Genomic DNA, 72089 nt, shown 5'->3' with positions numbered 1-72089 from the left:
TAATGCTGATATGGACGTGCACAACATTCCAGGAGATTTCATGCTGGATTTCCTTGAAAATGTCATCAGGGAGAGCATGGCCCTCTGTGAGACATAAAGGTCAGTGAGTGTCTTTAACTTTGAGCGTGTGTGAGTGTGTGACGAGCTGTTGGCTGGAGAAATGTATTATTGCATCACTTTTAATCAATAGATCCTGTGCAGTGAATGGGTGCCGTCAGAAAGACAGTTTTAATATAACGTTTACTGTAGTTCACTATTTAGTCTCTTTAAATCTCATTAGTACTTCAGCATATTCAAATTCGTGTGCCTTATTTTGTTACAACATGTCAGAATCAATAGCACTGGCCATCAATAACATTAAATCTGAATACGAATGAGATTTTGGCGCTTCACTGGAGAGGAAGATTTACATTTCATTCTGTTTCTTACAATTACGTAAAGTATCACATGATCTTTGTAATATAGTCGTGGGAGTTTGTGGTGTTTTGACCTTGTTGGAGCTTGATAGCTGTGATTACTATAGGTTTTTGTTGTATAGAAAAGAATTTCTCAAAGGGATGATTGACAGTTTTTGTTCTTGGCTTGATTGTGTTTAGGGGTGCAGTCTAAACTATATTAATGCTTTGTCGGTTTTTTAAAAATGTATTATTTTTCACATAATTTACCATTATTATACACCACTCTGTCCTCTCTTTTGTTCCTCTCCAGTGACGTACTGTTTTTATTTTTATAAAGCTCCTTTCTCAGAAATACCCAGTGGGGTCAGACGGGTTATAACCCAGTGTTTTACGATTGGCTAATCCAACTCTAGTGTACGTCTAAACGTCCCACCCCTCAGTTTAGCACATTTGTGCTCTGGTCGTATTGTAAACAGTGGCGTTGTCTATATTTCCTATTAATTTGAGCAGGATTGAGATACAGAGGATATTAGTGAAGAGGATCGTGCAGAACCTCTGCAAGCACCGCTCCTAATGGTATGTTCTTTGTTTGTTTATGTTGCATATTTTTAAATGCACTGTTGTAAATGTTGTAAATTGTTTGTAAATGCTTGTGTTAGCTTTTAATATATGGTTTTAGCCTGATTAAAGCTTTAACACAGCACAGCAACTGCTTATGGGATGCGGAGCAGAATAGATTTTGTAGTGCACCCCTAGTTTTGATGGCATGGCAACTCCTCCTAATCTCTAAAGCAGCGCAACATCATTGCCCGCCCTCTTTATCGCCCGGAGAAGAGTTTACCCAGGAAGTAGCTCGATGTAGTCCATATGAGCTGTTTTTATAGGCATTAAACTGCCATCCATTTTAAAAGACAGTATCTTAGTTTGCTTTGAGCTTGCAGCATTCTAACTTTGCAGATATGGTTTATGCTCAAACATCAACGTTACAAAAGTCACAGAAAATGAGACACGATGACGAGATGCAAGGGCTGGAAAAATTAGGCCACGCTCACACAGCAGCAGAATACGGCTTGCAGTCCTGTATTTGAGTCCTTAATACAGTTGTATTTACACACAGTTTGCTGTAACCGTACTCGCACCTGTTTAAGACTCACAACCGCGTTCCCGGAACACAAGAGCTGTGTGAACGAAACAGGACTGCTGTCTGTTAACGAATGTTTGACGTAATAATTCACAGCTCGATTGGACTTACGTCGTGTCAGAAAATGATACGATTTTCAGTTTTATCACCATCTTTGATATTACTTCAGTCACTGTGGGTATTGGTTACTGGAAAGGAACACGTTGCATGTTCATACAGCTTACTTCCTCTCAAGGTAGCCGTTCCATTCCCAGCCGTTGCTTAAAGTCCCTATTATTCCTAACACAACAGTGAGCTTCTGTGGGAACGAGACTTTTTTAGACTCACATCTGTAAAGGAAATGTGGTTGCAAATCCTAAAACCTGACAGTGTGATTGTAAGTAAAATCACAATCAAATTAGAGCGAAAATGCAGAATATGTTGTTGTTTGTGTTCCTGAAGGGCATGAAACACTGTGACTTACAGAGATTGTGATGTAAGCATATATATATATATATATATATATATATATATATATATATCAAAACATTTCAATGCTTTGATTTGCCTGGGGCTAGTTCTGTGATTGAGATATTGAAATGGGTGTCTCTAAACAACCAGTTCACGGGACATGGCTACCCTTTACTCATGCAGCAATTTTCTGACCCTCGAATGCATTTATTTTGATGTGATGCCCGTCTTTATCAAACCGTATAAATGAATGATGCACACATCCCTGGTGGACATCCCTGACCCGCAGTAGCTATGCTGTATAACAACGCTCTGATGAAATCTGCAGAGAGAGGAGTTTTAGAAGCAAGACCTTTAAAGATATGCATAATTTATGCTCGCTGTGTTTACATTTGGAATGCATCCGTGTGAGTTTCTGACCTTGAGTGCAGCCATCAAGGGACTGAAGTGAAGTTCATGTAGTAGTGTGTAGCTTCATGGGAAAGACAATGAAACCTATTTGAATTGAATTACACATACTTTTGAAAACGAAAGTATACTTGTGTAAAGCAATGTATACTGCATAAGAATTTTGCTTATATTTTCTCAAATCTCATGCAGCATATATATATATATATATATATATATTTATATATATATATATATTATATATATATATATAAACACTACATGAGATTTCAGATTTTAACACCTATTAACTGCCTTACTGATTTCTTTATTAGAAAAATATTATTATACTATTGGCTAGATTTATGAAGTTGGAATTAAAACTATGTCCAACTTTATTCTCAGAACACAAATTAAGATGTTTTTGATGATTTTCGAGAGGTCTCTGAGCCTCCAAAAAACAGCAAGGATGCTTCCATGATCAACGTGTAGAAACTTAGCAAGGACATTGATAAAATAATCCGTTTGACATCAGTGGTTCAACCATCATTTTACAAAGCTACAAGAATAATTGTTGTACAGAGAGAAAACAAAAAGTATTATTTATATTAATATTAATATTGATATCTTAATTTGCGTTCTGAAGATGGATGAAGGTCTTATGGGTTACGGATATATCTGAGGTACAAGCTGTAAAGACACAGCCCTATTCTGAAAAAGGCACGGGGAGCTGCAGCTCATTTGCATTTAAAGAGACATGCACAAAAACAGTGTGTTTCTGCTTCCACTCAAAATAGACATTTTCAAAATATTATACTTACACCTTACCCCGAATGGAACACTTAAGTTGCACTTGTGGTCTTATGAACTTACAATGTCCACCGTGTGTGAGCTTCGGTTAAGTCCACAAGAACGTAGGTTCCAAAGTGGGATAAAAAGTGTGGCCTCAGATGAAGACCGCAAGGGTTTAGGGTGCCATTTGGAACAGGGCCTTAATGATCTGTGGAGTATTTTGGGCTGAAACTTTACAGAGACGTTCTTGGGACATCTGACTTTTATTACACTCTCAGAAAGAAATGTTCATATTTGTGCCTAAAGTGTCCATTTTGGTACTTTAAATATACATATTAGTACTTAAAGAGTACATATTTGAACTTAATAGGCACAAAAGTATACCTTTTGAAAAATGGTTAGCCCCAGTGACAGCTTTTGTACCTTTATTTCTGAGACTGTACATATTGTAAAAAGGGATATAATACATGCCTCTTAAAATATTATAAACATTAACCTAATTTTCTTTAAAGCTCCTTTCAAACAGCCTGTATTGGGGAAAGTGCTATACAAATAAATTTGACTTGTGGTTGGTTGCCAGGGTTGACTCTAAACTCTTTCTTGATTGAATTGTTTTAAAAGTATCTGAATCGAGACGGGTGCAGACTTTATGTTCTAAAACCTTTTCTCCATTTGTATGAGCAAATCGATCAGGCCCTCTGCACATGAAATGAAGCGAACTTTAAAAGTACAGCTGATGTTGATCTGAGGTTGAACACGGCTTCAGGCCACTGAACAAGATTGTGTTTGTCTAAAACTCAGAGTTCTTTTTGCGGTTGTCTTTCATTTAACTTTTTTTCTGGGTTTAATTTGTTATCTTGGTCTTCTTGGTCTAAACCAGTGGTGTCAAACTCAGTTCCTGGAAGGCCACAGCCCTGCAGAGTCTAGTTCCAACCCTTCTCTAACACACATGCAGTGCAGTTTTTAAATAAACCTTAAAGGAATCATATGATGTTGCTAAAAAGAATGTTATTTTGTGCATTCGGTGTACTGCAATGTGTTTATGCTGATTTAGTTTTAAAAAAAACACATTATTTTGTACATACTGTACATTATATTTTCTCTTCTAAACCTCACCTTCCTGAAATACGTTGATTTGAAATAAACACTACCCTTCACTGCTCAAAACTTGCGTTTTAATAAGAAGTAGCAGATTCTTTTAATAAGAAAGTGTAACTTAAAGGTTGTGAGTAAGAAGCACTGGACTGTTCTTGCAGAATCTCTGTGCAAAGCCAGCATAGGCGGCTCACCAGGTTTTAGGAATTAGTCCTTCGTAAAAGCACTGAACACACTCTAATATTTGGGTCAAACTGTTCTGGAACCTTGTTGTAAATACACTTATTTCTAGTTGTGTCTTCTTTTGGAAGCACAAACAAAAGTCGTTTCACTTTCACAACGAAACACAGCGTCTCCAGAACATGGCCCCAGCAACAACACTACAGCCAGAATAATAGCTTGATGGACTTGATTAGCTGGATCAGGGATGTTCAATTAGGGTTGTGGAAATCAAGAAACTGAGTTTGACAATCCTGGTTTAAACCGAGCTGCACCCACAATATTTAACACAATGCTAAAATGCGCTTTAACAACAAACAAAAACAATGAAAAGAGCTTTTATGCTTATGTTTGATGTGGCGTAATCATCAGTATGCAGTATTGGCATCTTTCTTGCTGGTTATTGCTGTTGGATGAGGCAAGCATCACTATCACTACTGCATACTAAGCAACACAAGCCTTATGAGAATATCGGGTTCAGATCAGAAAACTCCGGGACAATAAGAAACCAACTACAGCAACCATACTCTAGATGAAGGAGGATTCAAACTCTGGAACATTTTATGCGTTCAGCCACACTTTAAAGAAGTAAAGGCTAATTTGCATTTCGGCAAAGATGTTAATGGACACTCTTAAATGATGTTTATTTTACACTGGTATCCTTGGAGATCAGGACCAGGGGAAGATGAAATATTTGACAGGTCTCTGTGAGGTTCACTCACTGAAGGATTTACTGTTTGTAGATTAGTTAATGGAAAACTCTGGCATCAACATTATGCTTCTTATTTAAAACAGACAGAGAGAGGATACAGATATGATTATGGACACTTAAATTAATACTTTCATTCAGCAAAGATATACCGAATTAATAAATATTGACAGTAAAGATTTTTAATAAAAGATAAAGAATATTACAAAAGATTTCTGTTATTTGGAACGTTCTATTCATCGAAGAAACATCAGACACAGAAGTGTTCTTAACACAGATAATAATTAGAATTTTTTCATGAGCAGCATAAATGATTTCTGAAGGATCATGTGACTCTGAAGACTGGGGTATGATGCTGAAAATTCTGCTTTGCATCACAGGTATAAATTACGTTTATATCTTTTGAATATATTCAAATAAATAATAGTTATTTTAAGTTTGAATAATAATTGATAATATTTTTCTATCATTTTGATCAAATAAATGCAGCTTATTGTTAAGACTTATAAAAATGTTTCAGAATATTTCAGATGAGAAAAACAAATTATGATTTTTCATGACCGAAGAAATTCCGAGAAAGAAAGAAAGAAAGAAAGAAAGGCTTTTGGCTTTTGGTTAAATCAAATAATGTTTAGCAAAATGATTCAAAGATGCTACAGCAGGCTCTTTTTAAATCAAATCAAGCCAATGTCATTTTAAGTCAAAATATAGAACAGACTTATAAACTTATAAAAGCTTGTTTCCGCCACTGAACTGCAATTTTATCTCACAATTCAGGGTTTTTTTTCCGATTTGCATTATACAAGTTTGCAATTCTGCTTTTTTTTCTCACAATGAAATTTCAAAAGTCAGAATTGCGATAAAAAGTTGCAATTTTTACTCTTAATTATAACTCGGAATTGCGAGTTTATATCACACAAGTCTGACTTCATAACTTGCGATCGAGAGTTCTGAGAAAAAAAGGCAGAATTGTGAGTTTGTATCATGCGATTCTGATAAAAAGATAAACAGTCGCAATAACCTTTTCTAACTTTTTATTCAATGGCAGGCTTCCATAACTTCTGGCTTTTCAAAATTGCAAGCATGTTCTTCTTTACAAAAACAAGCATCTCATTTTTTGTCAAACGTCAGTCTGTTTTGTTTCTTGTCCAACACGTGATGAGCTGAGCTAAACAAGTGTTCACTGTCTGTACACCAACAGCTGTTCGCAGCTTGATTCTGTTTTTCAGTTTTTGAATTAAAAATATATAAACAAGAAAACTTTTTATATAAATAAGAAAACATTTTCAAACTTATTATTGAAATGAACTGAATCAATAACTGACTTGAGCTGAATATTGATACTATTCCTTGCACTTAAACTCATTTCATCATCAGTCATTGAACTGAACCAAATCAACACTAAATCAATTTGAGCTGAAAAATTACACTATTGACTTTACATTTGCACGTGTCGCATATTTGATTGCATCATAGCATCATCATTGATTCTTTTGCTCTGATTTGCTTTCCTTGTATGATCTTCAGGACTGAATGTCAATAGTGAAAATATCTGAATGTACATTCTTGCTGCGCGCGTGGACAAAGTATACCATGTGTGTCGGGTCGATGTTGTTTTAATGAGCCATGTTTTTGTCTAGCGCTTTGACTTGATTTGTTGCGTTGAGCAATTACAGTTGCTTATGAAGAATCAGAGAAGAGACGTTTAAATATATATATATATAGATGAAACTGAATTGGGAAAATATTTGAATAGCAAGCACATTTTAGTTGTAGTCAGCACTCTGACACTAGTGTGGGATCAACAAACTGTGGGTTACATCCGTCCCTTATACATGTCCTCTGATGGAGTCACTACTGGAATGTGTAAGCTACATTTGTTGAAAAAGAGAGTGCATTGAACTGGAGTCCCACTGGTGTACATCGCAGAGGTCAAATCCATTGCATTTTGTGTCTTATATAAGCCGCTCAAAGGATAGTCAAGGCTTCTTGCACCACATTTGCTTTCACATGACCTCTGCATCCTCCCTCTGAACTGAAGCATTGAACAAGCTCCTTTTTCTACATTTTTAAGACTTACATATGTAAATGACCTCCGTTATGACTTGCTAACCTCTTTGCATGTAAAATGCATTAATAATGTTTACAGGCTGTGGGCTTTGCGGTTTTATCTGCTCCATCAACTTCTTTGCAAAGCTGCATCATATTTTGACAAATTCGCAAAACTATAAAAGATTAATAACACACCACTGCTTGTACTGTTAAAATTAGTCATATAGTATATATATATATATATATATATATATATATATATATATATATATATATATATATATATATTCAGTATGAATGCATGCATGTATGTATTTATTTATTTGTTCGTTTTTATTGGTGTCCTTATTTTTATATATATATTTTTTATATTGTTTGTATTATTTCCTTTTTTAATATTACTATTTGAATTAATACATTTTTCATAATATATATTTTTTTCTTTTTAAATTTTATTTATTTGTATATTTAAATGTTTGAATCATTTACATTTTTATGCAAATTTATTCATTGCATTTTCTTTTAGTTTTATTTATAAGCTATGATTAATAAGTGGGAAAAAGCCGCTTGTCATTAGTCCATTAGTCCATTTTCTTCATGAATTAACATTTAAAAATATAAATGCAAATTTAAATTAAATATCTTAAGCTATCTATTTTTTCTCCTGGGATTTAAACATTCAGTTAAAGTATAGTGAGTGTTTTTAGGCTGATCCCATTCTTTCTCAGCGGGAGCATTTGTTTTGTTTTAGAGCGGGAGTCACTGACTGCCTCCACTAAAATATGAACCTATAAACCAGTGCAGCTCTAAACCCCATTCAAAGCACAATTGACTCTTTTTAATTAAAGCTCAGGCCTTCAGAGGGAGTCAGAGGCAGATGAAGTGTTGTCTTTTCTTAACGCAGCCCTTAAATCTCGCTGTACGTTGCACTCATTCGGCCTCTAGTACAAATTAATCTGTCTGTCTGGCCTTCCCAGCAGAACTCATTTTGGAGATGAATGCTAATTAAAACTGGGAACAGTGGTATTAGACCCTATTTAGCAGAGCATGCTTAGTGTTTCCAGCTGACTCAGCGCGTAGCCTATCAAATCATTTTGTGGGTGAGTTCAGATTAAGTTTTAATGGCACAAAGCAACACCTCTGACCATGTTTTAACAATTTTCTGATGCAGATCAATCTTCAGCCCGTTCCCAGAGGAAAAAAAATGACTGTTCAGAGATTGCTCTTCTATAGTTCATGAAACTTACTGGGTGTTTCATCTACTGCTGAGCTCCAATGGGCTGTGCACTAGTGACCATATAAGAGGACAATGATAAATGTATAGATGTTTGCATGTTTATTTTCTTTTACGTATTTCTTTTACGTATTTTTACGTATTTAACTTTATTGTTTTTGAATGTACGCACTTATTGTTATTTAATTGTTAACTTGCTTCCATTGGATTGTGACTTGTTGTGCTGTGACTTATTTCTGTTCTGTTTTGACTTGTCTGTGTTGTTGTGACTTGTTTTTATTGTGTTGTGATGTTTCTGTTGGGTTATGACTTGTTTCTGTTGTTGTGACTTGTTTCTGTTGTGACTTGTTTATATTGTGTTGTGACTTCTTTCTGTTGTGTTGTGACTTGTTTTTGTTGTATTGTGACTTGTTTCTGTTGTTGTGACTTGTTTTTATTGTGTTATGACTTGTTTCTATTGTTGTGACTTATTTTATTGTGTTGTGATGTTTCTGTTGGGTTGTGACTTGTTTCTGTTGTGACTTGTTTATATTGTGTTGTGACTTCTTTCTGTTGTGTTGTGACTTGTTTTTGTTGTATTGTGACTTGTTTCTGTTGTTGTGACTTGTTTTTATTGTGTTATGACTTGTTTCTATTGTTGTGACTTATTTTATTGTGTTGTGATGTTTCTGTTGGGTTGTGACTTGTTTCTGTTGTTGTGACTTGTTTTTATTGTGTTGTTGCGTGTTTCTGTTGTTGTGACTTGTTACTGTTGGGTTGTAACTTGTTTTTATTGTGTTGTGACTTGTTTCTGTTGTTGTGACTTGTTACTGTTGGGTTGTAACTTGTTTTTATTGTGCTGTTACTTGCTTCTGTTCTTGTGACTTGATTTTATTGTGTTGTGACTTGTTTCTGTTGTTGTGACTTGTTTTTGTTGTATTGTGACTTGTTTCTGTTGTTGTGACTTGTTTTTATTGTGTTGTGATGTTTCTGTTGGGTTGTGACTTGTTTCTGTTGTTATGACTTGTTTTTATTGTGTTGTTACTTGTTTCTGTTGTTGTGACTTGTTTTTATTGTGTTGTGATGTTTCTGTTGGGTTGTGACTTGTTTCTGTTGTTATGACTTGTTTTTATTGTGTTGTTACTTGTTTCTGTTGTTGTGACTTGTTTCTGTTGTGTTGTGACTTGTTTCTGTTGGCTTGCAACTTTTTTTATTGTGTTGTTACTTGTTTCTGTTGTTGTGACTTGTTTCTGTTGTTGTCACTTGTTTTTATTGTGTTGTGACATGTCGAGTTGTGACTTGTTTCTGTTATTGTGACTTGTTTTTATTGTATTGTTACTTGTTTCTGTTGTTGTGACTCGTTTCTGTTGGGTTGTAACTTGTTTTTATTGTGCTGTTACTTGCTTCTGTTCTTGTGACTTGATTTTATTGTGTTGTGACTTGTTTCTGTTGTTGTGACTTGTTTTTGTTGTATTGTGACTTGTTTCTGTTGTTGTGACTTGTTTTTATTGTGTTGTGATGTTTCTGTTGGGTTGTGACTTGTTTCTGTTGTTATGACTTGTTTTTATTGTGTTGTTGTTTCTGTTGTTGTGACTTGTTTCTGTTGTGTTGTGACTTGTTTCTGTTGGCTTGCAACTTTTTTTATTGTGTTGTTACTTGTTTCTGTTGTTGTGACTTGTTTCTGTTGTTATGACTTGTTTTTATTGTGTTGTTACTTGTTTCTGTTGTTGTGACTTGTTTCTGTTGTGTTGTGACTTGTTTCTGTTGGCTTGCAACTTTTTTTATTGTGTTGTTACTTGTTTCTGTTGTTGTGACTTGTTTTTATTGTGTTGTGACATGTCGAGTTGTGACTTGTTTCTGTTATTGTGACTTGTTTTTATTGTATTGTTACTTGTTTCTGTTGTTGTGACTCGTTTCTGTTGGGTTGTAACTTGTTTTTATTGTGTTGTTACTTGTTTCTGTTGTTGTGACTTGTTTCTGTTGTGTTGTGACTTGTTTCTGTTGGCTTGCAACTTTTTTTATTGTGTTGTTACTTGTTTCTGTTGTTGTGACTTGTTTTTATTGTGTTGTTACTTGTTTCTGTTGTTGTGACTTGTTTCTGTTGTGTTGTGACTTGTTTCTGTTGGCTTGCAACTTGTTTTTATTGTGTTGTTACTTGTTTCTGTTGTTGTGACTCGTTTCTGTTGGGTTGTAACTTGTTTTTATTGTGTTGTTACTTGTTTCTGTTGTTGTGACTTGTTTTTATTGTGTTGTGATTTTTCTGTTATTTTGTGACTTGTTTCTGTTGTTGTGACTTGTTTCCATTGTGTTGTGATTTTTCTGTTATGTTGTGACTTGTTTCTGTTCTTGTGACTTGTTTCTGTTGTATTGTGACTCGTTTCTGTTGTTGTGACTTATTTCTGTTGGGTTGTGACTTGTTTTTATTGTGTTGAGGCTTGTTTCCGTTGTTTTGTGACTTGTTTTTATTGTGTTGTAATTTGTTTCCATTGTCTTGTCCTAATATTGGTGCATTGCGACCTGCTTCCAAAATATTATTTATAATTATAATAACAACAAATCCTTACATTTATATAGCACTTTACATTATGGGGAGGGTCTCCTTATCCACCACTAGTGGGCAGCATCCACCTGGATGATGCAACGGCAGCCATAGTGCACCAGAATGGCCACCACACACCAACTTACTGGTGGAGAGGAGACCGAGTAATAGAGCCAGTCAGTAGGCCATGATGCTGAGAGGCCAAATTGGTGAATTTGGCCAGGATGCTAAAGTCAAAACTTTATTCCTTTGGAAAGACATGCTGGGATTTTAACTGACCACAGACCACAGTCAAGATCTTGGTTTAATGTCTCTTCCGAAAGATGGAGCTCTTTAACAGAAGGACAGTATAGTGTCCCCATTATTATACTGGGGCATTGGGACCCACACAGACCACAGGGTGAGCACCCCCATGCTGGCCTCAGTAACACCTCTGCCAACAGCAACTTAGTTTTCCCAGGAGGTCTCCCATTCCAGGTACTGATCAGGCTCAACCCTGCTTAGCTTCAGTGGGTAACCAGACTTGGGCTACAGGGTGATATGGCTGTCAGTTGTACGTGGCTGTCTATACTAAATAATTATGCTTAATGCAAATTAGTAGTGCATTTCTTTAGCAGATTTGCCCACCCTTAAACAGCAGCACAGCCCCTGATGCGAGCAGGAGACGCTGGATTAGAATACCGATGACAGTTAGCATTAGCGGCTCCAGCCCCTCCTGTCATTTCACCAGATCCTTCTTCACTCCTCCATCTGTTGTGCTTCAGCGTCATCTCTGCCGTGCCGCTTGGGCTGGATTAGGTATGCCTGCGCACATCCTGTCAATTAAAATACGATTAGGAATAATGAGAAAAGGTGTCCCTATTTTGACTTGAAATGACAAGCAGGTGAAAAACGGATCGTTTAGGAAAAACTGACGGATTAACTTTGGCAGGTGTTCTCGCGGTCCTGGGTTTGCATTCACCCTACGGGATAAATCCATATCCGTCATTATTATGTGTTCCAGAGCACTTAAATATTGAACTATCTCTCACAGCGTTCCCTAATGAAAAACCATCACACAAACTGGCTTTACAAGAGTCTGGAGCCATTACGGAAATGAAGGTGAAATAAAAAATAAACCTAGGCCAGGCTCCAGAATCAAATCACAGAGGGTGCTTCTTTAATATACAGTAGCTATGGCACAAAGAGCGCACTGTCCGTAAACATTAAAAAGCTGTCACTTATTTTCTCGATCTCACAAAGATAAGTTGTTATCAATAATGTTCTCTACACTGCACAACACATCAACACTTTATAATGAGATGATTCATGCTGAACACAATAATTAAACAAATACTCAAAAATCAACAGATATGTCTGTGATTAGCTACATGTTTCAGACATATAATATAATAAAATTCCATTTTAATATAATTTTAACTGAGAGTTCGACTGATTTCATAGAATACGGCCTGGTTTATTAAGAAAAAAGTAAAAATCTTTTGCAAATAAGATAAGATGAAGATATTGCTAATCGTAAACTGCAGCTTCCCGCGTTGTGTCTTTCCAGTTAATGTCGAATCAATTGGAAAACACAAGTCCAAAGATGCTTATAATATCTGGATCTCGCAACACTACGAAGGCTACACCAGTTTCTTCATTCAAAACTCATAGCTGGCTCCAAGATTATACATTCAAGTACCTACTTACAGCTAGGCTGCTTACCCTACTTTATTTATGTGCAACAGTTTTTTTTTCCTTTTGTTTAAAGATGTGTTTTTCATATAATTTCCTTCTTTATACGAATAAACAAATTAAGTTTTCATGACGATCCTGTATTGGATTTAACAAACATTATTGTTCCACATTTGCTCTTTCCTTCAGTTCCCAGAACTTTATGTGGCTGCACTTTTAAATGTATAATTCTTTAGGAAAAACCCTTGATCATTTCTCTTTGCCAACACTCCTCCTGAATTTTTTAAAAGAAATTTAGCTCTGACTACAAGTTTTCTAGTTTTTACTACATATGGATGCAAGGTTTTATAGATTATGGGGTCACTAACAGCCTTCCTCCCTTATCCATTCTTAAAATTAGGCATACCGTAACACTGTTCCTGCTGCAGACTGTTTTTCAACTTTAGAGGTTTACTGAAATCCCTAATGCCAAGTATAAACATTAGTAATGCTAATGATGCTCGCTTTAGCGCTGCAATGCAGTAAAAGTTCTTATCTTCTGCAATTCTTCTTCTTCCAGATCAGTGCTGTTTATGGTCACAAAACACAGCATGTACCTTTTTCAAAAGAGTGCAGGAAGTATCTGAACATTTTCTATCATGTAAATCCAAGTGTATGTGACGACATGAGTCAGATATTCTGTATTTAATCAGTTTGTTTGAAAACTGCAGAACTTGGTGATAGGATGCAGGTATCAACGAATGGTTTTCCATGATGTCTGACAGGATACCAGATAGTATTTGGGTCAGACGCTGCTTGCTGGGGCGTCCAAGAAATCTGAACAATCACGAGAATCCAAAGCGAAATGTCAGTCAGCAAGAAGAGCCTGATGGTTCACCGCTCAGCAACAGAACTGGAGGAATAAGAAGGTTTTGTGCTCTGGCTCATGTTCAAGTGACTAATTTAGAAGTCAACTTGGTGAATTAGGCCTCGCGGAACAATCGTGTCGGGGATCAGCCAGTCCTGTGATACCTTATGACAGACCACTCGATTTCGGCCATATTTAGAGTTCGAGAAGCACGACATCTGGAGCTCATTTGGTTCTTTTAAAAGTTCACAATAGCTTGTTGTTTATCTGATTGCTTTAGACTGAAGGCAGCTTGAGAACATTAGTACACTGCGACCTATTTCTCTTCAGTTTGTTTTATCCACCTTTGGTCTCATTTGTTGTCAAAAATAGATAAATAGGGACATTGAAATTGCTGAAGACAGAGTTCTTCAGGTAATTAAAAAAAACAAGTTTTTATAGTTATTAAGGAATGTTAGATCAGAAAGGTTAAATGTGTCCATATGTGTAATCCAGATGTGTCCAGATTCTTTTCTAAACAGAGTAAAACTGTAAAGCTGCAGATCAGCAGATTATTAGGTTTAGGAAAAGTCCTAACCAGCATATTGTGATCTTAAAATTGATACAGAATGAGTGGGTTTTTAAATCGTAGATACAGTAAACTTTTTAAAACTTTATATACACGTCCACATTCTCATCTGCATGGAACGCCACTCTCTCGTGAACCAGAGAGTAAGCTTCAGAATCTTGAGGACTATTCACTGCTATTATAAAGCTAGGAAAAGCCAGGGCATTTTTAGGTATAACTAAAGGTATAACTTTAATTGTATTTGTTTGAAAGAAGAGAGTCATATACGCCTGGCTTAAGGTTAAGAAAAACACTGCTATTTTTTGGGGGGTGGACAATCCCTTAAAGATTGTTTTTTGTCAATGTCATGACAAGTAGATGATGCTAAATTGTGTTTGAAATGTTTTGAACTTTTCCACTTTCTTTTGAAGTGTAGGCACGTGGTTGAATATGTTCAAACAGCCACCAAATACAGCCTTTCTGTTTCACAAAAGGTTCTTTGTGGTTAAAGAAGGATCTTCAGATTATAAAAAGGCAAAAACGTTTTTTTTAAGGACCTTTGGTTGCATAGTTCTTTGTGGAACCAAAGAACCATTGGCATCATTGTGAAGAACTATTTAAGCACCTTTATTTTTAAGAGTTCTTAAGTTTGGTTTGAGAGAGAAAAAAAATGCATAAGCACAGCCCTGAATGATTTACAGACCCAAAGCGTTCAGTGTAGTTTTGATGTTAACGCAGCAGAAACAAAAGCTACTGTTCTCCACATAGTTTTACACATGGTTTTCTCCATTAAGTTGAGCACAAGCTAATTTGACAATGCTAAACTAAAAGATTAGAAAAAAACATTTCATACACTTGACAAGATATCCTCTCCTCAAACAAAATCTGATTGACCAAATCACATCCTAATACCAGGTGTAAACAGGGCCCGAGAAGCCAACCTCAGTTTCCTTTTCAGGAATGAAATAAAAAAGGAAGGAAGATATAATGGTTCCTGTAATGAACAAGTGCGAGGAAATTTATATTCACTTTGCATTCCTCCAAAACCCCACAGACGTCTGTAGTGCAGGAAGTGAAGGTAAATTCCAGCTGTATGTCTTTTAAACTGTCAGCGCTAGCCAGTACCAGAGCGATATATAATTCATATTTCTGCCAGGCTTATGGCTTTAATGTATTCTGATTCTGACCGCTTGGAATCTTCCACACAACCAAAGCGGGGTACATGACATTGGGGCGAACCGTTCTGACAGCGCTGTGCCAGGCTGTTATCGCCAGCAAAGATGGCTGCTTAAATGTTGCATAATTCATGTCCACCGGGTCCAGCGTCGTAATGAATTCTGCCTTTAAACATCACTTCTGTAAAGCCCAAGAGTAAAAGTTAATTTTTACAACAGCTGCATGGCACTCTGGAGGATATGGCGTCATGATGAGATGAATGTGCTTTGGTCTGAAGCGGAATGATGTTTGTTTGAAAGTCAGTGCGGTGGTTTGTGACTTCCCTCGATGATTCTCAAGTCGCAGACTCTGGGAAGGTCAGTTAATAGCAAATACAAGTTGTCAGTGTCAATCAGCATCAACTTATTTATTTATGTGTTTTGCTTATTTGTTTATATAAAAACACATTGCTGTAGCCTGATGCTTCTCATAGGGAATTCTCGTTGAATCCTCTACAGAATATAGTACACTGTTTTTGGATAGTAATTTCTTTTTGTTACAGTTGCACATACTTAAACGCCTATAAAATGATATGATCAGTCATGGCAACAATTTCCCATTACTTTAATTCATCGAAGTTTTTCAAAGTAATTTTATGTTATGCAAGATTCAATTAGATTTTTTTAGAATTTCTTGAAAACAGTTTTCAATTTTCAAATGACTCGATCAATCGATTTGTTTACACTTAAATTCAACTGCTGTCCTAAATTTTTAGGTACACTGGAAAAAATGGGTATAGAAACCGTTTTCACTCTGAAAATACAAAAACAGCGATGAAATACAGAGTAAATGTGAGCAAATACATGGTAAATCCATAGGAATTATTTACTTAATATAAAGTGTAACACTTTTCTTACCAAAAAGGTTTGTCCTGTTACACATGTGTACTTATACATACCATTAAGTGGTTACTTGTGTGTCGTTACACAAAAAGATTTTTATATTTCTATTAGGCTTTACTTTTCTCCAATTCAATGTTTTTCTATTCCACTTTAATTTTAATTTGTGCTTATCATTTTGTTTTTAATGTCTATTATTTTTCCAGTTATAGTTATTTTAGGGCTTTAATATAATTATTATTTTTATAATTAATTTATATCTATTTAGCTTTAATTCATTTTTATTAAAGATTTTGTTTAAAACTTTTTTTATTTAATCATTTATTATTTATAGTATTTCTTACTATGCAATTGCCTAGCAACCACCTAGAAATACCCTGGAAACCATCCTAACAACCTAGCATTGTGGCAAGAAATAGCACATTTTATCAGTGGCATAACTTCACATTTTGCGTCTTTAGATTCATTAATAGATTCATATAAAAATGTGTCAGTGTTTTACTCATTCTCAAAGCATCCTAGCTGTATAAGACAACAGTTAGACTTAGACTAAAGTGAGAGTAAAGTATTTATAATCTTTTAACTATTAATATTTTCAGTTGCTGCAGGAGGCCTTTATTCACACTTTGGAGCCATGTGAGGCATGTTTTATTATGGATGGGAGCGCTTCTTTGTCTACTTTTGTACAGCAAAAAAACCCCAAAAAAAACACCCACCTATGCTGCTGTTATAAAGCTTGGGAGAGCAAGGATCATTTTTGACATAACTCTGATTGGATTCGTCATATACACCTAGAATGCCTTGAGGGTGAGTAAAACATTGGCTAATTTTCATTTTCGGGGTGAACTAACTTTATAGGATGTTTATTTGTTCCGTAATCTAAAAGAGCAAAAGTTGTGCGTGTCTCTAGGGGTTAAATTGGGCCTCTCTCTTTCTCTCAGACATTTGTTCCAACTGGCTTTTTCGGCCCACTCTCCGTTCCAGTGAAATCACAATATAAAAAAAGCAAGCAAAATACTCCCACATTTGTAATATACAGCCACCGATGCACATGATTTCAGCATAGAAGTTGTGTTTTCTTGTGGATGGTACAGGTCATGCCGTATCTCGTTCAGGGCAGCAAGAATTATCTGGATGTAATACCCTGATCTATTATTATGAACTAAAACTAAAATCAAATTTCAAAATTGGATAATGAAAAACTTACACTAAATGGAAATAAGAAATGTCTTCTTGACAGCTAACTAAAGTTAAAGCAATTAAATTAACTGAAATAAATTAAACCTATTTAACAAAATGACACAAGCATGATTGTAATTAATAGTTAATAATATGAACTGGTCTCTGAACTAAATTCTTTCAGCTATATAGAATGAGAAAACTTGTGACTGCTCATATTAAACTATTCTAATATTGACTTTGGTTGGGACAGTTTTGCCTCAGGACTTTATTTCATTTGGTGTATTATCGTGTCGAATCACAAATCATCTGGCAGGGAAGGTGTTTTTTGTTTAATTAGACGGCTAATACAGGTCCTGCGTGTCGATGTAGCCTGTGTTGTAAAAGACTTTGGCAAACATAATATAAAATGTAAATGTTTAAGTACTGTCTAATTCTGATGATACACTGGGCAACTTTTTGAATAATGTTGCCCGGCACCTTTACACAGGGCTCAAGACTGATCTAAATTATCCAGATAGAAATTTGATACCCGTTCTCGGTTGAAAGGGGTCCAAGCAACATTGCTCAAAAAAAGATGCCGCCTAAAAATGAGTCTCTATTCATAAAACATATTGATCAAATTTCAAGAACATTATGACCATGACCCCAAGTTAAACTTTACCACAAAACAAACAAAAAAGAACATTTTGTCTTTTAAGTTTTTATAACCTTTTTATTTAAGTTTTAGTCATTTTTTTAAACTGAAATTACAGTAAAAGACAAGCAAACAAACAAACAAACAAAAAAAACCCTACCAAATATTAGTTAATATTAGTAATATTAGTAAATTAATATTTCTATTTAGCTTTATTTTTTCCAGATTTAGTAATTGAATAAAAATAAAATATAAATTAGTAAATAAATGTGGTTAAATAAATGTATTTTATTTGAGTCGCCAATGCAGCGTATTTTTAAAGCTTATGTTTTTCATCTAATTTCAGCTTTGTTAATTAAATGTATTTAGTAATATAAATGTAGTTAGTTATCAATAGCAACACTCATTTATGTGCTGGGCAATAATAATAATATCAATAATCTGAATTTTAAAATCGGTGTTTCTCGTTTGCTTCAATGACAGCAGCCCAAGAGCTGATATTAACAACACTTTCTGTTTATTCCGCATCTACATGGAAGAAATTTTTCATATTTTCAATGCATTCTCGGCTTTTGTACCCCACCCTGCATCCCCACTGGTCATATTTCACCCTTACACACAACATTACATAACCAAATATTGAAAGTCGACATCGAATTTATCCTCCATCGCTCAGAGCCAAAAACAAGAGCTGTGTAACCTGATACAGCGGTGTCTGAAGCCGTGGTTTCTCTCTTCTTGTGCCTCCGCAGTGTGAAATCATCCTGCATTACATATGTAGGATCTCAGTCTACTGAGAAACATCCATCATCATATGCCGGGTGACTCTACTGCTGAAGATGGAGCACTTCATTTTCCTCTAGGGAAATGTGAACTTACTTGATCCTGTTAACTAATTAAATTGACTTACGTTTTGAGCTTGGCAATATTTTCTAAATTGGTATTTATGTGCACTAACAAGAGATTAATAGCTATTAGATAAAGCATTTTTCATCCTGATGGTTTTTGAATGAAATACCTTCTCCTTGGTAAGAGTTCATAAGTCATTTTAACAAAATACCTCTTACGGGCGCACAATGAAGCGTCGGGACTAATGGTTTTTTTGAGTCTCTCTAACGCGGTGGTCAGGCAACAATATAAAAAGCATTAGCTTTACTGAAAACCTGTTTCCTGTAAAAAGAGAAAAAAAAAAAGGGATCAAATGGAAGACTTGCATTAAGCACAAAACGACTGCAGTTTTGGATATGTTTCAAGCCTAGTGAGCTGCTTACGTGGGCAGCATTTTAAGGCATTATGGGAGCATGTTCCTGACGAGAGGCCTGTTCCAAACGGTAGGCGGCTCGATTATGCTTCCTTCTAAAATAACGTCTTATAAGGCGGCATCACATGCGTCCTTTGTAGACAAGACGATCCCAAACCTTAGTAAAAAAAAAATCCATAAAAGAAGATAGCCGAAATATACAGTAGAAATGTAATCAATAAATTATACAGCAATGATTATACAATAAACACTTAAGATCAAGATTAGTTGGTGTTTTTTTTTAATCAGTTGTTCCATGAAGAAACTTATCATGGAACTTTTCCATTCCACTCACTTTTTTTTTCTTTTTAATGTCAAAATGTATTTTATTTTGAAATGTTTCTCTTCAGTAAAGAAATTGGGGGCATTATAATGGAATTAAAAAAACAAACACACAAAAAAACATAATAAAACTTGATTAATTTTGGCTGTTGTTAAGAGACTTGTCTTGAGAGATTCCTTGGGCAGTGCCGAGAAAATCGATGCCAGTTATGTCGGCTGAATATCCGGTTTGTCATTTTAATTTACGCTGAAACCCTCCTCCAAGACCATTGGTCTGATTTTCAAACTGCCGAACCGTTATGTCACATATAATGACATCAATCTTTATGAATGCCACGCTAGCGGTGGGTCGTTCTTGAACGATTCGTTCATTTTGAATGGATCTTTAATGTGACCAGGGAATAACGAATCATCTCGGGAGTGATTTGTTCATTTGTTGTCGTGTATGTGTACTGGAATTAGTTCACCTGTTTCAAATCTTCAGGTTTGAGTGGTTTGTTTATCATGTGACAGCCCCATAGGCTTTAACTAATGCAGTATGAACTAGAAAGAGTTCATTTCAAAATATATGCGAGTGAATACCTTAGTAGTTAATAAAATAAGCTTATACAACCTTTTGCTAAGGAAAGAGCTAGAAGTAAGTAGTTTTATGTGTTAGCACCATGTTGCGTTGATTTCATGTCACATTTTTGTTGGTTGGTTAGTAAACGTGGATCGTAGCAGCAGGTGTGTGTTTAGTGTTTTAAGGGCCCTTAGCAAGTGGTTCCATTCGTCCCAAACCAGCCAAGCCACCTCAGTTGGGATGAATGTATGAATGGGCTCTCTTCAGGTGCCGCAGGCTTCAATTGAAAATACGTCCCATTACTGAAGTAAAGAGGATTGCAAACAGGTTTTCATGTTGTTTTCTGGGACTTCTGGGCACCTGGTTCTATGTATCAATGTCAAATCAACTTGATTGCATTAAGCATTATTAAAGTCTGCCATGTCAAACGCTGTAAAAACAAAAAAAGGCATAAATGGAAGACAAATACCGGCATTATCTACCAAATGCCTACGTTTATGTGCGCTAACAAATGTGTTGTTTGTGCGTGTGATGAATTTCTCCCCTCAAATTGTGAACTTTAACAATTAATCCTTGGTCTTGGCCTGCTACACACACATTGCTGTAAATGTGGCCTCCTGGGTGATTAATACGCATCCGGGTTACGGCCAGACTTCCCATCTGGATGCAAGTGAGGTGAATTAAGGCGAAAATACCAACGTGATCAATCAGGCTTCGGTGCAAAGCAAACAAACCGGTGGCTTTAAGTGATGGGGTCAGCGTGGAGAAGATGTTAATAAAGATGGAGAAAGCTAGATCAAGAGAATGAGGGAGGGGGGATGTGAGAGATTTTCTGTCAGGAGCGGCGAGGGGAAGATTTATCTCCCTGTGGACTTAATAAGCTGATGTTTCTGCTGAGCAAGCGGGTATTTGTTTCTTTAATCACCATAATTACATGCGTGTTTTTATCTCTTCCTGGTTTGGAGGAGGAAAAGTTATTTGAGAATTATCTGTGATGAACTGTCTTTGTTTTTCGGTAAAACACTAAATGTCAAAATCATTGTTTGTTAGTTTTTTTCTTCTCATTCACAGCTTCCATAACATGATGTTACGTGCCGTGTGTGTTTTGGTCGCTTGCGTGTTCTTTTTGTTTTTTTTCCCCAAGAGCGCTCTCTCTCTCTCTCTCTCTCTCTCTCTCTCTCTCTCTCTCTCTCTCTCTCTCTCTCTCGCTCGGTCTGCTTCTCGCGCAGGTACGTTCTTGCTGATTGGAGGATGCGGCTGTCAATCATCATTCGGAGTCGCCGGTGCAGCCAACCCGACGTCGCCCGGCAGTTTAAAGAGCGTTCAGCAGCTCGGTGTGTACGCAGGTGTTTAGTTGATTAGATGATTGTTTCCGGTTTTCGAGTGAGCGCTATCCTATGTGTCGAACTCCTTTAGATCTAGCATTTTGCTGAGAGTGTTGTTTAGAGTTAACTGTCCTTTTCGTGGGGAAAAGAGAACAGGTTAGTAGGTCGTACGACATAAATTTCGCCCGTAGTTATCAACTGTTAGATACAGTTTGATACCACTGTTTGTACTTTTGTTTTGCCTAGTGAGAATAGGCTAGTTAAGGCGCCGCACGCGCTGAAGCTTTCGGCTTTCTTTGGTTAGTTAAGTTTACAGGGTTATCGGGTAACTTAGTTTGGGGTTTTGTTATATTTATTTCTTTACTTTGGCGCTTCTCTTAGTTCTTCTTTTCCCTTTCTTTTTTCTACATTTGTAAATAGCTCGCACTGTTTATTGGTTTGGCCTATAATAAACCGCTGAACGGACTTTGTCTTTGTGCCTGGTCATTCTTACCAACTCCGCCCCAGCATTCATTTTAATAAATGTTGCGTACTAACCTCTAGACCTTTTTAAAGTTCGTAACAATGACTTCTTTCAGACTAGAGGAAGGAAAACATCCAAAACACAATTTCTTGCTTCTGTAGATTTCCATTGCAATGTATATCTTCAAAAAATCTCAGAATGAGCCAAAAAAAACCCTCCACTTCAGCACACTATAGTTTTTTTTTTTTTTTTTTTTTTTAATCCCTATTTAAATGGATGGGTTTATTCATATCACTCACATTTTTTATATAATATTTTTGTATAATATAGTTTTTTTTTCTGGCTTGTGGAGTAAGGGAGATCTAAAATCCATCTGTAAAAAAAGTACTAGAATATCTAAATAAAAAAAAAAGAACTTTGTAAAAAAAAAAAAAAAAAAAACTTTATCTAGTACTCGGATTTTAATAGTTACCTATCTGTTACCCATAATCCATGTAGTTAGTGTCAAATAGGTCTCTCTTAGTTGCAAAAACTTTTTTTTTTTTTTTTTTTTTTTAGAATCTTCAGAAGTAACACAGATCTTTTGAAAAATGCTAAAATAGATTGTTTCTTCAATGTTGGTATATAACAAAGGAACACAAGCTTTTACAAAACATTCATAGAACACTCGGTCAGAACAGAGTTTGTTAGCTTGTTGTCTAATTTGTCACTGAATCATGGTGCAAGACGTCTTTACTAACATTACAAGTGAAATAAGTCTAAAAATAAATTGTAGAATGTGACTTCTTAAACTGACACGAGATTAAAGAGTTTATATGACCTTTCTGTTCTCAGATGGGGCTTCCTATATTGAAAGACGAGCAGTTCAGTTTGAGTATGTCTTCACAATTCTCTGATCCAGACTGAATCCCTCTGAAGGTTTGAATAAATCCCCTTTACATAAGCCTGGTCTTCCGCTGAGTCAAACTCTCAGACCTCCAGTGATTGGTCACAGAGTTTGTCGTGTCTTTCTGGTTTACTGAGCTTTCTTTTGGAGCATCAGTCATGTTGCATTTATTTAAACCACAAGCTATTTTCACACAGATTAATAAGTTACCAACAGTTGTGACGGAGTGTTTCATTAAGGCAAGTTTTTAGTAGGCTTCTTGTTTTTCAGGTTCATGTCTCAGGACCCTACTAAGCCAAAAAAAATCTTGCCAGGTCAAAGCAGAGTGCAAAAAACAGCTGTGTGAAAATATGAGCACTGCAATGATGATGCATTTTGGTATACCGACTTGTTTGCAACACCCAATATTTTCCATTGGCTTTTGGGTCATTGTGGAAAAAAAGCTCTGTGACCAAAGATAGTGACCAACTTTCATGCTTTGTTCACAATTTATTTATTAAGTTTTAAGCCTAAACATAAGTCACAGAAGTAAATATAATACACAGGAAAAAAATCTTTAAATAAATAAATAAAGCAATAATAAAAAAGCCAACAAAATTCGATTATTAAAATTTAGCTAATATATATTGATTGCAACTACATACTTTAAAGAATGTTGTCATTTCAAATTTAATTGAAATTCAATTCACTTATTATTTATGTTTTTTGCACTGTACCACCTTTTAGCTTCCAAAAACTCATTTAGCCTTTAACTAAAATATTTTTTTTAAACCACAGCTTTAACATCACAACCAGGAATTGTATTTTATATCATACTTTTTAACCAGACATTTAACCAAAATAACATTTGAAAAACAAAACAAAAAAAAAAGTGCTAAAATGTTTCTTTTTTAGATCCAAATATTACAGGGACAAAAGATTTATGTTCAGCAATTGTACCTAAACAACAGTTGATGGATCTGTCCTGTTTTGTTTATGTTTGATAGGCTGGGTTGCCATGCCTACTTATTATAAGCACATTTTTAAAAGCTCATAAAGCGATTCGTTTATAGATATATTAAAGTAGTCATTTGCATGTTGTGATATTTTGTTATGGGCCTTATTTCCAACATAAAGCATTTGGATTTTAAAGTTATTAAGCTTGTTATTATTTGCTGTGTTTTTATGGTAAGATTTGGCAACAGTGGGTCAAAACATTCTCCATGATTTCTTGCACAATGTACCAGTTCATTTGGTTGGTAGAATGCGGTCATGACTCCTGCAAATGACCGAACTGTGTGTACAGAACAAGAGTAAGCGCTAAATTGTGAATTTACAACTAAATGTTGCTGCAGTGTGTATTTGGCATACATTTCTTTCTTAGATCCCATAGAGATTGTCCATAGCGATACACCACAAACCAATCAGAATGCATTAACAAGCATATGGCAACATCCCTCACTTATCTATAAAAGCGCTAATACTTTCTTCAGAAAAAGTGGTTACAGTTAGTAAAAGGGAATTTGACACAGGTGCAGATGATGCTCTGCAGGTGTGCTGGTTTAGGCATCGCTCCAAACAAACCAAACATGCCACATAATTGTCTGTCGTCTCACGCTAGGCAATTATTTGTACATCAGCTTCTGTTGTTTCTCTGTAGGGAGTGTCGTGCTTGCAGTAATAGGTCTTTGTCTTTAAAGTAAGCTCCAATTAGTGAATTTGAAACGAAAATGGCATGACGCAACAACGTGGTGCTTCTATTCACATCTGTCTGCATGAAATTCAAGCTAAACCCCAATGAGGTAGCGCATTGTATTATTTAAATAACGATGTTAGCGCTTCACTTGAGCACTCGTCCCTGAACAGCTGTATAGCACCACAGGCCCACTGATAGCAATAAACCATGACAAAGTACTGAACCCCGGAGTCTGACTGAAAAACACATCAGTCTGTTCTCTTCATCAGCGTAACCCTGGGCTTAATGACGACAGATGTGTGATCTCAGATAAGTTTAAAAGCTAAAGTTTGTGTGAAGAAAAAGCTGTGATTGCTTTTTTAGCTATTAAAGCTACGATTTTGCATTGCTGTGTAATATGTATACACAGTTATGAACAATCATAGCTTTATTGTCAATGACAACATTTTTTGATTTTTTACAAATGCTTTGTATTGGGGAGAGTGATTTATTGACTTTTCTGATTTAAGTGCTGCACCTCAGCATCTGTGGCTAAAACTTTTGTTTTATGTATCCCTTCCAAAAACGCCATGGTTGCTGCCCCTTCTAGTGTCCTGTGGGAGCCTCCTTTGTCCCCTCTGTCTGGCGTATGCCGGGGGCTTAACCAAAAGAAGGCCAGCTACTGTTGTCGTAGCACTACCCACTCTGTAAGGCTGGATAACACTGAGAAACGTACCCTGTTCTGCTTTGGACAGAAACGTTGTGGAAGTCCCATCCTTCCCGAAGGAGGTTTCAGGACACTTACTCATATGGACAGTATTTAAGTGCATATGGAAGTTCATTGTTTCTCTTGTAAAAGATACCAAATGGTCTCAAGATTACACCGTGGATCTACACATATGGGAACCTTTCAGGTCACTCCAAATAGACTCCAGCCCTTTACCGGTTCTCAAGGATTCAACGACATGAATCAGAGTGACCGACTGAAACGGAACTATATTAATATCTAAATGCAACACTTGCTAAATGATACTAAAGTAACTCCGCTGTACACATGAGTCTGATGAAGGATATTTGTAACTTAAATGATTTTTTTTTTTTTAAATACCATGCATGCAGATGAATGTGATTATTTAAGGAACTTTAATATATTTTAATATATATATATACATATATTTAAATAACCTATGCATGCACAGATTAATCTGGCGATTTGAAGAATATCACATTTTTCTGAACCATAATAAATTAATTAATTGAAATTACTCTGCCTCATCAGATTTGAGGAATTAATGATTTTTTTAATGGAGAGTAGAGCTTTTTTTGCACGATTTTTTCCACAAAAAAGCTTATAATGCTGAAATCACCTGTTCTTTAAAATCCTACCATTCTTCTTTTGTTTCTCCCCAATTAAAGAATTGCTGGTTTAATTAAAATAATTTTTTTAATATATATTTTTATATTCGTAATATTTAAAAATGATTATTATTAATTTTATTTTAGCCTAATTATAGAAAACCGTAGCGTGATATAAAATTATTATTGCAGTTCTTCTGCTAGATGGACATAAGTGACATGACCATTGAAACGTATCAGGTCTTAAAAGTAATGATCACGCACACAGAAAAGAAAACTTGCACTTTTACTTCCCGGAGTCGTTACAGATGTCTAACCCACCGATGCACAAACATATTCAGGCCAGTATTGGCGGCATGACCTATAAACAACAAGCCTTGCTACGGAAATCTCTGCTTCCATTATTTGTTGCTTTGTTTATTCTTGTTTACCGCGAGTGTTACATTACCTTACCTAATTACATCTGCTGCTCACACATGAGTGACTGACTCAATAAGCTAGAACTAATGTTCCTTCGCTCTCATCCAGCAGATACAACAATGAAAATTCCTCAACAATCCAACTTTCCTAAGAAGGCGCTTAACTTCATTCTGGGTCAGAAAAGCGATAACATTATATCTGATTTCCTCAGTCACGTCTAGGTTGAAGATGTCCTCCGACTGCCTTTTTCAAAATGATTTTTTAAACCTTTGCTGCTGAATATTTAAAAAATGCATATAATACTGGAGAGCACACATTAATATACAGCAGTTATGCTAGAACATTACTTATAAGAAAATATTTACCATCAGTGATGAAGCAGAGAAGAATACGTGGTTGTGCGATGAGAGGAAAACGAATGCTGTAGTCTTTTTTACTTTGTGAATAAGTGTCTGCATCTTCTGAAAGTGTCTGTGTGAGATTAACTTTGGCAGGTTAACTTCTGGTCAGGGTTAGAGGAAAACGTTCCTCTCTCTTATCCTTTCATAATGGTCCTTTGAATCTTCTGCTGAATTATTCATAAAATCCACAGCTGCCTCATTTAGTACAGCCTATATTCTGATGATTCGCAAAATTGTTCCATAATGAATGCCTGGGAAATGTAGTAATTACGTTCTTCTTTGACCTCAGCCCCAACACTTAGACAGTATAATATCTATAGAAAATGTTCATGGGCAAATCTCCAATCATCTCCGAATGCTTATTTTAGTTTTGTTTTCTATAAAAAACTAATAAAAAATAAGTGCATATTTGCAAAGATGATAAAAATAAGCACGTATGTGCAAAGATGCTTGTGTTGACATGATGAGACCCGTTTTTTCGAAAACAAGTCGAAATACTGAGCAAGAAGATCTTTTTTCCGAGTTTGAGGGAGTTTGTTTTGTGAAATCAAAGTGCGAACAGTGCACTATCCCACTTATTGCTGATCTACCTACCAAATAAATGGCATGAAATACATGAGCTGCCGTTATTTGATTAGTCTCTTTTTCACACCGTTCATGTTTTGAGCGTGCGTGTTTATGTTTACCCTGATGTCTCTTAGTTCTCCGTGGATACCGCCATGATGCCCACTCACCAAACTCACAGCGCTGCCAAATTGATGAATCACATACATAAACACACACACACACACACACACACACACACACACACACACACACACACACACACACACAAGAATTACCCAGACACGCAGAGACAATTACAGGGGCTTTGTTTACTTTGTAAACATGCTTTTCCATGTACAAAAACACTGAGTCAGCGATTCTGCGTCCTTTTTCACACAGACATGAGCTGCCTTCCAGATGTCTTCATGACTTTTTCATTTCCTATGCAAGAGAAATAATAATAATAATAATGAATAAACTTTTACTGTGCTGTTATGCACCGATGTAATCATACAATAGCCCCAGTTGATGTTCATTTCATTCTTGTCACACAATCTTGTAAAAATCAGTCTAATATTCTGATTTGCTCCTTAAGAAATTTTTCTGATTGTTATCAATATGCTGAAAGCAGTTTTGCTGTTGAATTTTTTTGTTAAGGAATAGAAAGTTATTTTTTTTGTCAAATTAAAAATGTCTTTATTGCCATTTTGATTCAATTAATGAATCATTGCTAAAAATATTTATTAATTTACTTCAAAACTATTTTTTTTAATCTTTCAGTGATACTTTATTGGCATATATGTATGCATTTTTTTTTTTACTAATTTCTGCTTTATTAGATAAATAGTTTATATCGCTATACAAACCTGTTTTATAACTTCTGTCTTTCATGACTAAGGAATATTTTATAAACATTTCTTTTTGAGTGACCCATAGAGAAACACACGGTTGTTAGACCACTTTAAATGTCACTTATGAATATTATTTATGGTTTTAAATAAAAATAAAAGAGCTGTCTGTGCCTTGACGTTTGTCTGATGCTTTATTTCTGCAGGAAACCGAGCTGCAGTCTGTGATGGAGATGTGCCTGTAGTTCTGGACTGGTTTAGCTCCATCTGTTACCCATCAGAGCACCAAACAAACCCAACTGACCCAGTCAGAGGAAGAGTTTGATGGCTAGTCATCTAAACCAGCGCTAAGGTAAGAGACTGTGCTATACTGTCCGTGAGGTGCTGTAAAGTCACGCCAGTATGCTCATTACTTTTATAAATGAGTTTATTTAATATTAATACAAAAGTTTAAAACAACAACCCTCCACTTTGCAATGTTTTCAAACTTGGATGTCTTGGATGTCTGTGCATGGAGGATGAAAAGTCTTATGAATCATTTTGGGAAAAAAAAAAAAAAAAATCTATTAAGAGAAGTTCAGTTCTTTATTTGTGAAACAAAATGTCTGGATGTGTTTTTCTTTGCCTGATGGCCAGAGCGAGTGATTTATTTATTTTAAAACAAAAATAATATTTTTTTATACGTCTTTTCTGTGAGTGATTTTGAAAAGTTGGCCTTGAGTTAGTCAGAATAGTCTGATGAAAAATGTGTATAAAAAAAAATAAAATTAAAAATGTGGCAAACAAAAGCTTGTATTGATACACAAAAATGGACGTTGGTATACATATAATGTGAATGTGTTTGCCTTGCATATAATACACTATTTTTTATATTTTGCATGCATATGATACGAAATGTGTTGTTGTGCATGATACACAGTTTTCACGTTTTCATCATGTAACATCTAAAAAGTCCATTGAGTATAAATATCACAAGTTTTCGTTTTTATTAGTAGTACTATTTATACGCACGAGATTGTGTTAGGCAGAAACCATGTTTTGTAAACTGAAAAAATCCCAAACATTTGTCATTTGTTAATTCATCACAGCGTTGTGGAGTCTGATGGTCCTCTGCAGCAGGCTGTGATTTGCGTGAGCCGATTATGTCACACTTATGGCTTTTTGTGGAAAGTAATGCATTAGTAGTGGGATAAATTAAGGTTGTGAATGCCAATGCGTTAGAAAATCAAATTTAAAAGCTAGCTGCATCTGCAAATACAGCTTCTCTCTTCCCCAACTTTTTTGAAAACTTATTATTGCTTGCATTTCTCATGGCATTGTCTTCTCGAGATGAATCATTTGTTATATTGTTTTGGATAAAACTGTAAAAGCTTGTGTGTGTGTGTGTGTGTGTGTGTGTGTGTGTGTGTGTGTGTGTGTGTGTATTTTCAGAAATAAAAAGAACAGCTAACTCAAAAATTGTCATTATTTACAAACCTGTGTCATTGCAAACCATTTTTACTTTTATTGTTCTGTGGGACATAAAGGTACGTCACAACCAGTGATGGGAATAAAATTGTTATAAGTAAACAGCTTTACTAACAGCATTATTTTTTCAGTAATTTTATCAGTCATTTATTTTTTCAAACAAACAAATGGCTGTTCATCTTAATGATTTTGCCGAGTTTGATGTGTTCCTGGGTCAACAAATGATGCTAAATGCAAACAATATTCTTTGTTGTATTTTCCTGTCCAAATAATGGAGTTCCGTTGGAATTGCCAAGCTTTTAAGTACTGCCAGTTTCTCTGGTAGTGGGCGGAACCAATGCGCAAACGACAATCTTATTGGCTGGCGGCGCTCAGTCCCTGTTTTAATTTCAGCAAATCAGTTTTGAGCGAACGAAGACAGCGTGATTAATATTCATGAGCTCATTATTCCTAGTGTGTTTTATATTGCTATTAGTAGAAGAATTCTTATTATCACAATTTTGTTTGTTATTACAATTATTTTTAGTTTTTTCCCTTTTTTAAAAGAAATGCTAAATAACAAATATCTTAAAAACCAGTCCAGAAATACATTCATTTTTTTTCTAATCACTAAAGTTCTTTAATCTAATAATGCTAAATTAGCACAATGTCATATTTTAATGCAGTAAGAAATACTGTGGTGATTCCATTCCCAACTTACTTTTACTATTTGTGTGAGGTAACTAGTATAACAAAAAAAAAAAAAAAAAACAATGTTTGCATCTTCAGAATATCTTGCTTTTGTTCAGCAGAACAAAGAAAGCATGAGAGTGAGTTTTAGGTGAACTATCACTTTAAATTAAGTTTGACTTATACGTTATATTTTTGTCATACCGCCCACACCTACTGCTTCTTCAAGCACTTCCTGTTGTTAAAGTTGATCTTCCTGTGTCAACTGAATTCCCCAGCAATCCCCCTTCTGCATTTCTCTCTTGATGGTCCTTTCTTCTTACAAACAAATGAGCGTGTGGTTCCTTTGTTTATGGTAGCCCTTTATTACTGGCGTCTGGAATTGTTTTACTCCTTTTCCTCTTGCGTCTGGATCTCTCATTAGTTGTGTGTGAGCGATAGAGAAGGACAGAAGGGTTAAGGGTGGACGCAACCGGTCCCGAGTCCCCCTCTCATTGTTTACAGCCGATATGAGAATGACTTTTAAGACCGAGGCTCTCGAGAAAGTGAAATGAATCACGCCGGCGGAGGCCAAGAGCTCAATGGGTTTTGGGAGAGATTGAGAAAAAGCCCACGAGACGCAAACAATGTGAACATGCACCGGGTGATTGCTCTCCATATAAGAGAACAAAGCTAAATCACAAAACCTAATTGAAAGTGTTGTATCTCTTTTCAAGGCAATGAAGCAGCTGATTAGAAAGATAATTGAGCTGGGAGACGAGATCTGGCGGGGGACTTTGGCGCTAGCCGTGCATTTGGCAGTATCGAAAAACCGTAACGCCGGCATGACGCAAAAACAGATTGCACGAGTGGACTTCATTAGGGACTCCAGCGTAAGACTCTGAGCTGTCCGTGGGCATTTGCATATCCTTCTCAAGCTGGAAGCACGTTCTGCTGTCTTGCATGTCATTTCGGCGATCCGACACGCGACTCTTTGTGTCAAAGAATTGTGCTCCATAAAACATCTTCCAAGATCTACGCAGTCTTTAATTAGTTTCCAGAGTCCTTCGAGAGCTTTGTAAGTCAAGTGTTGATTAATGAGTTGTTTTATGCACCACTCCATCCGTATAATATGATTTCTACGAAACTCGGTTAGTTATGGAAGCTTATTTTCACCATCCCGTGTTTGGATTTGGCGTATTTCATGATAGAGTTTTAACTTTTAGCGACAGATATTTGAATTCTGAACTGCCGCAATACATGTGAACGTAATAAAAACGTGCCAGGGTTTATGTATTGGACCTGCGTTTTAGAGCCACTCAGTAGACATTTTTTTTTAAACTGGAGCAAAACATACATTAAGGCATTTGAAAATGGTGTTGCAAAAAATGTGCACAGAGGTACATATTTGTGAGATCAAGTTGAGTTTTAAACAGGCGATTGTGAAAATAAGTCAGAATTACGAGACAAAAAAGATGCAATGAATATTTTCAGATTTTTTTTAAACAATTCTGTTGCAGACAAAGGAAACAAAAACAATTGCAAAATGAAAACAGAATTGAGTAATTTTGGTTTTCTGAGAGAAAAAAACTATTGTGCGAAACAATGGTCCGTAAAAGATGCAGTTTATCTTCAGTTTATATTCCATAGCAATAAAAAAAAATTAATTGTGAGAATTAAAACAGAATTTCATGAAAAAATGTCTACAAGAATAATGAGATTTTTATTTATTTAGTTATATTAGTTATTCATTTATTTACTTTGTTTAAAAAGCAGAATTATGAGATGTTAACTAAAAATAATTTTTTTATGAAAAAAGTCTAAATTCAATAAATTTTAATAAAACATTTTAATTACAAGTTCCCATGTCTATAACTTTCAATTGCGATACAAACTAATAAATCTCAAACTGAAAAAAACAACAACAAAAAAAACAGCAAAAAAGTCATTCATATTTACCTTTAGTTATTAGTTATTAATTTTCCCAGTAAAACAAAAAATTGATTTTTTACTGATTGAGAATGAATGGTGTTAAATGTAAACAAAATCAAAATGATAGCAGTCTATAAATATTAGCCACATTTCACAAAATTTTGATAATTATGAGCACACCAACTCCTCCGTATAGTTTTTCATAGTTGCTGTAGCAGGAAATTATGTCAAATTCTGGCTGCATTTCAGAGACGATCAGTTTGGAATCATTAGGGTGCACAAGGAAACCAGAGGCACTCGGAGGTCCTGTCTTTCTCATGCATTGAACCCCGTGTGTTTCTAGCCCTGCGCGGCTGGATCCGGGCCAGATCATCCACAGAAGAAGGACGTTAGACAAATTCCACAACAGATAAAAATAGAGCATTTATTGTGAGCCTGCTGCCAGGTCTCAGACAATGGTCTTCATTAGAGTCTCTGCCTGACCTCTGAACTCTGTTTCCAGCCCTGTGCTTCACCAGAGGACTTCCAGACACCATGCTGTGGCTTCTATTTGTGATTCGCTGATCCTGGGAAATGGGAGAATCGCAATACTCTGTGTGATTTTTGCTCGTTTGTTTATTTATTTGCTTGCTTATTAATCCATTAGTGAAGTTTTATTACTTTAATTATATTTATGTGTTTGTTTATTTATTTAATCATTTATGAATCTTAATGTTCTTCATTCATTCACGCATTCATTGGTTAATTTCTTGCATTTTTACATGTATTTTTGTTTTCATTAAATTTATTTTTCCAACCTTTAATGATAAGGTGAAACTCATGAAAATGTAAATTTTTTTAATTTAATTTATTTTCAATTTCATTTAATTAATTATTATAATAATTAAATATTAAATATTATTATAATTGTTTTATTATTAATTCATAATATTCCTAATATAATTCCTATTATCGTACTGTATTAAGTTAATTATTATTATATATTGTATACTTTTTGGACTCAATTTTATATGCACATGTAATCTTTTATTAATTTTAAAAAATGTTGCATTATGTATATAGTAATAAAGTAACAATCATTTTAGAGGAATCAATTTTATTAGTTTTTTTCATTTAGTTTATTTATTGGGGGTAAAATCCGATTTTAACACTTTTTTGCGTTAACAGATTGTGGCTTCTCCTGTTTTTGAGGTTTTGTGGTGAAGCCTGGCTTCCTCTTCTCACCTGCAGGGAGCTGCTCCTGTTTTCTTCACACTGCTGATGTAGCCGGATATCTGTCACACACAACACGCCTGTACAGAAGGTCTAAGCTATGGGCAAAAAAAAATAAATCTGTAAATGTGTATATTATTTAATTAATTAGAGATAAATAATTGCCATACACAATGCATTCTAGTAAGAGAGGCTAATGGTCTTATGAGGCTCCGGAGCTCCAGCCGTTCTGAAGGCTCCTCTTGTCAACCAGGAAGTTGAAAAGAAATTTATACAGTAATTCTAATCTCTTGTCCCAGCTTATATAGACATAAATGAACAGGCTTGATAGTTGTGCATCTTTTTTTTTTTTTACATCTAGAAAGAAGTATCTTGTGACTCTACATTCTGGTGTATTTTATTTTTTACAATACACCACCAAGGTTCAGAATAATTCAGATTTAAAATAGCTTGCAATGCTAACTAAGGCTGCATTTATTTGATCAAGACTACAGTAAAAAAGTGTAATATTACAAAATAGTATTACAGTTTAAGACGACCGCTTACTGTGTGAATATATTTAAAAACTGCAATATATTCCTGTGATCAAAGCTGAATTTTCAGCATCATTATTTACTCCAGTCTTCAGTATCACACAGTCCTTCAGAAATCCTTCTAATATTTGCTCATTTGCCGCTCAAGAAACATTTCTTATGATTATCAGTGTTGAAAACGGTTGTGTTTTTGGATTTGGGCCAAAATTTATATGAATAAATACCATTATTAATAACTGAGCATCAAAATGAATGATAATACTGAGCACCAGATCGCCAGAATGATCGCGTGAAACTGAAAACAAACGCTTACTGAAGAATCAGTTTGTACTTGAAATAACTTGTTACCCCGCTGCCTAAAAATGTTTAGTTCAGTCACCTAAAATACTTTAGTTGTCACTTAAATTAACATTACTAAATGTTACTAAAAAGTTTACATTGACTCAACTGAAAAATAGTAGGCAACAGGGTAAAAAGTCATTTCAAGTTGAAACAAGCTATTTTTTTTTACTGCCTAGGAATGAATTGCATTTTAAATAATTTAAGTTCAGCTTCTTGTGATTGCATATATATTTTACAAATGCAACTTGCCAAGCGGCTATAAAAAGTCCCTCAAATGAATGTAGGTCTGTAGTTTTCAAATGACAAGAGAAATTGAATATTAGAGAAATAAAGCCGATAAACGCACCGTTTGAGTGACGACAGAAGAGTAAAACGTGTGTGCTGTAGATGTGTGGGAGATGAGTGATATTTTATTCTGCTGGCAGTCATTCGAGCACTGTTTGTGGATCAATATCAGTTTTTTTCTGCTATTTGTCTGTCGATCAGCTGTAGACATCTCAGTTCCCGGCCCTGCTTCATTCTTCTTGATGGAGCTGCTGTGAGCTGCCTAATGCAGTTTAAGCATCATCTACAGCACAGTGTTTTTTCAAAAGGAAGTTTCGACTTTTCTTTAACCTCTTCTATAGGCGCCATGTACCGTGCTGTTTTGTTTGTGAAGGGCTCTAGATCCTGATAACAGTGGATTCGGGAAAGCGGTATATTGCGTCTCTTTTTGGACAGCGTTTTTAAGATAAAACCTCTTATGCGGCCGGTCCTGCCTGAACGCAGGAATATTCTGCCCGACTTTAGATTAAGATACAAAATATGATGGATTGCAGTGTGCATGAATCAGATGATATGGCTTATTTAAGCTTTATCACTCTTGAATTAGAAACCAGCCTTCTGTTTGTGTCTGTGTGCGTTTCCAACAAGTCATGTAGGTTTTAAGAAGAGCTTTTAATAGTTATGGCAAAGGCGATTGAGCTTTTTTTTCAGCGCATGGAGGATCGGACGCTGAAACCTTTGAGCCCTTACAAAAGCGGCTTTTTTTCACATATCGAAGAGACTGGGGTTAGTTATTTTCTGTATATTTTAATACGTGTTTTTTAGGGTAGGTTCCAAGTTCATATAGGTACAAACCTTAAAGTGTGGGGTACTAAAGCTACTGAACATTTGCACCATTTAATAAAAAAAGACCTTTTATAACAGCATGTTGAAGTGTCACACTATGTGGGGTAAGTCGTTACACCATTAAATAGCTTATCAAGGCTTTTCAGCCTAATGTAAACCACAAACAACTCATGAGAACGCTAAATGTACTTGGCGACATACAAAATGATAGAACTGTGGGCATTAGACATTGTGACAACTTGCCCCAACCTCCAGCCCTTGACTTCACAACACACACCTGGCTTACTGTTAGATTTAATTGTATGCTAATTTAAGGCAGATGTTTAGAAACTACATACAAAGTATGATGGGCATTTTGGCACAAAACACCACAGACAGTGAGATATAGCCCTTGTGACATCTAGCCCCGGTCTCTTTAACAACATTTTCTAAATAGGGGTTATATTGCAATCACCACATATCCCGAACAGAAACAAATCCACGAATAAAGATACTTTTTTGGCGCTTTTTACAAACGAGTTCATTATCGGATGCTACCGCGTCGTCGTTATTCCCAAGAACAAGAATTCTGTCATTCTGTCACCCTGCTTATGTACAGTGGAAAATATACAGTAGAATATACAATATAATATTTAATGTCATTTTTGTTTACATCTGTACATTATATGTATTTACAGGGAGTGTTGATGCTGCGGTGATCCAAGTCAAATAATCCTCACTTGATATATACAGACAATATGTACATCTGAGGCACCAAGAATTATTTGAACACTAAAACACATTTCTGAATGTCTGAATATCATTTGAGTATATATATATATATATATATATACACACACACACACACACACACACACACACACACACACACATATATATATATATATATATATATATATATATATATATATATATATATATATATATATAGCACAAGCACATTTTGTTAGGTTTAAAGGATAAAACTATGGAAAAACTGAAATCTTCATTTAAAAACACCAAAAACACCACAGTGCAACAAGTTTACAAAGTTAATAAAACATGAAACAATTAACAAAGTATGTTTTACAAGAAAATACAAGTAAGTCTTCAAAATGTAACATTTATGTCAACATGTCGCTTGGCATATGCAAATGAAAATTGTTTCAAAGTACATCCTATCATTTATTTTATTAAGTTGCGTGTTTGAGTAAAGCAGATTTATGTCACTTTCATATAGCATTTTGTAGTGGAAATGGGTTTTTTAAACATTTTGAATAAATATGTCTGGCTGATAGTTTGCGTAAATCGATCAATAATTCAAATAATAAATACCTTGAAAAGTTCTGCTGTTATTTTACACTTGTTAGCTCATTACAGTTTTAAAAATGCGCTGTTTGTTGCTTTAAGGTATTATTTTCTATGCAGTTTTATGCAAACGTGTAAACATGTTTATACTTTATATACGTTAAAATGAATTTAAAAAGTAGCAAAAATAATTTGGACACGAAAACATGTTTGATGTTTGAAGAAACGAGTTCTAATTAGGCCATAATTAGTTTGCAGATGTCTGATGACATTCGTGCGTAACGCGTCTCTCAGGTGCGCTGCGCAGTCAAGCAAACGATTTTCTTGAAGGCCTTTCTGAAGTCCCTGTTGAAAATCGTGTAAATGATGGGGTTCACTGAGCTGTTGCAGTAACCAATCCAAAAGAAGAGCTTGAAAAGCGCCTCGGGCGGCTCGCAGCTCTGCCCGCAGATGGCCTGGAGACTGTAGGTGAAGAAGAAAGGGAACCAGCAGAGGACAAACACCCCCATGACCACGGCCAGGACGAAGGTAAAGCGCTTCTCCCGCATCTGAGCCACTTTGGTTTTCGACGCCACCGCGAGCTGTTTGCTGCTCTGCTCCTGATTGGAAACCCAGGAGATGCGGCAGGTCCTCTGAGGGCAGCAGCGCGCGCCGTCCACCCGCCTGCGCTTGGAGAAGCGCGAGCTCTTGGGTTTGTTGTCGGACGTCGCGCTCTCCTCCAGGTCGATATCGTCCAGCTCCTCCTGTCTCTGGTTGCTTTCCGAGCTGTTGCTGCTCGGGGACTCCTTCTCAAACTTGTCCTTCCTCACGAAGCACGTCTCGGACTGGGAGGGCTGCCTCTCCAGCCCGTTCTTGGCCACGAACACCGTGGACGAACGCTGCTTGGCGACGCGGTAGATTTTGCAGTACACCGTGATCATGATGAACCCCGGCGCGAAAAACGACACCAGGCACGAGGAGAGGATGTACCAGGTCTCGTCGTTTATTAAACACTCCTTCTCGCCGTGCTTGGTCATGATGAGAGGTGGGAACGAGATGACGGCTGAGATGACCCACACCACCGCGATCATGGACTTGATGCGCTTCGGAGTTCGCTTCAGGTTGTAGCTCACCGCTTTGGTGACGGACCAGTACCTATCCAAACTGATGGCGCACAGATGCACGATGGACGACGTGCAGAACAGAACATCCAAAGCCAGGTAGAACGCGCACCAGGTGCTGCCGAAGAACCAGTATCCCATGATCTCGTTGGCGAGGGAGAACGGGATCACCAGCGTGGCCACGAGGATGTCCGCGCACGCGAGCGACACGAGGAAGAGGTTCTGCGGCGCGCGGAGAGCGCGGCTGGTCAGCACCGCCACGATGACCAGAACGTTCCCAACAATGGTGACCAGAATGATGACGGAAACCACGAGGATGATGAACGCGGCGGCCGTCTCCGCGTACGGCCACGAGGCGACGGTGATGTTGGCATCCTCTTTCGTTGCATTGGACTGACTTACACCCATTCTGAGTCCATCTTTCTGACAGCCAGGTTAGTGCTTCCAGACTTCGCGCGTTAGGTCGTGTCACCGACGCACAGAAACGCCGCCAGTGCGCTCTGGTGACGCGATTTTCTCATGCTCGAAAGGTAAGCGCTGCTCATCGCGCTCGCAAATAAATCCCAAACTATCTCGATTCGAACAAAAACGGCGCGCAAAAACAATCCCGGAATAGTTGCGCCGCGCGCGCTCCGGAGAGGCACCGGCGGCTCTCCACACACCGGACTGAATGTGGAGACGCGCGAGCTCGGGCTGGAGATAATCACATGACGTCATGCTCCAGTCCAACCCATCGCAAAGCGCGCACACACATAACACGCAGAGTACGTTGTGAATTTATGTGTTTTGCATGACTACTATAATCGCAAAAAAAAAAAATAATAATAATACTAAGCATAATCCAAAATGTTACATTCATTATAAGTACAGAAATGGCTGCATAAATCCTTAGCAAATGGATATTTTATGGATTTTTTTTAACATTACACAGGGTTTCTGCAGGTTTTAAAAGCAACTGTAAGCCTTTTCAGAGCAAGTTAAGACATTTTAAGCAATAAAGGATGCAGGCATTATGTCAGAAGATAAGGAGTATTGGTTTCTGAGGAACTGATCAAAATAAAATGACCAGCCATGGGCTCAGAAAAGTTTTATTTCACAAATGATAATTGTTGTATTATGAATAAACCCACTTATTTTTCAGTTTCTTAGAAAACTTTGCATCTTTAAGTAGGTTGAATGTTTCTTGATTTAATGATGTTTGGGTATTTCAAACGGAAAACAAGACAAAAATACTCAGGAACATATTCGTTGGCGCTGTATGGAACATTTAATGCCACGGCTTTGACAATTTAAGACTCTCCGCTCTGATTTAAGAGCCATTTAAGGGGAATTAAGATCATTTTAGGAATTAAGGTCAGGGCTTTTTAGGACCCACAGAAACCCGGAAAATAACGCCCTTTGCCCCCTAATTATTATGGATCTTAAATTCTTTTGGAAAAAGGAAGATATATTTTTTCTCTCTTTCCTTTCTATTTAGGACATGCCATTTAATACGCAGAGGAAGGCAAAGGGATAAACTTTATGTTTGTCAAAGCTTTCTGAGTTTGGACCTCTCGTAGTTTCTCAGCATCAGCGGTAACCTCTTCCTCAGTACTGTTGTTTTAGATCGTCCCATATGATTTTTATGTTTGTTTTGATTTCTGGGTCATTCTATGAAACCGGTGCTATTTGTGGGTAAAAATAACTCGATCCGTGACTCTCTGATGCAGCTTTGCATGTGTCAGTATAGACAACAAAACCAAAATTAAGTGACTCTTTCATTTTCAGATTTTTTTTCTCTTTCACTTTCATCACGAGGAAGCCTTTTTTTTACCCGTTTCTCTCCCTGACTTTTCAGATTTAGCAAATTCTGATAAAAGCTAAATATATCTGTATTTTTAGATTGTACTTTACATAATGTATTTTTAAAAACACAATTAGGTTGTGACTCATCTCAGTTGCATCATTCATCTTTTATTTAAGTAAAGGCCTATTTTGATTGGATTTTTTTTTTAAGGCGCATCAACTTTATCTTCCCTTTCCAAGAGGTTTATAACCTTGAACACAAGACTCGTAAAGTCATATCAAACTGTAAAGTGGTCTGCTCTGGTACTTTTCATTTATTAAAATGCATCAATTTAGCTGAATGCAATGTATTGACACATAGAGGCAATATTTATCTAATTAAATGCTTAAAATTCAAAAACTTTAACTTTTCAAACTGAAAAAGGCGAAATGACCTCTATTCTAAATCTGAATGCCGACTGGCCTTTAAAATCAGGCCACATTTCTGCTGAGCTCAGACATTTTATGACCCGAATAGAAAATAAAATTGTCCTGGTTATGAATACAATTGACAGCCTTTGATTAAATCGGAGTATTCAAACAATGCATTTTCACTGTAACTCTGTTATTCTGTTAAATTATAACGTTCATTTGTGCCTCGTTTTATTTTCACAATGCTTGCAAAAACGCTAACTCGGTTTTATGCTGCTTTTGCATTTCAATTGAATGTTAATGCTTTTCTTGACATTACGTGTGAATCAATCTTCAGGCTTAGAAATAACAGAATCTACGTGCGGAAAAAAACAATTTGTATTTTGAAAAGCATGCAGAGTCTCGCAAAACCAGTCAAGACGTTATACAGATCACGTTACTCAAAATATAGAAAAAATAAATGGTATGCTTAAAGATAATGAAGCTTATTTTGAGTGTAAAGATGTTTTGCATTGAAATGTTTTTCTTGGTTTAGCACGTTTTTAGTGTGCTATACAGTAACAGTTTGTTCATAGACTCAGATTTTATTATTATTATTATTATTACTACTAGTAGTAGCATTTGTGTGATTATTATTATTAATTTGGAAGTCATGAAAGTAATGTCATAATGAAAAACATGTTAATACTATATAAAACATGCATATACTATACTACTTAATGCTACTAAAATAATGTTTTTGGTTTAATTATAGTATAATTATACTATTGATTGATTGATTGATTGCTTGACTCATTCATTCATTGAAAAGTGAATTGGAGATTCATCCAGCTCATCGTTTCAGACATCTCTCATCATACCAGACACGATATTTCTGAGCCTTGTCTTTCATTTTGAGATTTTCTGTCTCCTTTCCAGTGAAAAAAAATCTAATTATGAAGAAATGTAATTATTCAGCGCACCAGGCGAGCCAATTAGTGTGTGTGGTCTGAAGACTCAAATGAACCGGCGGTTGAGTGTCACGACCGCATCAAGTGGCTCCGCTCTCCACAAATCTGCTCGAAGCTTTCATATAGCTGCCGGAGAGTCTTCTAGATCTTTAAGAATTCCTCCGATTCCCCAGCTGCATCTGCGGCGTCTAGACACCGACTTAAAGCCCTTAGATGTAAAAAAGAAACACCTTCCGCTCATCCTCCTGGTACAAATGTGCTTTGGAGGGCTTTCAGATGTGGGTGTTGTGAGGCAGACCGTGCCACAGAGGTGGATCTGTTTATGACAGGGAACAACTGCCAGCGCTGTCATTATTTGGCAGGGTTCAGTCGAGGACCAGGACTGACTGCTGGGCAAGTGTGTGTCCGACCAATTTCAGGGTAAGACAGAGAGACGTGGCATGATTCTTTCATTCAGCCAGGAAAACGGCAGGATTGCTTTCCTGCTTCATGGTGTTGATTTGGTAGAATGCCATGTAAAGAGATTTTGAGCATGATGATGAGAGAGAACTTCGGTGACAAACCGAGCTTAACTTTGATCATATTTCATCACCAGCATCTCTTGCGATCTAGGTTTGCATGAACGAGTTTTATTTTTAATTTTAAATGGTGTATGTCTTTATTCAGACACTAGCGATGTGTTGGTCTCGATGCACAGATTAGATAATGAAATGCTTTTAAACATATAATCATGCATTGTTACCATAACAAAGGGTGTTTTTAGGAATGGTGTTTTAAACTTTGCAACTTAACCACAAACAGAGCTGCTGTGATGTAAAAATAAAGGTCATCTGCAGACATGCAGTTCTGAAATCTTAATACACGTTCAGTAAGAGATGACTGGGATCACTGAGTGTTTGCAATTACAGCGTAGAACTCAAAATTCAATAGAAACCCAAAGTAATGAGATATAAAGTCAAGGTAAATGCAAGCGTCACATAACAAACATGGCGGAGTCCATCTCATGTTACATATCACGATCAAGATCATTTTTAAATATTACACATTTCAAATATCAGTTAATCGGGATATGGACTGTTTTTGAGATGGTAAGCAAGTCTGTGAATATTTGAAATAAAAAAGGAAAAAAAGAAATAAAAGCGATCCATACAGCGTTATTGTGGTTGCAGTGTGTCACGTGACAAGCATGATGCATCGCCATGGAAACAGTGCTGGGAAACGTTCTAAAATAAAAACGCCTAAAAAAACTAATTCTGGGGAAAGCACTAGAATATTTTAAACTCACCACTGAAAGGATTAAAACTGTATGCTGTAAACTGGCAAGATCTAATTGCAAGTTAGAAATGACATAAGCTCAAAATTACAAGAATGGTTAGATTCAAAATTAGACATAGAATTTTAATTTGCTAAATATAAAGGCCGAATTATGATATATAAAAACAAAATTGCAATATATAGAGTCACAACTGTAAGATATAAAGTCAGAATTATGCCATATAAAAATTGCAGGATATAAAGTAAACATTTTGAGATATAAATTTAAATTTGCAAGATATTAAGTTATTGATTATTATTGATTATGAGATATAAAAATTACATTGCAAGGTATAATGTCAAAATTGTGAAATATAAAAATGAAGATATAAAGATATAAAAATGGAATGGCAAGATATAAAGTCAGAAAATATGTAAACTCAAAATAGTGATATAAATGAAATCAAAATGGTAAGACATAAAATCATAATTACGAGATAAAAATTGCAAGATATACAGTAAAATCTGTATTATGAGCGATGAAACGGTAAGTTAGAAAGTACGAATTGCAAGATATTAACCTTAAAATGTAAACTTGCATTCCTGAAGAAAAGTCAGAACTGTGACATAAAAAGCGCTATTTTTAATAGTGTGGTGGGAACAGTCTTCCATAAAAAGTGCTGCATTATGAGCACCGAGTATTGAAATATGCATACCATTTTGAGTACTGCAGGCTTCAATGCATTTCCAGACTTCCCAGAATTATGATAATGTGGTGAGCTCTGTGCAGATCTCTGGTGGCCCGTGGACATGCTGTTCCTGTTGTTTTTGCTTCTTTCAGGGTTTTTTTATTATTTTATTTTATTTCAGCCCACTGGCGGATACACATGCACCTCTGACAGGAGGTGGGTGTAAAGATTTTCTGCATCCCCCGTTCATCTACACCTTCCCCTTTCTCATCAGCGTTCAGACAGAAATCTCTCTGGCTTCCAAACTGTTTCCCAACCACTAAACAATGCACAACTTCCTGAGCGCCGCCGCATTACTTCCTTGTAATGCTTAATCGACACCACAGTCTGTCAGTTTGAAGTTAGCCACCGTGATCGTGTTTGTATCATTCGACCGGTGTTTTACTTTTAATAAGACTGTGAACTAGAAAAAGTGTGCATTTGATGTGGTCCATATTAATCACAGTGACACATAAATGATTAAAATATCAACTCAATGTACTTGGTTCTCATCAGGCAGTGATTTGAGGAAGCAATCAAGTGCTCAGATGAACTTGACAGGTCACTTCATTCCTTCATCTGTCACAGTCAGGCTCAGGATTTTGTAGGTCAGTGAGTAAATGTGTGCATCAGCAATTAAACATTAATCGAGAATCAACGGCGTGGTGCTAATGCTTTTGTTTTGTGTGTTCTGGGCTCTTTCTGGGTCACAAGAACATTTTTATTTTAATAAATCTAAATTGCAGCTGTACATAAAGGGATCAGGAATGGGGAGACTGTAAAAAAAGACCCGGTTCTCTTAAAGGCCCGGATGATTCTGACCAATCAGAGTTACAGCGTGGCAGTGATGTCACGAGAGGAGGCGGGGCTAGATCACAGGTACGGAGAGAGGTGCAGAACATGTGGGAAGATACCGAAGTTACTGAAAAGAAGCTGACTTTAAGTTACAGGGTGCATACATATGAAGTAATTGATCTATATTTTCTGTTATTGTTGAACGATAGACAGTTATTTTCATTAGCATAGCCTATATTACCTGCTCGAATCGGTACATTCGCAAGTATTTCTGAGACTGCTTATGAACCCAGAGCAGGCGTCCACCTACCAAGCTGAGATTGCTAGACTGAAGGAAGCAGGTTATGTGGCTTAGCTGGAACCAAGAGAGGTGGATTGCTCCACAGAGTTATGGTATATCCCTCACCATATGGTGCACCACAATACCAAAACCGGGTCGTCTACAACTGCTCCTTTGAGTTTGAAGGCCCCGACCTTAATGAGCTCCACTTTCCAGGACCTACACTAGGCCCATCACTGCTAGCAGACTGTTCACTCTTTCCCGGAGCTTGTTGCTGCTACTGTACTTATTCGATTAGGTGGACGTCCACACCACTGTGAGGTACTGGAAGAGGATGCTGCATACCCAGTTGTCCTCGACCCCGATCCAATCACAGCTCTAATCATAATGGACTATGATGAAAGGCTGCGTCATCCGGGTACAGAGCTGTCTGTGGACACCAGAGCCAGTGTACAGAGTGCAGAAAGTGGAGAGGTTGCCCAGAAATTGTCTCGTGAGGGTTAGGCTGACCTAACCATCACTAGACAGAGATACTTCTGTCTGGCTTTCGACCTGACTGGCACGGACACTGGTTTTGGTCCATTCCACGATCGTCCAAGATCGACTGACGTAACAAGAAGAGGTGGGGCACAATCTTCAAGTGTATGACCACAAGGGCAACCCATCTTGATCTTCTCACCAGTATTGATTCTGACTCTTTCCTGATGGCTCTAGGATGGTTCATTGCCAGATGAGGCAAATCGCATGAGTTATTGTGCAATCAAGGCACCAATTTTAAGAGAGAAGAACGTGAGCTGAATGATGCCTTCATCACTCTCCAAGATGAGTTACAGAGCCACCATGCTGTTCAAACAGATCAAGTTCATCTACAACCCCCAAGCTCTCCTCACCTCGGCGGATGCTAGAAGAGAGATATCCGTTCTAAGTCAGCCCTCAAAGTGACACAGAAGAAGTCCCGCCTACTAAGTAAAATAACCAATCGCTGATCTGTTAAGTCAACGCATAACATTAAAAGTTCTGGTTGCTATAGGAACAGTCAGCATTCTGAGATGTGCGCCTAGGTCTGCACACTGGCTGATCTCTCCTGAGAAATAAACTTTTCATAATGCTATTTTAGCAAAAGAATCAACAGTTTTTTGCACAGTTGTTAGATTTCATTGGTGATTTCAACTATGAAATTTAATCGTAAACTTAATGAACAGTTTGGGAGAAGATGATATTTCCCAAAGAGATAGGAGCTGTACTTGGATACCCAGAAGGCGTTTCAAATATGTCCGCCGAGTGACATGACTTGTCTTAAAGAGACTTTGATAAGTGCTTCTCTTCAATTAAGACACCACCTCACTCAGATCAAACAGATTACTGTGTTTCACACCCCAAAATTAATACCCAGCGAACCATTTGGTGTGTGATTTTTTTATTTTATTTTATTTTATTCTATTTTATTTTTTGTATGTCACATTTATTTTTATGTGGTTATATTTTAGGTTTTTGTACATATTATATTATATTATATTATATTATAGACATACATTAAAATTTGTTTTCAAATACCTTTTATAATTTTTACAAAATTACATTTTAATAATTTTTAAAATTATTATATTAAAATTAAATTCTTTCATTTTACATCATAACTTTTTCACATTTCTTATTCCCTTCTGTTTAGAGTAGTCTTTTAACTACATTTTAAAGATCTTATTTTCTAATTTCAGTGTGTACCTTATATATTGTATTTTGTGCAGATGTGCATTTCTGTTTGCTGAAATTTCAGCTGGGTTAATTGCTTTTATTGAACTTCAACCACGGTTTTTAAATTAGAAATGACGAGAAGCCCTATTATTACAGCTGTAGCGATTTGTCTTGTGTGAGAGGATGTTAAAAGTCAGTCCTGAGATGAAACAGTCTTTGTTATATCTTCATTCTCAGAGGGAACATCCAGCTCAAAAATGTAGGGGGAAAAGTTTGAGCACAGCTTCAAAATTCCTCTCTGATGCAGTCTAAATCTCTCTCTCTCTCTCTCTACCTCCTCTTGCTCACTCACTCGTTCTTTCTGTCTGGCCAGGCCTCGGGTAGAAAAATGTAGCATGGCTTTGACAGCTCTCCCTGATGGTTATTTTTGGATTCCAGGAGAAACTAGCACTAAATGTTGTAAGAGAGACAGAGAGAGTTATGTGCTGTGCAGACAATCATATGATGTTCCTGCAACGCAGTGTGAGCTTGATGTTCCATTATCATCCGGATTTCCAGGAACAATTTTCAAGGAATGCTTTAAATTTATCTCAAAATATGCACGCGTCAGACATACAGAAGCTGCCTTGAAACCAAAGCTTGCCAAGATGCAAGCTATTCATCATTTGAAGGAGATAACCATCAAGCTACTGTGCAGAAACGCTGAATTTTATTTATTTATTTATGTACGTCACATGGCCAAACTCATCCATTAATTAATGTCATTTTTGTGCATTTGTATTGAATTATTATTATTATAGAGGGTTTTTTTTTTACCCCTTCCAGTTACATTTTTTTAATTGTGGCTCATATTACACGCTGGAAATGAAAGGTAGTGGCACTGTTTGAAGTCCAATCTTATCATTTCAGCATTGTGCATCTGTCTATCTATCTATGTGCTGTACAGTATTAGTTGGTATTCAAGCTCGTTCCTACAAAATCTGCAGTGCTGTCATTATACTGAATATTTAAAGTTAGTTGGTGGTGACACTACTTTTAGTTTGTTCCTCCTCAACACTGTTTTGTGTATGTCAGTGTGGAAGTGATGGTGGGAGAGAGCCAGAAAGAGAAATATCATCATTTGTTCAGTTGCTTTGCTCATTAGTGTGTGTGTGTGTGTGTGTGTGTGTGTGTGTTCTTCTTGACAGCGTCACTGTGTCATGCCCTCTTCCTCTTTCCTTTGCAGTAAATGTTTCTATCCACGTTCATCTCGACTCTCGGGTATTTCCCAATTCATCTGTCTCGCGGATATCAATCTTTAATGAATGCATAGACGAGAAGAGAGACTCGTGTGGAAAAATATGTGACAGAGAAAATCAAAGACTCAAGCACTAGGCTACCCACAGTTCCTCCAAAAACAAGCTTACTGTTATGATCACTACAGTACTCTGATATAGACAAATCATTATTTGAATTAAATTAACGTCGAGTGAAATTAAATATATTTTGAAGTTATATATTAAAAGCGGTTGTTTTTCTTGTTAAATGTTGAAAAATGTGATGATAATTTAAATTAAAATGGAAAGTAAATGAAAACACAGGTCCATCTGGATGATACTAAACATTGTTGGTTCATCAGCATCTCTTCGACTTTTCAAGCAGAGCATATTAGAGCCTTGCTAAATTTTATGATATATTTTCCATATGCCTGTATGTTAGAGAAAGGAAGCTTTTACAGCATGTAACACCTTTTGATTGTTACGCAGGTCTCCAATTTCTTGACCTGACCTGCCGACACGAGGCACAGGGACAGTCATTAGCTTGAATTGGGGTTAAATGTCTTGCTTGGGGCCATGATGACTAACCCCTTCACATTTAAATATAGTTAAAGCATTTCAAATAATTATTCTCTGAGCTGTCTCTATACAGAGTAGTGGTGGTTTTCTCTCTCTTCTTGGCTCATATGTTCATGGCTCTGATGTATTCTGACCTTTAATGTTTACAGCCAATACATTTTGGGAATCTCAGGGAAACTTGGGATTGACTCTGGATTCTTAGAGGACTGTAATATGATTGAAATAAATAAATACAATAAAATCAAATGTGTCCATTAAAACACAATTAGATCGATTTCTGTAAGATTTTTAGACATTTTATAATATCTGCAAGAAAACAGTTATTGGAAATTGCAATGAAATATCACAATACTATATTTCTGATTAAATAAAAGTAGCCCTGGTGAGCATAAAATATTTCTTTTTTTTTTTTATTCATACAAACCTCAAACTTTTCAACAGACGTGCACATATTAGAATTTAATTTATTATTTTCAAAACTTTCAGCTGCATCAAAGCAAGCCGGGATGTTCCAGGTCTCTTAATGAGGCTGTAACCTGCCTGATCTCCAAGGAGTGAATCGCATCTCAGAAGGAAACAATCTCAGGCATCATTAGTCCACTAAACACATGGATTGGTCTCTGCTAGATTTGAGGGTGAGGTGAGTCACTCAACTCCAGAATGCTGTACAACTTTTTACTGACAGAAGCAGAGATCTAAAGTGAAAAATGCCTCTGCAGTGGATTTGTTTATTGCAAACACATTGAATTTGCTTCACAAGACATTAATTGATGGAATGTTGCTTGAGGTTATTATGATGTTGGGCTCTCATTCTGACGGCACCCATTCACTGCAGAGGATCTTTTGTTGAGCAAGTGATGCTGCATTTTTCCAAATCTGTTCTGACAAAGAAGCAACTCATCTACATCTTGGATAACCTGTGGGTAGATTATCAGTTTCCAAAAGAGATGAACTCTAGAGGCAGAGCTTCAGTAAATGAGGTGTAACTTTCTTGAAGAATTTTATGTTATGATTTCAAAACAATAATAATATGCTGGGATATTTGAAAATGGCTGCAGGTTTGTTCGGTAGCTCACAGAGCACAAAACAGTTTAAATCTGTGTTAAAGGAAAATTAAATTTGGTGTAGGACACAGTGATGGGAGTAACGGCTTAGTAATATTTCAGTAATATTTTACTCTTTAAATTATATCAATGTAATAAAAACACAGCAATATGTACTTAGATCAACGTAATAAAAATACGCCAGGGTTCACATATTAAACCTGTGTTTTAGCGCCACTCAGTGGACATTTTTTTAGAAACTGCAGCTAAATGTGCAGTGAGGCACGTAAAATCAGTGTTGCACAAAAAGCACACGTATTTTTATGAGACCAGGTTGAAATCTTCATTACTGTGTGAACTATTTTGTTAAGACCTGCTGTTATTTCTCAGGCCACAACTTAAACCCCACGAGATCCCACTGGTCAGTAAATCACCCCCCGTCTTGCATGCAGCTGTAAATTCACTGTGTGTTTGTTTGTCATGTGGCTCTGAAATCCCGCAGCCTGCGTTCGGTTCAGTTAGCGGGTCAGTGGGATGCCCGGCCACGTTTCCGACAAATTCAGACCCGGGACAGTGTGAGTTTACTAACCTCCCTCTCCGGCTCCCAATGAATTCAAGACTTTCACGCAGGCCGGGAAATTGGCTGGACTCCCTGTTCTTCCAGCTTCAGTAATGCATCTAATCCTGGCTTTGGTCACCGCTGCAGACTCTGAACAATTACTCTGGATGTATATTTAGCTGGGCTTTTATCCCAAGTCTTTTTATAGAAGTGCATCTTTTGAAGAAAAAAAATAATAATTTAGCTGTTTTATCAGCTTTAGTTTAATTTCTGTTTGTTTAAAGTATGATTCATGTCCGACCTTCTGGAATTATACGTTCGGAACAGATTGAATAGCGATTGAAAAGCATAAGCATGTTTTTAAATAAATAAATCAACTACAGTGGTAAGCTCAATGCCAAACGCTTATATAAAATTGTTCTGTTTTAGTTTGGAGATGTCATAAATATTTTGTTGCACCTTATGAAAATATTACATAACGAAGGCTCTAGCCAAGAATAATTGTCTCCTATTTAACATGCCGTATCAGACAACTAAATCAAAATCAGAACTTTTATGAAAAATATAACGTGTACGCGTGCATCTACTCGAATCAGACCTATGATTTCATCCAATGGAAAACAAATGTAACAATGTGATGCAACTTTGATGCCGCGTTTCTTAAGTCACGTTAATCACAGCAGCCGTAAGCATAACTTTTCGATTAGTTGTGAATCAGTTTCACGGGTAAATGATGACAGAATTGTCATTTTTGGTTGAACTGTCATCTTAACCGGCCGCTTCGATGAGTTTTTCCGTCTGTTGCGTCTTGCGTATGATATTTCTCCTCTGAATGCTGATTGATGTGCATGCAGGGCTAGCGAGGGAATGAGAGCTTCAGTGGAGGAAATCCTGCCACCATCTGAGCCCCAGTCACCCGTGAGAAATGATTCCTGGCACGCTTGCTGGGACCAGAGGCTGGAGATATACTCTCGCTGCAATTACGGGATGTATGGAGCATGACCTGCCAGACTGATGCTGAAAATGGAGGGAAGGTATGAATTAATGGGGGAAATGGCGAAATGTGAGGGAGGGAAAATGAGTTCTAGTGAGTTGAAGAAAATGATGTTTTTGCATACAGGTGTAAATGTGTGTGTGTGTGTGATTGTTTGAAGCTCATTTGTGTTTGTGTACCTACTTAACTATATTTTAGAGACTTTGAACCTCAAAGCCCGTGTGTCTACGTGGGTAACACATCTTTTACCAGAAAAAAACACACATCAAGCTTATATGTAAACACACAGACACACACACAAAAATCCTGCAACAAATTATTCTTAAATAGGCAAAAAAAAACTTGTGTCATTCAAAATGCTTTACATAAAAAGGATTTTAAAGCAGTCCTAAAATAGCCAAAACAATAGCTGGCTTAGATTAATTAATGAATTAATTCATCTATTCATGTTCATTCATTTTTTTCAGCCTTCATTAGTTCGTTGCAAATGTCATAGTGCAACAAATGAATCTTAAATAGGCAAGTAAAACTTATTTATGTTCATACACAAGATTTAAAACATGATCATAGAATAACCAAAAGATAAGAAATAAATATAAAAAGTCAAATCTTGAAAAAAAAAAAAAAAAAACTAAGAATAAACAAATAAGAATCAAGGACAATTTCATGAAGTCTCTCACTTAATATTCTTAATATAAAACTGCATACTTAGTAATTATAAAATAATTTAAAAAATGTATTTGTTTCCAGATTAGCGCGTTACACCAAACCACAGGTCAACTCTGATAGTGTCCAGTGAGTTGCCCATTAGCCGTGTTTGTTTTATATGTGTGTATATTCATGACCTTCCTGAGATTTTCTCTTAATTTGTTTCTGGTACTTTCTGTGATTTGAACAGCGTGAACTTACTCTTTCGAGACTGTCTCTGGCACACTGCAATTTTAAGAAAAAGCTCAGCAGCGGTACTGAGTGATAATTTGCACACGGTTAAATTAAATTACGGTTCTAATCACATTAAAAACACCAGACAGATGTAAACCGTCGCCACAGGGGGTCTTTAACTCCTAATATCTGTTTCTGATTCTTAACTGTTTGTTTAACGGTTGTGAAAGATGTCATGTGGCTGCCGACCACTTAGAACAATGTATCAAGTGCAGCCCTTACCGCCCACAACACATTGTGCCACAGACAAGAACCGCTCACTTTTTCTTTTTTTCCCTCAGGAAGTGTAAAAATAGTTGCAACTTCTTTGTGAAATCTCCTTGATCTTTCCTGCGATGCCTCGCTCCTTCATCCTTCTCTCTTTCCCTCCGCGCTGATGTGTGTCTACAGCCCACTCTTGAACCATCTGGAGGTGTGTGTGTGTGTGTGTGTGCGCTGACAGGCGCTCTGACTCTCGCTGCGGGTCACTGTCAGAGAGGCAGCAGGTGTTACGCAGACTCTCCAGCCAGCTCATGCCTGTTTACTCATTTGATCAACATTCTCTGGATACTTTCTGATTGAGATTCTGAACATTAAAATCAAAAAGACACGGGTCACAACGTGTTGGAATGAATTATATGAAGTGCAACGATTTTAGGGAGAATTTAAAATTCTAAAAACGAAAACCACTTACAATATCGATCGGTAATTCATTGCATTTTGCACTTTTTCTCTGCCCTTTACATTTAAATTGGCCTTTTTTTGGCCGCTCTTTCTTTTAGACTTCTCTGTAAATTCCCTTTTCACATGCGAAATGAGCAACCGCTCTCTGCCGTCGGATCCAATACGGTGTTTAACTGCTCCATCCTTCAATAACAAGCTCTTTCGCGAAGCCTAAAATTACAACGTGACGCTCGAGCTGTTGAGGTCACGCAGATGTAATTATTTCAGGGCTAAATTTAAAAGTACTCAGTTGTTTTTGTTAATGACCTTTTTAAACCTGCTGTATTATATTTGATGCGCAAATTTCGAAGGCCTCTAAACGATCGACATGATCAAAACTTTCCTGATAAACCTGTTACACAATCTAATGCACGCTTTCTGTCATCTGACTTTAATTCTTTAAGTCTTTAATTGTACAAACGTGCTTCTTCGGCTTGCGCTACATGTGTCTTTCAAATAAATGTAAGAATAACTTTAATATTGTTAGCATTTCAATATAAACACTGGACCGAAAGGATTTAGCTTTACTTGATTATTCAGCCAGATTTCCTTTTTTTTTTTTTTTTTTTTTTTTTTTAAAGTCATTCAGTCTATTGAGGAATGTCTATTTATCTCTTATAGGCATCATTGTATTGCATTGCATTATATGATTTCATAATAAAACTAAGCATTTAAATCTCATCTGACTAAGACTAAGGAATAGAGTGACACACACACACACACACACACACACACACACACACACACACACACACACATAATCTATTACCAGAGTGAACTGAAAAATGAATGCATTCAGTACTTAGATACTTTTCTGATCTAAAGTGAAATCAACTCTAGTAACCTTCATAACCATGAATCTATAAATCAAGCCACTTTGATTGATGACCGTTTGTGTTGCATCATGATGTGTGTTTGGTGAGTGGAGTCACGTTCGTTGTTCATGATTAGTGAGCTGCAACAAATGTTTGGAGAGGTTTTGGAAACAGTCCATATTAGTAAAGAGAGAGACAGAGATCTCATAACCTCAGGCTCCTGAAAAAATAGCATGCACTATTGAACAGGTTATGCTTTTTATATACAGTGGTGTGATTGCCAAGAAAAATTATTTTGTATTCGACAGTGATTAATTACTTTTAGACTGATTAGTTCGGCGCAAGCTAAATATTTTGTCCATGTATGGGACAGTGTGACTGCAGAACCGACTGGGCTTTGAGATTCATTTGAGACTTCGTTTGATTTGAAATGGATACAAAGACACATTCAAAATGTTTCTGATGCTCCAGGTGCACATCTCCAGAAGAAAGAGAAAAAGTTTTCTTTCCCCATTTTGTCCGAAAACTTGTATATGTATATGTATATGTATATGTATATGTGTGTGTATGTATGTATATAATACTTTTACAAATATTGTGAAATTGGACACAGTACCATTGGACCATAGCAGCTCAACTTTGACATAAATATATATTCCAGTAATTATGTAATCAAGATGAAAATGATTATTGCTGGTCTTCAGTGATTATATCATATTACTTTGTAGTTTGGTGCAGTATTTGCACCAAAACATGTTCAGGATTCATAGTGATATCCCCCAAAACCACACTTTGCCAGGGGTGTTTCCAAACTTTATGGAAGGCAGTGTTTAATACATAATACATATTATGATGTGTGTAATAAATACACAGTGCACACATATTATTTAAGCAAAAGGTTTTATTTTGGATGCGATTTATTAATCATTCTCCAGCACTAAATACATATTTTGCCAAATTTAGTTTCACTTGCTTGATTAGGAATGTACTGTTTTGATGAATAGAACATTAGTTGCATTGTTAATGAAAAATGCAAAACACAGTTTTATCTATTTATTTTTAGGATTTTGCTTCTATTTAAGATTTCCTCACGCTCATAGCGCATGCGTTCCAAACGATCTGTCAGAGTTTAATAGTTAGGCTCAATACGTAAGGATTTGTTCAAATCACTGTCTTTCAAATACTGCTGCTTTCTTCAGCAGCACGCGTGTCTGGAACAGCTTGTTGGATGAAGTCGTGTCCTTCTCTTCCCCGTCAGCACCTGTTCACACTGTAATGATGGGATTCAGTGAAGCGCGCGGCCTCAGTGTTGTGTCATTTTCAGGGCAGAACAGTCTCTAACAGTTTACAGCATGTGTACTGTTAAAGAACCTGGCTTCACCATGAGATGAAAAACAAACTAATGCAGGAACTATCACTATGAAGAATCCTACGATACGCGAATCATTACACCCCTATTGTCTCAACTTTCTAAATCGAGTCACAATCGTAAATAATTTCAAAACAGGGACAATCCTGAACTTGCTTTTAAAAACCAAAAAACATGAATAATATATAAAATACTATTTTATTTAAGTTCTTATTCTTATTTTTTGACTATTTAAATGGAAAGAAATAGCAGCTGTAAATGCATTTTATTCTTAAGAATGCTGGGTCTGGATTCACAAAAATGGCTACTTTGAAGCCATTACTTTAACTTAAGTAAAAAGTTGATACTCCAGTTTCTACAGAAGTTCTTTAAACTCTAGTATCTACACTTCTACCCGAGTAATGAACGTGAATGCTTTCGATACCAGTGGTAGAAACAGAAACTGTGACTGGTAGGTATACATGACAATCTCGTGGACTCGGTTGGCAACCAGAAAAAGCTTGTTGTGAACACAAGACTTTATGTAGCGCACTCAAAGTTCTGGCTAGCACCCGGACACAAATAAAACAGCACTTCTTTTTTCAGCTCGCACGCAGGAGTGACAGGCATGTTAATCGATAGGAAACAGCTTTCAAGTTCAGGGAAGCATCAGTGCTGTCGTTCTTACAACGGGCCGAAAGAACACAGGGCTCTCTGGAGTGCCGCTAATTACATCTGTTTCCTGTTTCCTCTGCCAGTGCTTTCACGCCCCGGAGGTTAAATGTCACTGATAATTGGTTTCTTTTACATCACATCAGTAGATGATGCACCCATTTCACGAGAGCGGTTTAGGAGGTCCTGAAGTATACGCAACACGGTGCATGCTTAATATTTAATATTTGTAGAAATTCCAGAGTAATTATGTTATTAGCAACGCCTCAAGGTTCTTTTTATGCTCTGGAACTTCTTCAAATATAAATGTTTGGTCCTGACATACACGGAGTTCATCCATTCAGATGGAAAATGCCTAAATGAGAACGCTCTTCAAAACAAGTCAGTCAGTTGCCAATGCAATGGCTCCCTCCAGTGGAGTTAAACCCTCTTAATTCTGGTGTCATTCCTAGTTATTTTTAGCTGTACATCTTTATTTATATATCATATATAATATTTATATATCATATATCATTGTATCATATATATATATATATATATATATATATATATATATATATATATATATATATATATATATATATATATATGGAAATAAAAACTTGATGGTTTCCTATGCAGTGCCACCTGAGGACACACATTCACTTAGGAATTCTTGCCTTGCCCTTCACATTCTCTGAATGCTTTCATGATATTTTTATAACTTTTCACTATAACCTTTTTTTGGCTACTGTACCAATTTGTTTTTTTACATTTTACAAGTGTTTTTTACAAGTTTTATGATTTATGATTTGGTCAGGGAAAACTTTTTTGTAAATGTTTTATTTGTACTTTTGTTCGAAAAAAGTTAAACAAAATTAACAAATCACAGATTTTTGATTTTATTGCATTGCTTAAGCTAAAGGAGTTTTGGTGCAATTCTTAAAAAAAAAAATGTTTTCCCGAAACATGAGAACTTCTTCAGACATTTAAAAAAACTAATGCCACACAGATCAATTAATGCTATGAAATGAGTTAACACTAACACCAAAATTATGTCATTTAAATTTTTACGTTTTTGGTTTGTTTGGCTTTCTTTGTGGATGTAAGAGCAGTGAATATATCTGCTTTCATGTGAATTAGTTTTCACGCTTTCTTTGATATTTTCAGTATTTAAAGCATGAGGGTCAGCACATATTATCACATATTATCATGTAATATACTGTTCTGATTACATTCAGTTTGAAAGTAATCATTTTTCAGATGTTTGTTCAAAGTGATTTACAATGTGACAGCAACCTGAGGCTATAGACATACACACACAATTAAATATTATACTGCATTTTTCATGCGGTGAACAACAAGTGTAATATTCTAGATACATTTGCATATAAGCTCCTGTTACATCAGTCCGCCCCCTCCACACACACACACACACACACTTGTTACTGTCATGTACAGTCATAATACAAGGAGATCTATTGCATTATCTGCCCTTTTTGTCACCTGTTTCCGGTTTCCCCTCAGGCATCAAATGACACTGTTTACAGCATCAACTCGTGAATCACACAGACCGAGACTAACCAAGAACTAATAAAGTCTTTTCATCGTTTGGTGATTTTTATAAATGAAAAAACGATTGTGATTTTTAAAAACGAAGCCAGCAAAGTAACCAGGAAAAGGTTCTGATTCGTCTGCCATTCCACCGAATCCCAAACAAGAGATCGAAAAAGGAAGCAGATCACAAATTCTTTGGAATCTTTGATGTCCATCTTTCCAAGGAAAGACAAAAACAGCGCAGCCGTGCGCAGACACAGACACAGACACATTCAGCCATTCTTCGGAAACCTTAAACACTGGCATAACTCGTTTTTTTACAAGGTGACATCACAGCTCAGCTGTATTTGAATCTCTCCTCCACACTCCAGTGAACAGAAAAGCAAGTTCTCACCAGATAAAGCGCTACGAAATGGCAACCCGGCCGTCTCAGTTTGAGGAGAACCTTCTGTGCCCTGTTTGCCGTGACGTCTTCAGAGATCCCGTCCTCCTGCTGTGTTCTCATAGCTTTTGCTGGGCCTGTCTGGATCAGTACTGGGAGCTCAGCGGCTCTCAGATATGCCCCGTGTGCCGGACAGACTTCTGCATGGACCGTCCCCCGTGCAACCGAGCTTTGAAGAACCTGTGTGAGATCTTCCTGCAGGAGAGACGCAGGACTGCGTCGGCGGAGACCGAGCTCCTCTGCAGTGCTCATGGAGAGAAGCTTCAGCTCTTCTGCGTGGAGGACCAGCGTCTCGCGTGCGGCGCGTGTGTGAAGGATCACAAGCATGTTAAACACACATTCAGACCTGTGGATGAAGCTGCGGTGGCTCTCAAGGTACAGCTGCTTTTTTTAAAAAAACTTATACGTTTTAGTTTTAGTTTAAGAGATGCTATGAGCATAAAGGAGAAACGATTTTGTACTTCATTTGCAATCATCAAGCTTTTTAAGTACAGTGCAGTTTAACGCAAACCCTGAACATTTTATACATATATTTTTTTCTTTTCAGGAGGTGCTCAAAACAGGAATAAAGCCTTTGCAAGAGAAGCACAAACTATTAAAGTTAGAGAAGTTCATCTGTAATCAACAAGTGAAACACATTAAGGTAAAACCAACAGTCGAGTAACCTTCGTGTCGAATGAGTAACAATCAACTCTTATCTTTGTAATTCTTTGTTATGTGCCACAGAATCAAGCTGAGAAAACAGAGGCTCAGATGAAGAGGGAGTTTGAGCAGCTCCGTCGGTTTTTGCGTGATGAAGAGGCGGCCAGGATGACTGCTCTGAAGGAGGAAGAGGAGCAGAAGAGGAAGCTGTTAGAGGAGCAGATGATGAGGATTAACAGTGAACTCTCATCTCTGGTAGAAAAGATTAGGATCACTGAGGAAGAGATCGAGACAGACAACATCTCATTCCTGCTGGTACGGCCAGTTATTTATCATTTTTGCAAACCAGGATCCAAAATAATTGTTATTGTTATATATTACATGTATACATTTTAGAAATGTAATATATGTAAACATGTATTTATTGATTTTGAATTAAGTAAAATGTTAATGATTTAGTTATGTAATGAAATGCACAATAAAGACAGCATTGTTATTATTCATTCTAATGCTGATTCATTTCTTAACTTTTATGATTTGTTTTTAATTGCAATTTCTCTTTATCATTTGCATGTAAACCCAATTAAAGAAGTACAAAGGCCCACCCGAAAGGTAAGGGGGATTTCTCTGTTTTGAACCCTGTGTGTTTTGGTTGTGAGGTCGAGTACTGACTGAAGATGTTCTTCTAGCACTCAGCGCTCCAGTCCCTGTCCAGAGAAGCTCCCAGAAGTGCTGATCAATGTGGCAAAGCACCTGGGAAACCTGAAGTTCAGCGTGTGGCAGAAAATGAAGGCTGCTGCTCAATACAGTGAGTCTCATGAATATACGGATCCACGAAGAACCGTTAATATACATGAAATCTTTCCATTTAACAAAAGGTTTTTTTTTTTTTAAATATCATACGCACTGAGAAAAAAAATGATATGGTTATTTTATATGGAATCCCATTTCTGCCATAGGATAAAAATTGAAAAAAAAAAATGGTATTAGGACTTTTTTGCATGTAATTCAGAATTTATGTATCTGACCCTTTTTTTCCTCTCAGAATTCTTACAAGTAAAGATAAACTTTTTTTCAGAATTCAGATTTTATATCTCATAATTAAAAAAAAAGTCACCATATTATATTTACATCTTAATTTTTTTTTGGGTTTCAAAATAATAGGTAATTGTGACTTTTAATAATTGTAATTTTGAATATTTAATAATAATATTTTTTTTTCTCCTCAAATTCATATCTCACAATTCAGATTTTGTATCTCGCACATCTGAATTGACATCTTCAATTCTGAAATCAGCAATCCTGAAACCATTTCGTTCCATGGCAGTTACCTTTTTTATTTTACCGTTTTCCCCCACGGTAGAAACACAAAACTGTTCACAAAAAGGGTCTGAGAAACCAACAATGGTTCTTCCATTGCATCACTACAAAACCCCTCTTTCGGGAAAAGATTAATACTGACTGCATATAGTAACCCAAATGCATTTAGGTGAAAAGTGTATGCCATGACATCCTCTTCTATCTGTAGTTCCTGTCGTCCTCGACCCCAACACCGCTCACCCATGCCTGCATCTCTCAGACAATCTGAGCGATGTGAGTTTTGGTCAGTGGAGTCCACAGGCCCTGGGTTCCTCAGACAGACGCGAGGGCTATACGAGCGTCCTGGGCTCTGAGGGCTTCAGCTCCGGGACTCACTACTGGGACGTGGAGGTCGGTGACAACACCACCTGGGCCTTAGGAGTGATTTCAGAGTCTGCCATCCGGACTGGAGACGGTCTGCCCAGTTCCGGTCTGTGGCGCCTCGGCTTTCTCAATGGCACATACGGGCAAGGTCTTTCAGGGGAGTTTCTCACGCCGCTCACTCTGAAGCAGAAGATCCAGCGCGTCAGGGTCCAGCTGGACTGGGACGGAGGACGAGTGTCCTTCTTCAGTCCTCTCACCGACACGCACCTCCACACATTCACACACACCTTCAGCGAGAGAGTGTTTCCGTACTTCTGTAACGTGTGTCCGTCTCAAGCTCTGAGGATCTTACCGGCGGAGATGGCTCCAGGAAGGACTGGAGGTGCAGAGACTTTCTGCCTTAACAGGAAAAATAGAGAAAACGAATAAGAGAAAATTAACGAAAAATTTGAATGAAAGACTTTGTTGCATTGCATTACTGTGAAAAGACATCACTGTGAACACTGCTGTGACGGGCAGCACTTGAGTGGGTTATATATTCAAAAGACATTACTGTGAAATCTGCTGGGATGAGTAAACACAGTACACACACAAACACACACGCACAAAAAAAGTAAAATTTATAGCCTTGTTTAAAAAGAAAAAAAGTAGAAATGAGTAAAACTAAATTGCTTATAAGTTTTACTTGACTTACATTCTTGATTTAAGTATTTTAGCTGTTTTTTTCTGAAAGGTTTTTTTTTATTATCATTCTTTACTTAAGAATTTCTAGATATTTTGACTGGAAACAAGACAAAGCATTTTTTTGCAGTGCATAAACACACACACACACACACACACACACACACACACACATACATACACATACACACACACACACACACACACACACACACACACACACACACACACATACATACACACACACACACACACACACACATACATACATACACACACACACACACACACACACACACACACACACACACACACACACACACACACACACACACACACACACACACACACACACACACATACATACATACACACACACACACACACACACACACACACACACACACACACACACACACACACACACACACACACACACACACACACACACACACACACACACACACACACACACACACACACACACACACACACACACACACACACACACACACATACAATCATAAGGCAGCACTCAGGAATTGATATGTAATGTAGGATTTTCACGTTTGGCTTTTAAATATTATTATTTTAGACATTTATACTGTAATGTTTTTTATTTGTATTGTTTATACTGGTGTGTGTTGGGGGTTGGAGGGGGTTGGTTAGCGTGACAAACAATCCTGCTGTGAATTGCGACATATGATCTATGCCTGTAATTATGAAGACCCTTTCCACAAAAAAACACATTGCATTCATAGCTCTGTGTCAAAGAGCACTCGTTTAGCTCTTTCTTCTTAATTCTGCATTTATAAATATAAGTTGAATGTCGTGAAATAAGCAATCTTGGATGTCCAGTGCAGTTATGGAATTATGAAGCCTTGCCACCAGGATATTGTTTAGAGACACAAAATCATGATGATTTATTTGCTGTGCTGCATCTTACTAGTGAGATTTGTTAGCTGTGAGATAAGGAAACTATAACAACATTATGGAAAAAAAATAAAAAACAAAATTTGACAAATAAACAATATATTGGTATATAATTATTGTTAAAATATCTAATTAATGCATGTTTAATTTTTATATTTATCAGCTGAATGTTTAGTCCGTTTACGTCGTTTACGTTTGAGACATATTTGAAAAAAAAAAAACTGTTTTGCGTAATTAATTTAGCAGTTAAGCAAGTTTAAAGCAATAATATTATTGTTTCAAATTAAATGCTAAATTATTCAAAGTACATTCATAATTAAAGTCTGTCATATGAAATAGGAAAAGTATATCTAAACATTATATATAAAAGTTTTGTTCAGAAGCCAAAATTTGTTGCAAATGCTTATATTTGATAATAAAAAAGTCGGAGGAAAAGAACAAAAATATGAAGTTTTGATAGCTTGAAATAAACAAGATTTAATAGCAGTGTAAAAGACTACTAAGATCAGTCATTGCACTTTATTTGCAGTAATATGTGTCTCAGTAAGTTAAGCTCTGCAGTGTGTTTTACTGACCTGAAAATTGACAAATTTAGAATGACACTAAAAGGCTTTTTACCGCAACAAAAAATAGTATAGACTACAAATCATTTGACAGAAAGAATGTAGAGGATTGTGTGCTGAGGACTTTTTTTTCATGTTGATCATTTTAAAGATGCTTTAGAAATGACAGAGTAGGTACAAAAGCTGTCACCGGGGCGGTACCTTTTCAAAAGGTACGCGTTTGATTCATTTTGGTACCTTAAAGGTACGTATTATCATGTAAAGTGTATATTTGAATCTAATATATACAAAAGTGTACCTTTTGAAAAGGTGACAGTGACAGCTTTTGAAAGGTTAATAATGCTATTGGCACATATTAAGTATTCTAATAGCAAAAGATGGGAGATAGACAGAAATAGATATATGCTGCGAGTAAGAAAATGCACAAATGTTACAATAATCCCATCGGTGTCAGATTTGCATGCGCTGGATTCTTCTTTTTATTATAAATGCCCTGGGGTTTTCTGATTCGTGTGATCTTAACTGCGAAGTCTGCTTTGTGGTTTCAGCTATACATATTCAAACATGCATAATAGTCAAGGTCACCGAGCATTCATTCGCTGGCTCTTCTTTGGTATTCAGCTTCTTTATATTATGGCGCACGGCACTCAACGGTGTCTACAATGACAGTAATTAGAGCATGACTCCTGACATGTCGTCTCAGCACCTGCGAAGGTCTCTAATCGATTTCCTCTGACGGGACGGACATAAATGCCAGAGAGGCATTCCTCTGAACCACCGCTCACAGAAATATTCAAAGCGAGAGTACTGACAATGTGAGGCGTTCGAAATATAGCTGTAAATGTTTAAGCACTATGCAAAACGGGACCCACAGAACGGGTATTTCTGGGATTTCCAATAGAACGGCAATACTTTAAAATTCATTTTTACCAATCCTGTAACATTCCCAGACGGCCGCTTGTATTTTTGAACCGATTTGAATAGTTTGATTACACAAGTAGGTGTGTAAACTAATTCTTTTGGCTCGAAAATAAATATTTCGCATAAAACAGAGCTGAACACGAATACGCCGTTTTCAAAATGCTGTTAGGTACAAATGTATCATCTGCTGATTAGAACAAAAATTATTTTTACTGTAGCGCGCAAAACAGTATATTTTCGGTGTACAGGTTTGGAGGTTTTCAAATAGGAATTATTGATTTTGCTTTACAAATTATATAGCAATATATAAGCTTTAATTCACCCATGCACAAATTTCAATCAGGCTACGCTGCGACTTCTCAGTCTCTGGCTCGTTCATCACGACAGACACGTGGTCTTAGTTCATTGAGTAACATACATTAAAATTAGTTTAGTTATCTGCACAGCAAAATACATTTTGTATTTACCTCATGTCTACATTTTGTAAATGCTGGTGTTTGGAGCAGAGACTGGAGGTTTGCAAAAGGGTGGGAAAAGGCAGTCTTTTCAGACAAGTTATAGACTGTTACAAATTCCTATGTACACATATCTAGGCTAATAAGCCTATTTTCCTATTGATAATCTTAATAATAATAAAAATAATAATACACTATCAGTGTGACAAGAGAAGGCAATGTAGTAAATTGTTTTCTGCAAGTTTGTTATATATATATATATATATATATATATATATATATATATATATATATATATAGTAACAGTCTCAGTTCTGGTGGTGTAACATTTCTTGGAAATGTTGTGTTTTTCTTGAAACACATTACGGCGCCCTTCACGGAAATATATGTCTCTGCCTCCCTCTAGTGATCTCACCTGACAACTTCATTAACTAGAAACTGCTTCTTTTATTCAAGACCCAAACTGAGCCAAAATGCTTTGTTTTAAAATGTATTCTAAAATGTTCTCTATTTTCCAGTAATGTGTTAATAGGACTACAGTTAAATGCAAAGTAAATTTTACTGGTATGTAATGGATTCTATTGGAAAAGTTGCCAAAACACACTACAAACAGGACTTTTGTAATATTTTACTGGTAAAGGTTAATGGTTCAGAATGGTATTTTAATGGAAACCATTAGAATTTCTGTAATGGTTTCTATTGGGCTTCTATTGTTTTTGTTGTTGTTGTCTTTAGCAGGGCTAGTAACAAACCATGTAATGCAATAATCATAACTGAGAGATGAAAAGTCCTCAAAAGCCTGATCTTATTTCATATTCGGATTGGACTATATTTATATACACACACAGTACTGTATGAAAGATTTGGCAGGTGTTAAAAAATGCTGTAAACAAAGAATGCTTTAAAAAATGAAAGTGTTAAACATTTATTTTCATGAATGAACAAATGCAGTGAATGAACAAAAGAGAAATCTTAATCAAATCAATATTTGGTGTGACCTTCAAAACAACAATATTTCTAGGTACACTTGCACAGAATTTTTGAAGGAACTCAAATATCTTGGAGAACCACAGATCTTCTGTAGACTTTCTCACATCCTTCTGTCTCTTCGTATAATCTGTGGGGGCCATGCCATCACTTCCAGTACTTCTCGTTCTTCTAAACACTGAAGATAGGTCTGGTCTTAATGACTTTGGCTGTATGTTTTTGACTCATCAGTCCAGAGCACCTGCTGCCATTTTCTGCACCCCAGTTCCTATGTTTTTGTGTATACTTGAGTAGCTTGGCCTTGTTCCTACGTCAGAGGAACTTATTACTCTTCAAGGTCTTCTGATTTTAAAGCGTAATAAGCTTGATGTGTCTTTCATCTGCTGCACTAAGTTTCTTTGGCCAACCACTGCTTCTACGATCCTCAGCGTTACCCGTTTCTTTGTGCTTCTTCAAAAGAGCTTGAACAGCACATCTTGAAACCCCAGTCTGCTTTGAAATCTTTGTCTGGGAGAGACTTGTTTATGCAGTATAACTACCTCGTGTCTTGTTGCTGTGCTCAATCTTGCCATGACATGAAACTGTCTTTCAAAACCTCACCTGGAGCAGAGTTTGTCTGTTCCTCACCCAGTTTTAAGCCTCCTCCTACGCAAACTGTCTCTGTTCCAGTTCATGACTGGGTTTCAACCTACAAGTGACATTGATTATTAGCACCTGTTTAGTATAATTGGTTGATCATACACCTGACTATAATCCTACAAAATCCCTGACTTTGTGCAAGTTTACCTATAAGAATTGATGCTGTTTCGATATATTGATGCTGTTTCGAAATATTGATTTTATTTAGATTTTTCTTTTGTTCGCTCACTTAGCATTTTGTAAATTGACAAAATTAAATAAATAAATTATATTTCTGAAAGCATTCTTTGTTTACGCCATTTTTCACATCTGCCTAAAACTTTTATTTACATACATATACATATACATATATATACACAATTTACTACATAACTTCTAGCATATCTAGAAAAGTGTAATATACTGTGCAAAATTGTGTATGTATATATATATATATATATATATATATATATATATATATATATATATATATATATATATATATATATATATAAATAAAAAAAGTTTTAGGCAGATGTGAAAAATGGCTTAAACAAAGAATGCTTTCAGAAATATAATTTATTTATTTTATATATATATATATATGTAAATCTTTTGCATCAAATAAGATTCCAACCCAAGACAATTTCCACCTTGCCTTTGAATCTTCATAGGAGAGACTGTTGCTTCTTTTCATTTGTTTCAGTTTCAACTTTGTACAATTTCATTGTGTTGTGCTCATAATGTTCAGTCATAATGTCAGTTTTAGTAAAAAAAAAACACATTTGCTTATGATGCAATGATCCATTATTTTATTAGCATATGCAGGATTTGATCACAATGTATTACATGACTGTCCTTCCCATTTAAAGCGGTTATGGTGACGTACTGTAAGTCACTTCGAATTAAAAGCATCTGCTAAATCATAAATGTTTACTTTAAGCAATAAACAAATCCAATAAGAAAAAGAAAGCCATCATTACTTAGATTTAGGTAGGACATTTTTGTCATAGTAACCATCATTGGTTATATTTCCGGCAGGTTTGTATTGACCAACAACAAAAACCTTGTTTCCATCAGTAGCCAGGCCTACTCCGAGCTCGGTGGATGATTTCCACACAACCTGGGTGAAATGCCCTGCAAGTATAGAAAATATAAATAATTATAAGCTATATTTGACTAGACAGAATTAGAGTAAGCCAATAAGAAAAGTCAATGTCTGAACAATGTATTGCATCTTTGTAATGTTATTTATTCAAATTAAAATGATTATTACCTGTATTTTGCTGATGTCCTGGTGAGCTAAATTTATAGTCCTTGATCTCACTGTACCAGCTGTCCACAGCCTCGTTCCCTAAACCATACATAACAATAAAAATCTTATTACAGAAGCTTTATATACCATTCATGATATGATAATTAGTCAAATAAACAGCTGAATAATTTGAAGAGTTCATTTGCAAAAACACACAGCTTATTATTATGTTATCATTTTTTTTTAATTAGCTGTATTTTTTTATATATATTTTTTTAATAACTGCAGTTTGATTGGGATTAACTGGAATGCACGATAAAAGTTATCTGTTTTTGCAAACGAGCTCTTCGTCTGTTCTTCAATTTTCAGAATATCGTTCTGAAAATAAGAAGCACATATAGCGCATTGAAACTCGCAGAGTCTATACCTTCTCACTCTGCATCAATTTTTAAAATGTTTTACATAACTACCAAGCTGCAGATTTTACCTTTGGGAGTCTTTTTGGCGGAACTGAAGGAATAAAACACATTCTCCCCATTTTCCGTGTCACTGTGGCCCAGTGACTTTATGCTCAGCAGGTGATCTGCCCAGGTCTGAGCAGCGCTGCACAGCTCGGCGCTGTACGTCAGCTCCGGGGCTTGATGCTGCTTCCTGTACTGGTTATGGGCCTCCAGGAACTCCTTTTTAAAGTTAGCGTCTGTGGAGAATCGTACGAACAGCAGACTTTTATTCATAGACTAAATCTTACAGGAGATCAAATGAAGTCACACCACAGTGCTGTATGCAATACAGATTGTATCAGCAGCTTCACAGTAACAGTAAAGCATTGCGGAAGTTCTTCAATTACGGACGAATCACACGACGGAAAGCTGTAATAATGTTCACATTTTTTATTCCCTTTAGTTTATGTGCAAAGTTGCAGGTTCACTATTCATCATTCATTCATTCAACTTTAAAGCAGCTCTGCAGAAGCGAATAGTATCATTATTCGACCGATTCGGGTTAGCTAAATAATAGTGCAAGCTAAATTATAGACCAACCAATAAACAGCTCTGATGAAAGGCAGGTATGCTGTTCGGCTCAGCACTATTGCAGCTGTTTCAGAATAAAGGAACATAAATCATATTAAATTCAGTTATAAGGCAGCTTAATTGTCCAGCTCGGTTTAGTCCTGTTGTCATCCAATACTGTCAGTGTAGTCAAATATGAGAGCGTTACTGAATATTAAGGGTCTTTTAAAACCAAAGATGACTGAATAAAGATCTACGCGGAGTATAATTTATCAATTTATTATTGAAAAATTCAATATTAAAATTTCTGTTTGAAACTAATACGTATTTAACATAAGCATGTGACTCACCTGCCATTGCTTCCAAAGTACGCTGTAAGTAACAAAGAAAATTGCTATTATTGACAATCACATCATAGCAAACATTTTCATTTTATAACATGTGTGCGGCTCTTCGTCGCTCCATGTTACCTTCTCTTAGAGCTGTGAGGACGTGGTCTTCAGAAGGTGCTTTGCGCTCCGCACACAGAAGATGTGCAATATATATACCATGGGCTTTATCTCCGCCTTCACCTCCAGAGACATTCCTCATCTCCATCTCTTTCATTTAATGTAAGGGGGAAACTGGTCCGGCTTGTTGAGGAGTGAAAGTAAAGTTTGATTACCTGGAAGCCTTTGTAGTAGTTTAATCAGTATCAAACTAGACATTCATGTAATTTTACTTTTAGATTTAGAGTTACATTCATGCATTTGTCCAGAGCAACTTACGCACTTTTAATCTAAACGTTATATATGATCCTATGCCTTTATCAGAAATAGCTTCATGCTCTACTGATAGCATTAATAACTGCATTAATAATTGTTTTATCAATTAACGCCCATATGTAGATGCATTAATAATCATTTTATCAGTTATCCAGTGTTTGGTTTTGGTGTACTTCATTTTAGTGAAATTTATAAGAAGGTAAGGGGGTGATAATAGTCCTACAGCCATAATCATTTAAATATAATTTCATTTGATTGCGAGATTAAATATCACAGAAAGATATACCGGTTCATGCAGCTTACTCACATAGAAACAAATCATTTCCACATTGGGTGTTTTAGTATTTGGGTTTTAAGATCACATTCGTCTGCAGTTAATTGCTTGTTAGAAAAGTAGCGGGTGGATAAAAGGCATTCCGGTCGCGCGAGTGGCTTTACAAGTCGCTCCTAGTAAAACAGGCAAGTGCTCAAAAGACACGAGAAACTCATTAGGTGGCAGATATCATTTCTGTTTGGGAGGCGTGAGGAAAGAACTTTTAACTTCTTACATAGAGTTTCAACTTGACAGAATAAAAAAAAAAAAAAAGTAAATATGTAATAAGGAACAGAAACAAAGATATCAAATATTTCCACATGGTCTTTGAAACATGATTAACTTCCTTCCGAGGAACACTGAATAAGAAGTACACGGACTGGTTTGCGGGGATATGGGTGAGGTATTTCTGATCATTATAAGATCGTGAGCTGCATGAGTTTCAGGTAGACGCGTACAGATATCAACACTGTCTGTGAAGAAAAGATAAAAACAAAAAAGTAGTTATTTATGTAGTTTGGATGAGCAAACGAGCTAGACCAGAAACATGCAGATACATGAAAAACGAACCAAACCAAAAAACATTATTATCGCTGTTGAGGAGATAGCAAGTGTTTCTGCTTTAAGTCCCTGCGTGATCCATTTCACAGTGGATGATCTGCAGCGGATGGGTGCCGTCGGAATGAGAATCTAAACAGCTGGTAAAAACATTACACTCCAATCCATCCACTTTAAAATACGAATAAATAATCTATAAAGCTTCCTCCAGCGAAAATGTTCATCCTCTGTTGTCCTCTCCCAATAAAATCCGCTCACATATTTGTAAGAACGGTTTTTGCTTGTAAACACACGCTTGATCCGTGCATGTTTTACTTCAGATGAGATAAGATGACTTTTTCCAGGGATAATATAGATAGAAGATATTTTAGCTCAACAAGACAAATCTTGAAAATGTTATTTGTTTCTTACAAACATGCAACCTGTAGCTTGCCAAGATGTCAATTCTAGTGCTACAGTAAGCGTGGATTACTTGTGGATTATTTCTATGCTGTTCACGTGTTTCTCGTTCTAACGGCACCCATTCAGAGAATCCATTGGTGATAAAATGAAGTATTTCTTCAAATCTGTTCCCACAAAGAAACAAACTCCATCTAAATATTGAAAGGCCTAAGGCTGAGTGCATTTTTATTTTTGGCTGGACAGTTCGTTTAATAATTAGAGAATGGAAACATTTAGAGAAAACGGTGTTCGTTCTTACTAACATGCAATAAAAGAAACCCCAACGCATTCAGATATTCCAGACTAAATACTCAGTAACATGTCTTGGTATGCATGCCCTGGAAAAAAGTGTTGTTTTGCAACAAACCTCTGATTACAGAGCAGGTGTTCAAGGAAATGTTTGTTATTTGAGAACTGTCAAATAACATGGTACCTTTCTCTCTGCAGTTGGTGGAACGGAAGCCCCACACAGTCAAAAACAACTAAAACCACTTTACTGATGCAATGTGCAACACGCAGCATTCTTGTAAATGGTTCTCCTTTGCTGTTTTCTTTGAGGACAACTATTTACCAAGTTATTTACCATTTTACAACAGCGTGCCATTCCTTTGGGGTCAGAGTGCATTACATTACTGCCTGATCAAAAAGGGCTCTCTGTAGCATGCTTTTTTGTCATAATGACCTCTTTCTGCATTTAGTGTTTCAACAGATGTGAGTACATACTATTGTGAAAACCGTACGAGCAAATGTTTGCAGTAAAGCGATAGTTTAAACCAAAATGTAAAAAATTGGCTAAAACGGTACTCATCCTTGGGCTATCCAAGATATAGAGGTCTGTTCTTCATCAGAACAGATTTGGAGAAATTTAGCATTACGTCATTTACCTACGGATCTTCTGCAGTGAATGGGTGCCGTGAGAATAAGAGTCCAAGAACTGATTAATACACAATAATCCGCAAGTCTGACACCATGTTCATTACGTTAAGTCGAGACACTACAGGTGAATAAGGTAAAAAATTTGTTAGTTATCAGCTTACTTACCTAGGAGATTTATTACATTGATAATTCCAAACATTTTTTTGTATTACACATTTTTGTTAATATTAAGTTTAACTATGCAAAGTAGTCATTATTTAATGAAATAAGCACTAATTTCCAGAATAAAAATCTTAACATATTTGAGACAATATTTTTACAGAGGGAATTTCAGGTGTCTCGTTTTGCCGCTCTATTGTTCAGAAAAAATATATATAAAAATATATATATATATATATATATATATAAAATGGGAAAAAAGTTTGATGTGTGTAAGTACTACTGAAGTGGAGAAATATGAGAAAACAGCCTTTAAAATATGTATTGAAAATGAAATCTATTGATACAAATAAAAAATTGGAAAAGTAATTTTTTAACCAATTTTAAGTAGGCTACTACTGTATTAAATTTTAAAAAATATTTAGATTTTCTGTTTTCGTTTTTTTTTTAAATAGTTCTCACAACAGTCATGAAGCATATGCTGATATTTTCATGTTAAGTGTGCAACACTTTCTGATCTGAGATATTTTTTGGATATCTGTCTGACCTGGCACCAGAAGTGACAGTATTGTTTAGCTTATGCCCACTGACGAACAGGAATGTATTCCTATGAACTTGGATAAGCATGAGAAGAAACAATAGTTCCTGCAGGTGTACTGTATTTCCAGTTGCATGCAAGTGAAGATCAGCTATAATGTTGTAATGGACTGGTGTATGTTGTTGTTGTTGTTGTTGCACATAGCCCATGGGTTTTCTTGTTTGTTGTATTGCTGGTATGCATGATCTGTATCTTCAGATTTTCATCTTGTTTCAGTAACAAGAGATACATATAGAAAAAACCCAAACAAACAAAAAACTAGATATTCTAAAGAAAAGATCAAGTAGATTCTTCTCTGGTAGTTGGCACTGGGACAGCTGGTAGTTTCACTGATTTAGAAACTCTTTGAAATAGAAGCAGGCTGTTTGTATTGATCATATGAAGAATAACCACCGAGGGGCAGCACATAACCATCAACTATACCACAACTGTTCTAGAGAGGTTACCAATTAGGTTTAAAAGGATGTTGACGCTATAATGCTTCTAGATATTTTATACTGTTTAAAGCATAGCGATGAAGCAATAAGTCATTATAATTCTATATTTATCAATTTCATATTTTGTGTTGAGCATTGATGAAGCATTATGGAAAGTATAATATTACTATACTAAAACATTTTTGTAGCTTAAAATAAAAAAACTGAAAATTAAAAAGTAAAAAAAATTAAATTATAAATTAAAATGGTCAAAACTAGAATAGAAAATCTGAAAATAAAAACTTTTTTTTTCTGTTTACAGTAGCCTACTTATTATTGGTTTAAACAGCATGCCCCTTAATTTATCCAGAACTTTGGTTTATTTTGGCCATGCCCTGTTGTCCAGGGTGGTCTGAATGCCTGATCACTAATTACACATCACAGAGAAACCAAGAGCCAATCAGAGGCGGTCCCAGCATGAAAAACTCTCCCCAGCTGTCCTTACAAAGGCCTTGAGATGATGACTGTTCTCACCGCTGAGCTGCTCGGGACAATCAGGTCCAAAACCAGCTTTTCCAGCTCAAAAACATAAGTTGCCATGTTTTTTTATTTTTATATATTTTTAAACTTCTTTTTCCAAACTATTCATTCAAACTATCGTCATTTTAATCTGATTTTGCAGTCAAACCTAAAAAAATAAAATATAAACAAAAATAACTTGATTAATACACAGACATATACAAAGAATACTGATATAAAAAAAAATAATAATAAAAAAACTTTCTATATACACTACTTGTGGTTTAAAGTTTGCTAAATTTGTTACCTTACATTTTCTCTCAGGCTGGTCATGAATTTCTAAACCGAAAGACTGAACTGAAATGTAATATTTCAGTCTGTTAAAACCCAGAAGATATATTTCTAATTACGTTGCTTGAATGATTTCTTTAGGTGTGATGAATGAGAAAATTAATGCACATCTTGAAGCTTGTGGGGAGAAAATTCAGACTTTTGTTGTAGCTGAAAGAGAGCTGAGAGCTAAAGTTTAAATAAATGAATTCAGGTGCTGGTTTAATCTGAGCTAATAATACCACTGAGCAGCTCGGTTTGAAGAATCACGTTAGCGGTTTAATGCTAGCTGTAGCCTGAGGGAGGAGCTACCGCCACACACCAACCCGAGGAGAACCAGACAGAGAAAATAATTGGAAAAGCGATTTGACACTGATCCTCTGCTATGAAAGGCCATTACAATACTGCTTACCTCAGCAAACAGAGACAACGCACGCTTTTAAATTCACTGTCTGCCTGAAATTCAATCTTGTATATGCTGTGCTTCGGGTGATGTGTGTATGAAGAGAGCGCGCTAAAAGGCCAAACCGTTACTAGTTCAGGATATTTGTAATTTCCTTTGACATCCTCTCTGTCTTGAGCTGATTAAACCTCCCTAGTGTGGTGTGCGAAGATATGAAACCAACGAACCGTGAGTCTGAAACCGCTGAGTGAGGATTTAAAAAAAAAAAGTATATAGAAGTTGCACGAACGCTTACAGTAATGTTGTAGAATAACCGTAAATATGTAAATCACCAGTTTTTGTCGCTAAAAAGCTCGTTCAGTTTTCTCCGAGCGATAGTCCCAACGTCTTCTCGACTGTTCATGCACATGTGAAAAACAAATGGGAAAATGCATTTGCTATGGCATTTTTTTATTTTGTTTTAACGAGGCTTTGAACTCTTTTGTCGAAAATTAAGCATGGTTTTACAATCATAAAAGTGAAGTAGCCTAACCTTTTTTTCGCTGATTGATTAAAAAGTGTTTAAATCATGGAT

At 36.3% G+C, this 72089-nt stretch overlaps 3 protein-coding genes across 3 annotated transcripts; 1 reads left to right on the top strand and 2 right to left on the bottom strand.

The window, feature by feature from the left end:
- Window positions 1-36666: 36666 nt before the first annotated feature.
- On the bottom strand, window positions 36667-38301 carry adra2da (adrenergic, alpha-2D-, receptor a). Its single transcript, XM_043256546.1, has one exon. The coding sequence runs from the start codon at window positions 38013-38015 to the stop codon at window positions 36798-36800; it is 1218 nt and encodes a 405-aa protein (XP_043112481.1). The 5' UTR covers window positions 38016-38301; the 3' UTR covers window positions 36667-36797.
- Window positions 38302-55272: 16971 nt separating this feature from the next.
- On the top strand, window positions 55273-59352 carry trim35-27 (tripartite motif containing 35-27). The gene is made up of 6 exons (XM_043257733.1): window positions 55273-56765; window positions 56938-57033; window positions 57117-57347; window positions 57622-57644; window positions 57722-57840; window positions 58561-59352. The coding sequence occupies exons 1-6, from the start codon at window positions 56361-56363 to the stop codon at window positions 59142-59144; spliced, it is 1458 nt and encodes a 485-aa protein (XP_043113668.1). The 5' UTR covers window positions 55273-56360; the 3' UTR covers window positions 59145-59352.
- Window positions 59353-64662: 5310 nt separating this feature from the next.
- Window positions 64663-66704, bottom strand: im:7150988 (Golgi-associated plant pathogenesis-related protein 1). Its single transcript, XM_043257615.1, has 5 exons — window positions 66609-66704; window positions 66489-66510; window positions 65616-65825; window positions 65150-65227; window positions 64663-65010 (listed from the first exon to the last, which is right to left on the bottom strand). Exons 2-5 carry the CDS (start codon window positions 66493-66495, stop codon window positions 64853-64855), a joined length of 453 nt encoding a protein of 150 aa, XP_043113550.1. The 5' UTR covers window positions 66496-66510; window positions 66609-66704; the 3' UTR covers window positions 64663-64852.
- Between the last annotated feature and the right edge of the window lie 5385 nt (window positions 66705-72089).

Source organism: Puntigrus tetrazona, chromosome 14, assembly GCF_018831695.1.
Source record: "Puntigrus tetrazona isolate hp1 chromosome 14, ASM1883169v1, whole genome shotgun sequence".
Classification (NCBI taxonomy): Eukaryota; Metazoa; Chordata; class Actinopteri; order Cypriniformes; family Cyprinidae; genus Puntigrus; species Puntigrus tetrazona.
The sequence above is the reverse complement of the archived record's forward strand: the minus strand, read 5'-3'. Positions and strand labels throughout refer to the sequence as shown.

What these genes read in the sequence shown, in the direction of transcription:
- im:7150988 (XM_043257615.1), bottom strand. An exon ending in CGCCAAAAAGACTCCCAAAG is followed by an intron (nt 65,228 to 65,615) that starts GTAAAATCTGCA and finishes TGTATGGTTTAG; the next exon opens with GGAACGAGGCTGTGGACAGC. An exon ending in AGGACATCAGCAAAATACAG is followed by an intron (nt 65,011 to 65,149) that starts GTAATAATCATT and finishes CTATACTTGCAG; the next exon opens with GGCATTTCACCCAGGTTGTG.
- trim35-27 (XM_043257733.1), top strand. Translation starts at nt 56,361, where the DNA reads ATGGCAACCCGGCCGTCTCAGTTTGAGGAGAACCTTCTGTGCCCTGTT. An exon ending in AACAAGTGAAACACATTAAG is followed by an intron (nt 57,034 to 57,116) that starts GTAAAACCAACA and finishes TATGTGCCACAG; the next exon opens with AATCAAGCTGAGAAAACAGA. An exon ending in GAAGGCTGCTGCTCAATACA is followed by an intron (nt 57,841 to 58,560) that starts GTGAGTCTCATG and finishes TTCTATCTGTAG; the next exon opens with TTCCTGTCGTCCTCGACCCC.
- adra2da (XM_043256546.1), bottom strand. Translation starts at nt 38,015, where the DNA reads ATGGGTGTAAGTCAGTCCAATGCAACGAAAGAGGATGCCAACATCACC.